The 72089-nt window shown below is 32.5% G+C and overlaps 4 protein-coding genes across 5 annotated transcripts in view; 2 read left to right on the top strand and 2 right to left on the bottom strand.

The window, feature by feature from the left end:
* Positions 1–8586, bottom strand: part of LOC145586220 (uncharacterized) — an 8899-nt gene extending 313 nt beyond the window's left edge. Inside the window, exons 1-5 of the mRNA XM_081642997.1 lie at positions 6999–8586; positions 5911–6095; positions 5637–5807; positions 4622–5074; positions 1–251 (exon numbers count right to left, since the gene is read on the bottom strand). The exon at positions 1–251 is cut by the window's left edge and continues 313 nt beyond it. Coding sequence (XP_081499123.1) covers positions 1–251; positions 4622–5074; positions 5637–5807; positions 5911–6095; positions 6999–8493 — 2555 coding nt within the window. The 5' untranslated portion in view covers positions 8494–8586. The remainder of the gene's footprint in view (positions 252–4621; positions 5075–5636; positions 5808–5910; positions 6096–6998) is intronic.
* A 7563-nt stretch (positions 8587–16149) lies between these two features.
* LOC145586219 (putative ubiquitin conjugation factor E4) lies at positions 16150–24637 on the top strand. Its single transcript, XM_081642996.1, has 16 exons — positions 16150–17284; positions 18608–18812; positions 19041–19192; positions 19290–19587; positions 19773–19925; positions 20352–20555; positions 20644–20756; positions 20861–20975; positions 21679–21768; positions 21853–22056; positions 22163–22258; positions 22390–22512; positions 23258–23350; positions 23449–23613; positions 23966–24055; positions 24134–24637. Exons 1-16 carry the CDS (start codon positions 16416–16418, stop codon positions 24311–24313), a joined length of 3150 nt encoding a protein of 1049 aa, XP_081499122.1. The 5' UTR covers positions 16150–16415; the 3' UTR covers positions 24314–24637.
* A 2016-nt stretch (positions 24638–26653) lies between these two features.
* Positions 26654–31792, bottom strand: LOC145584875 (uncharacterized). Its single transcript, XM_081641661.1, has 6 exons — positions 31640–31792; positions 31077–31551; positions 30082–30220; positions 29878–29939; positions 27646–27784; positions 26654–26970 (listed from the first exon to the last, which is right to left on the bottom strand). Exons 1-6 carry the CDS (start codon positions 31713–31715, stop codon positions 26833–26835), a joined length of 1029 nt encoding a protein of 342 aa, XP_081497787.1. The 5' UTR covers positions 31716–31792; the 3' UTR covers positions 26654–26832.
* A 12536-nt stretch (positions 31793–44328) lies between these two features.
* Positions 44329–58195, top strand: LOC145584874 (potassium channel SKOR-like). Of its 2 annotated transcripts, none has more exons than XM_081641660.1 (14): positions 44329–44613; positions 44757–45037; positions 51101–51325; positions 51515–51578; positions 51814–52153; positions 52696–52991; positions 53113–53193; positions 54398–54496; positions 54836–55057; positions 55232–55420; positions 55880–55955; positions 56058–56352; positions 56645–56766; positions 57483–58195. In XM_081641660.1, the coding sequence occupies exons 2-14, from the start codon at positions 44757–44759 to the stop codon at positions 57722–57724; spliced, it is 2532 nt and encodes an 843-aa protein (XP_081497786.1). In that variant the 5' UTR covers positions 44329–44613; the 3' UTR covers positions 57725–58195. The 2 variants fall into 2 exon arrangements, with proteins under 2 accessions (XP_081497786.1, XP_081497785.1); XM_081641659.1 differs by having other exon boundaries at positions 44746–45037.
* Positions 58196–72089: the final 13894 nt, after the last annotated feature.

Here is a 72089-nt window from a genome sequence, read left to right as displayed (position 1 = left end):
TCATCACTCTCCTCTGGTAGTTCAATCTCCTCCTGGTTTACATTTCTTTTGCCAGTGTCACTTTGAGATTCAACTCCGGCACTGACAAAACCAACAGTCCTTGCTTTATCCTTAGCTACAACATCATTGTCTACAGGAGCCAACTGCCTTTCAAGAGCAGCCATCTCATCAGCAGGAACCCCAGCTTTTTCAAGTGCATCAAGGCTGACCTCATCTTTTTGCATCAGTAATTCAGGAAGGATGAAATGGGTCTGCAGGGAACAATGGTTAGAAATCCATCTCAGGCTCTCAGCAATGAAATTACCCGCTCAGCAAATAATATAGCTCCAAATGAAAGAAAGGATGCAACTTAGAGCAGATATAAAGTAATTCCAAATTGGTGTTTATTTTTATAAGAAACTACCAGCACTTCCTATTTTAAGTTTTCAAAAAAAATATATACGAAGTATATAAAATAAATATCGAAGCCAAGATGAATGTTTTCACTTGATACGTACATCAGCAATCAAGAATTTTACAAATGCATAAATGTCAGGGGATTATTAATGTGGCAGAGGACTCATGTTTTGCTTTTATTATTAAACCCTTGCAAAAAATTCATCGTAAGGATAAGGAAGGACTCATGCTTTGCTTTTTTTGGTGTTTGATCCATTGAGAATAAAACCAAACCCCACCAACAGTCCAGCTAACCTATCAGTAGCTTCTTTTCATCAATCACCATTTTTCCCCCAAGAGCTGCCCCCCAAACTTCCCACCCCCGAAAACACCAAGGTGGTTTAGTATCAATTTATTGTCCTATAACAATATGTGATAACCAAAAATATTGAAACTTAAAGCCCGCCAAGGAATGAATGGAAGATTGGAGAGTGATGAATCAGTACACCGAGTGGAGGGCTTGAGGCAATATCTAAATCAATGTACTCAGCATGCATGCAGACCAATATACTCAAAGGCTATACTAAATCAAATGAAGTGGGTAGCAAGTAAAATTATTGCACATTTGCACACGTGAACTACTTTACATGGGCTAAAGAAAATGATTGGTTTGGTCAATTGGCACAGTAAAATGTTTAAAGCACAGTAATGATGTGGAAACAAAAAGACACAGACAAAAACAAATTAACCATACTATACAACAGAGAAACAAGTGCTTATAATTTGGGAACTGACACAAATAGACTGAGCTATATAAGCCGTTACACAATAATAGATAGAACTTAAAAAAATAAACGGAGTACAAAATAATCTTGAGCTAAAATAAGATGAAAACAATAACGAAGCATAACGTTAGCAATATCAGACTTGAAATTTCAGAAGTTTAAAAGGCAAAATTGCCCAAAATAATCAGAAATTTGGCTCATTCGCCCAAAATAATCCCAAATTTTGATTATGTTTTTCATACTCCAAACTTTAATGTGAATCTGCTTCTAATGGTCCCAAGTGACCGGCAACTTGTTGAGAAGGTAATTTTTTTTTAAAAAGTTAAATTTACAGGTGTCATCACATTATTGGTCAAAATCAGTTTTAGTTTCAATTTTTTTAAGAAATATTTATTAGTTACTAATTAACTAATAACTTAAAACTAACTATTTTCATAACAAAAATAAAAAATAAAAAATAATACTACCTCCGTTTTTTTTAAGTTGACACGTTTTGACTTTAGCACTATTCACACACTCCCTTTGACCGTGTTTTGTGGTTTATACATGATAAAAAAAATATAATCATATGGGATCTTGTTAGATTCGTCATGATATGTATTTTCAAAATATCAAATTTTCATAATTTTTGCTTATTGGTAATTAAAGATATAAATGGTTGAAATTGTGCGGTGGCAAACGTGACTAAAGAAACGTGTCAACTAAAAAGAAACGGAGGAAGTAATAAAATCAAATCAAATCAACCCCCGCCACCAACACCAACCCAGCCACCTCCACCACCTTACCTCCCCTACCACAACCTTCTGAAACACCAACCTCGCCACAATCTCACCTGAACCGAAACATTATCCCCATTCCCGCCCACTCAACCACCGAAACCTCACTATAATCACCAACCTGAACGAAACCCCACCATAACCACTAGAGAACAGCAGAAGCTCATAATTCTCTCTCCTCTCTCGCGCACCACAAGCCCACAACATGAACCGAAACCTCCCTCACTTGCCACCAGCTAAACCAAATCCACCCTCACCCAAAGCCCTAACCCCACCTAAACCGAAACCACCTTTACTTAGATCTGGGTAGGTGGGGTGGTTTCGGGTTTGATTGGGTGGGATCGAGACGAGGAAGGGAGTTTGTGATTCAGGTGAGGAAGGTCGGCGCGGCACCGACACGGGTAAGTCTGGGTACGGCCGGAGAGTGGTTGGGATGGTGGGGTGGTTTTTCTATTAATTAGTTAATAGTTTTGTTTTACTTTTATTTTTTTTATCCAATCACATACCAACACGTGTCGGGTAACTTATTATAACAAGTAAGCTGACCGGTTAGTACCATTTGAAGCAAATACACAACAAAGTTCGGATTATTAAAAAATAAACAAAAGTTGGGATTATTTTAAGTTAATGAGGCAAAGTTTGGATTGTTTAAGGCAATTTTTCCAATTTATACACCAACATGAATAAAAATTAATTTCCTACCGAAACCACAAGGAAAATATTACTTCCTCCATCCCATTATACTTGGGACATTGAGGTAGATACGTAGTTTAAGAAAATTACAAGTGGGTCTATTTAAAACATTTGTTTATTGTATAAAAGATTCTCTTTTGTATTTTTATATTACAAGAAAACAAGTGGGGTGGGAATGGGGTAGGTGATGAGAGAGAAAATGTGGAAAAATATTTTTTATTAGTGGTCCCATTCCATATTTGGTAACGTGCCAAGTATTGTAGGACGGACCAAAATGGAAACTGTGTCAAATATTATGGGACGAAAGGAGTAAATTAGAAATATTCTTTTTAAATTTCCTCCCGCTCTTTAGAAGCTTGAATTTTAGCACATATCACAAAATCATTTCTTTTTTAAAGCATCCTCCAAAGTTTAATCACTTCTGTACATTTCTTAAGTTCAAGCTATTTTAGTTTGATGGCCCATAATTCATTCTACTCAATACAATTTTTCCTAAAAAACTCATAAGACATGTAAGCGGCTCTTTCTACATTAACAAAGTTATTTTTTTTTCCCTCTGTATTATTTATTTCTGTTGTGAAAAAAAAAGAACTTGCTAGTGTTATACTTTCTTTGTCTTATTGTTCATGGCTATATAGATAACACTATGTTTGGATGACAATAGTAAAGGGAAAGGGAAGGGAAGGAAAAAGAGGTGAGGGGAGGGAGGAGGTGACCTTCCATTTTCCTTTCAAATTTCTCCAACAATGGACGGATTTGGTAAAGGGGAAGGAAAATGGATCCTCTTAATTCCCTTCCCTTCCCACCTTGCATTAGGTATCCAAACAAAGGATGATGTATCCTTTCTTTTCACTTCTCTTCCTTTCCCTCCATTTCTCTCTATCCAAACATAGTGTAAATGAATTAAAGGTAAATATATGGAAAGAAAGCAAAAGGAGGAAGAAAAAAAAAAAACACTCTTTTGCACAGTATAGGCGGATCTAGTATGGGTTCAGAACCCATATTGGATCCCGAAAAAAAATATATAAGTTTTTGTAAAAGTAAAAAAAAAAATACAAGTTTTTGTAAAAAAATTATTTGCATCTATTTACGTAAGCAGGAACATCATTATGAAACGGAGGGAGTAGTTTTTTAATCTAATACTTTGGATTTCTGACTTTACATTTCTCAAGCAAAATTATGTGGGTGTATTATGTGAACCAACACACATGCCCTGGTCCAGACATTTCTGTAATTCTAATGGCCAATGGGGAACAAGCTTTGAATGAGTTATAATTAATCAATTTAAGTAGTTCTTACAATTTACTACTTGTATTTCTGAATTTCTGACTTTACAATTCTCAAGCAAAATTACGCGGGTGTGTTCGCTAAGCTGACACACGTGCCCTGGTCCAGACATTTCTAAAATTCAAAATGGCTAATGGGCAAGCTTTGCGTTATCATTAATCAAGCTATATTTTTCTAGAATGGGCAATGGAAGATCTAAAGGATGCTGCATAGGAATAAGATATGATCACAATGTTTTGTTATCCTTCCAGCAAGATTTAATGCGATCTGAAATATTTACTTATAGGACAGGAAAATATATTCCTAATGCACCATAAAACTAATACAACTACTAAAGAAAAACTTCTCTTTGATCAATGACTAGGTTCCCGATCAGGAGAGGTCACGTTTAAGATATCTTTAACCCAAAAACTGGAAACAAAACCCTTGAAATTCTTATACAATTAGATTACACTCAATAATACTTAACATTAGCAAGGACACACACACGCAAACACACACACACACATACACCCTTAAGCTTCTTACGCAATTAGATAAAGATAAAACCCAATAATACTTAACATTGGTAAGGTCGCACACACACACACAAACACACACAAAAAGGTTAATAGCATCAATAGACACCAGCACTACGCTACTACAAAATAACAATTATGGAGGTAGATTTAACACCAAATGAAGTGGGCTACAAGATGAACGTACCTGGCTGAAACTAGAAACAGCACTACGTTTTATGCGGAGCATTTCTCTGAAGGTGTCTTCATTTCCATGTTGGACCTCAAATTCATGCCACTGATTCCAGAAATCAGGAACAGTTCTTGGATCTGCAAAATTAGAGGCATATACGTAAACTGCACGAGCACGGTCAACCTCTCCGAGGCTTTTCTCAAGCTCAGCATACTTCATGCACATGGTTATCACATCTTTGTCAGGGAGACCAGATTGAATTGCTTGCTCATATATCTCCCTGGTTTTTGGCACACCAAACATTTCTGCTGCACGAGCTATGTAGATCTCGTACATGCTCAACTTCTCACTAGCTGGAACAGCTTTAGTAGCTTGATCATAAACCTTCATTGCACGCTTTGCTAAGCCATAGTCCTCCTCCAACTTAGCATATTGCAGGTATAAAGGTTTTACACATTCCCCAGGTGCCTAAAAAAGTATCAAAAATGTCAGACAATCAAGCTTCAGTAAACGAAAATTTATGAGGACAAACATGAAAAATATCCATAATAGTTGAAAAACTGGACCAAACAACTTCCATCATGGGTATAAGCATTAGGAAACAGAAATAGGAGTAAGACTGTAAGAGTAAGAAAAGTAAAAAAGTTAAGTCCCTAAAATATAATTAAAAGTAATAATTTCCTTCCCAGCTGGATTAAAAAAAAAGGTTAGGATCTATCTCATTTCCTGAGAAGCCACACATCACATGTTTCGAGCTAGAGGCAACACAAAGAATGAATGAGATCCATCGAATCGTAGATTTCCAAGGAATAGAATCTCATGAAAGCATACCCTGAAAACACTTTTAGACAAAGGCTATTCAAAACAATTTAAGAGATTATATACGTTAATTAGGTGTTCATAATATAAACTCAGGCTATTTCAAAACAAAATCCTGTGTTTAAAAAATGAGGAATAGAATATAGGCTACCAGGTAACACTGTTCCATAACAGATATCAATTGGTGTGCTGAACTAATACATGGGCATACCGTTTCAACAGCATTCTCAAAGAGCTCTCTGGCTCGTTCCAACTTTGTCTTCCCATATCTCTTAACAAACTTGGATAAATATGTAACCCATATCTCTTTCACATGAGGATATTTGAAGATCTTCACACCTCTTTCATAAACCCTAAAAGCATCTTCAAAATATTTATGCTCCTGTAGCCAACAAAAAAAAAAGTCAAAAAATCAGAACACAACAACAACAACAATAACAATAACAACAAAATGGTGTCTTCAAATTATTTACAGAATGCCATACCTCTAGAAGCATTGCATAGTTTATAATAATTTGGGGAGTAGCAATTCTTATATCCAATATGCTCTCATACACAGCACGGGTGGACTCCAAAGTACCAAGGCTTTCCTCCAAATCTACATAGAATGTCCACAATTTTAATGATTTGTGCAGCTTCATCTGCACAGGTTCATAACCATCCGCAGCAACTGAATAAGAAGAACAAAAATTTAGCTCATAGTCCCCTTGGACAAGAAGAAAACAAACATCAGAATACTGCACCTAATTAAGTGTCTGGTGAGTCTACCAAAAAAAAAAAGCAATTCAGCGTAATCTCCATGAACATAGCCCAACCCACCCTCTTCCCCACCTCCCACCCCAACAAGAGTGGGAGAGAGAGAGAAATCAAACTACTCCCTCCGTCCCCAAAAGTTCGACCCTTTTGACCTAATTTTAGTCCTAAAATGATCGACCCATTTGCATTAAAATACCCACCAATTTACAACAATATTTGTGCAAAATTAGTTTTCCCGTATTAAATTCAGTTTTTCATGTACTTTTAATACTCTCTCTCTACTTTTTCACAAACCCCATGTAAATTTATCTTTCCAATATACTTTTACTTCTTTTTATTTAACTTTCTTAATACCCGCGAAATCAACTCAAAAGGGTCGTTCTTCCGGGGACGGAGGGAGTATAATTTATTCATACCAAGTGTAACACCACTCTGATGCCCAAAGATATAGCAAAAATCACAAGTGCAAAGATATTCGGCCAAATTTCAATTACAGCCTTTCTAAACCAAATACATTTCTATCTGGTTAAGACTTCAGAGCAGCAAAGGTTAGTTAGCATCTTAGTGATGATTTCACTGATCCACTACATCAGAATGTCATACATTCCTTTTATGACAAGAAAATTTGCAAAAGTCAAGTACAGTGAGGTGCACAAGTTTATAGATCATATGCATACCATGGTAAGATATTCAAGCTTCATAGAGGTAGCAGGAATCTCAAAAGAAAAAACTATGTAACTAAATTAGAATGGAAAACAAGTTGCAATGGCAAGACAGGCAAAATAAAGTACCAAATATAGGGAATAAATATAAGTACCTCGACGCTTAACTTCGACAGAGGGCACTGCTGTTGCACGCCGCATCAGGTCCAGTGCTCCTTTAAAGTTTTTGTGCCTTAATTCCATCTCAGCCCATTCACACCAAATACTAGCAAGATGATCCACTGCTTTATAATTCACTTGTACTGCTTTGTCAAATATAACCCTAGCATTAGCAAGATCTTTGTGACTTTCATACAGCTTAGCAAAAGCTACCCACAAAGTGTGAGGCTTTCCTACTGCCTTCATAGGATCCACAGTCCTGACGGCCTCAGTGTAGGTCAATATCTGCCTAGTTGGATTGCCCTCAAAGAGCTTGACTCTCCGATGCCATTGCTCCACATTATGTGGATTTTGACGTAGAAGAACACTATTAGCTAGCTCAGGACGTCTATCCATCAAATGCTCCAACCTAGCGAGCCGCAAATCCACATCATTATCATCGTGCAGCCAAAAACCCTTTAAGATCTTTTTCTCAAACTTTCCCATAGAGAGGTCAACATCCCCCCTAATATCAACCTCCTCCTCTTCCTCGTCCCCACCACCATCCTCTCCTTCTTCATCACTCAGATCCAAACTCTCCATTTTAAACGCCAGCATACTCTCCTCAAACTGTGAATACGCATCAAAAATCACACTAAAATCCCTGACAGTCACCACCGTCATCATACCCTCCTCAAACACATCCTTAGCCTTCTCCGGCAACTTCCTCCTGATATAATAATCTGCCAACGAAGTCCACAACCGCCCTACCTCATCCGTAAACTTCCTAATCCCACCCCTAATTATCGCATCCACATTCAACCCAGAAACCTCGGTAGCATGCTTAGTCAACAAATCACACAACTCAAGCCAAAGCCTATGCTTCGTCTTCCCCTTAATCGAAAAGAACTGATCGTCATTCAAAACCCCAGCCAACCTCTCCGACGCCTCCTGCCACCGCTCCGAATTCACCAAAAACTCAATAAAATCCTCAATGTGAGATGGGTCATACTTCAAATACCTCCTATAAACCCTAAGCGAAGTCTCGATCGGAATCCCCTTCTGACTAACAAAAATCAAATAGGGTTGCCAAATTCGATCATGCTGAGTAACAGGCAAAGCACAAAGAGCCCGATCGAAAGTACGACGAGTACGAGTAACCAATTTCTGAACAATTAGGGTTTGCAAATACATAATCCAAATTCTGGGCATCTTATGCATAGTAACCAAAGCACGTTCAAAAGTATTATCTAGGGTTTCATACTGAGAATGTGTAATAGGAAGATTACGAACAAGTTCAAGGCGTTCACGAAGATAAGCATACCAGAGTTTGTAGCTTCCAGGTAAAGCTTTGAGGGCTCGTTCGTAGATGATTGCGCGTTTCCTGAATGGAGAAGAGGTTCTTGCGACGAGGTAGCGCCACCATAGACGGAGGCTGAAGGGGTTGCGCAGGATTTCTTCTTCGTATGGAAGGTCGTCTTCTGAAGGGTACAATTCTCGAGCTATAGCCATGGCAGAGTACTGCTTTACTCGACGAGCATACGAGAGAAAGAAAAGATGGGAAACAAAGAGAGGGGTGAGACTGGAGAGTAGTGAGAGTAGCCGCAAGTTGGGGGTCGAACGCCGCGCATTTAAATTTAGAGGTGTCAATTCGGGTGTTTGGGTGTTTAAATTCGGGTTTTGGGTCAAGTTTAGTGAAGTCAGGTTGGATCGAGCTTTTTTAGAATTTGAGTCATGCTAAATTAGTGTATTTAAACTAGGCCTTTGTTTAATCTATACTATAGTAAAAAGTGAATTCATGGTATGTGATAAAAGGACATATGTACAGTAAAAGCTTTTGACAAAATTCCTTCTATGTCCCTTTTTTTGTTACTTCCTCCGTTTCAATTTGTTAGTCCCATATACTATTTTAGGCGTTTCAAAAAGATCTATCCATATTGAATCTATTCCACTTTTAATTTAGTTTTTAATTCTAATTTAATACATATTAAATTCTAATTGGTTAAATTAATTGATTGTGAATTGATGACATGGCTCTAAGTAAAGAAATTATTCCCTTGAATTATGCAATTATGTTTGGTGGTTTTCTTAAAAAATCAAAAAAATTTAAATAAGGCAAAACTATTAATGAATTGTTTTTTACTTTAATGTTAGATTCCAAATATTCTTCTTTTCTTATTTTATGTGATTGATTCCATATGGACTACCATATTGAAACGAAGAAAGTAGTAATATACAAGTATATGTTATATGTAGGGCCTTTATTGGTATAATTCTGTACGTAGTAGATAATGATGAACTGATGACCAACATATGATCCGCTTTGTATATCAAGGTTTTTCTGAGCTAAAATGAGTTTTGTGATAATCAGCTGTGAACAACATTTTTGTTCGGTTAAACACATAATACAATCATATTTGTTTATAATAATTTTAGTTTTATGATCATAAAAAATCAAAGTAAGAATTAAAAAAGACATGTTTCTTATCGTTTCTTTTTAATTGACATGTTTCTTTTATCATGTTTGTTAATGCATAAATTTAATCATTAATATTTTTAATTACCAATAAGCAAGCAAAAATTATAACAAGTAGATATATTGAATATATATATATATATATATATATATATATATATCGTGACGAATCTAACAATATCCCACATGATTATATTATCCATTACGTATAAATCACAAAACAAGGTCATCAAAGGGAAGTGTGAGTTGCACTAAAGTCAAAACGTTTCAACTAACAAAACGGAGGAAGTATATGTAATTTATAGTTAATTTATACAGTACTGTATAATACCATACATTTGTCTCATGTACCTTCGTATTAATATAATCTCTCCGTATTTAAATAAGTGAAATGTTCTCCTGTGCACAATCTCTTCGTATTAATATAATATCTCCGTAAAATAAGTTATACTCCCTCCGTTTTTTTTTATAAGCTAGAGATGGGATTGCACAAAGTTTTAGGAGGTTTAATAAAATAAGATGTTAGTGGGGTAGATAAGATTATTATATATTGAAAAGTAAAGTGGTGTAAGAGGGAATAGGCACCATTGAAGGAGTGAGAAATGATAAAATAAGAAAGAGTAAGGACATTAGTGGGTAAAAATATATTATTAAATTATTATAGATTTCCAAAAATGGAATTCTAGCTTATAAAAAAAATGGACGAAAATAGTAACTCTAGCTTATAAAAAAATAGAGGGAGTACGTTTCTCGTGTATCTTCATATTAATATACATTTATGCATGTGTCTCATGCCAATGCAAAACTTTAACTTATAATATCTTTAATTATCAATAAGTAAAAATTATAACAATTGAATTCTAATAAACTATTCATTAATACGATTCCAACAAGTTTTCATAAAACTACATTTATTTTTATGTATAAATCACAAACATTAATCAAATTAAATTAGATGAATAGTACAACAAGTCAAAACGTTTCACTTATTTAAATACGAAGGGAGTATATAGTTAGTATTACATATATTGATACATAAAATCCAAAATTGTTTAGAGATATCCTATAACCTTTATAATAGCACATGCATGTATCTTAGGAAAGTAACTACTAATAATGAATGAATATTCATACATAATAGTTGAAACATACGTGAAATTAAATCATAAATAGATAAATGAACAATAGTAACTATAGCATGATTAGACTACTATAAGATGATGATTATACAAAATCCTATGGGAAAATTAAGGGGCACAAATGAAGCTTTTCTAAAGCGCTCTTGAATTGTTTACCAAGTGTGAGACAATAACTATGCAATATACTTAGCACTTTTGTAAATTATTATCATTTTGTGTGTCAAGGATAAATATATAAAGAGAAGGTATTGCGTTACCTCACCAATAGTTTGGTGATTCAAGCCTTAAAACAACAATCCCAGTTTGTAGATGATATCATATAACCAATAGATCGAGGATATCATCATCAAGCCTATACATGATATTCTGGAACCAATAGAGAATATCATTGAACAAATAGATGATATCATCTATAGGCGAGATGATATCACATATATAAAGATGATATCACATATATACACTGTATATAATATTATCTAGGATGATATCATGGAACCAATAGAGAATATCAAAGAATCAATAGAGGATTATCATATATACAATAGATGATATCATGCATCCAACAAACTAATAGAGGATATCATCTAGCCTATAAATGATATAATCTAGGCAATGGATGATATCATCCAGCTTATAGATGATATCATAGAACAAATAGATGATGTCATCCAGCCTATAGATAACATCATGATTCCTATATAATAGAGGATATCATTGAACTAATAGAGGATATGATGGAACTAATACGGGATATCATCTACACAATGGATGATATCATCCAACTTATAGAGGATATCATCCAACTTATTATAGATGATATAATCTAGACAATATAATTTATTTTATAAAAATAATTAAAAGGCAACAATGGAGGAACCACCATTGAAGGTCTCGTACTAATTAAGCTCATGGGTATAAAATAACATACTCATTTCTTAACCAAAATACATACATATGTTATGAGAACGCTCACAATTCAACATACAATCACATAGGACAATTAATCTCAACAGTTATACACAACACAAGAAAGCCCCAAATTGATTTTTTGGACATTTTTTGAAAACTCCGAAAATCTCAAGCAATTATCAAGCCAATTCAAACATAAATTATGGACAGATATAATCAACAATTTTTATTCTCTATCCCCTCCATCCTCTTCAACTCTCTTAAACTTTCTCTCTCTTCCTCCATAGATGACATCTTTGATCCTGATGAGTTTCTCGCCGTCGACAATACCAATCTCACAATTGTTAAGGTTTGATTATCAAATGTGCAGAAAATAGAAAGAGGAGAGAGAAAATGAGGAAGAAGATGAGAGAGTTTGTGGAAGGGTTAAGGTAGACTGACCAATGTTTTTGTGATATATAAATTCTTATACTGTCACTATTATATTATTCAAGTCAATAGTTTTTTGCCTGCAATTATATATGTGTGTGTTCTTATAGAAACAAAAACAAGGAAAGGTGAGAGTAAGATCACTCATGTTAATATATATATATATATATATATATATATATATATATATATATATATATATATATATATATATATGCCCTTATAATAACAAAAACAAGGAAAGGTGAAAATGAGATCACTCATGTTAGTGTATATATGTTCTGAATAGGAATGAGATTACTCGTGCTAGTGAGGTAGTAGATGATAAACAATAATAATAATAATAATAATAATAATAAATATCATATAGAAATAATGTAAAAGTGAATACGACTTTAGGAAAATTAAACAAAAATTATTTGCAATTTAGATATTGTGATTTTAATTTTGGTTATTCCCTTTATTTTTCTATGTTCCTAGATCTTTGTGACTTTCCACAAATTGAAGGACTGTTTTAAATTATTCTCATCTAACTTCCTCTTTTTTTTAATTAGTTGACATGTTTTGACTTTATAGTTTATATATAAACTATTTATATCATAAGTTTTATTGATTTTGGACTTTTATTATACTCTTTGGTTTAAGGTGATCAACTTTAAAACTTAGTATCAATAGAATATACATGTAATAATGCATGAAAAATATCTACGCTTAGAAAAAAAAATTATATTACACATAAATCTCATTATCGTAGAAGAAATTATGTGGGAAGGTATTTAACTTATTTATGTTGGAGATCGAGGCCAAGGGAAAAAATTCTGAAACAAAATTTTATAAATTATGAAATTTGAAGATTTTGAGAGTAATGATTGGAAATTAGAGTATTTAATTGGAATTTTACAATATTTACAATTTCAGGGAATTTTCCAATCATTTCTAACTATAGTTACTCATGGTTATGCATTGAATATATATAGATCATATTTTAAAAAGCTAAATAATTATAATTTTGTTAAATATAGAGGGAGAAGAACTATAAATGACGGCATGACTTTGTTTTTACCAAGAACAAAATTGATAAAAAATTGATAAATGGAATTTACAGATATATCACACACTTTTTTTAACCTTGAAAATAGGATATTAATTAAGGGTAGTGAAAAAGGATGTAATATTCTTAAAATGTAAAGACTTTTATTCAATAAGCTTAGAAAGTAATAGGGTAATCTATATGAAAGTTTTTTTTTTTTTTTTAATTTTAAAAAAGGTATGTATGTTCTACGTATGTATGTAATGACACAAAGATTTGAGAAAACAGAGGATTACTTTATAAGGAAAAGATAAAAAGTACATTATTATAATATTATGTGATTATATTTTTTATAATTGGTAATTAGGCCCTATTCTCTCAAGTCTTTGCTTTATTTCCGCAGAGCTTAAAATTATAGTGTTGGTGAACTAAAATTGCACTAATTAAAACTTTTTTTTTTTCCTAATCCTCTACTATTTTTTTTATTTAATGATTGTGAATGATTAAAACTTATTTTAACTAAATTATTTTTTTTTACTAAAATTAACTTTTGTTTACTAAACTTAAATTTATTTCACTAAATATAAATTATTTTTACTTAATATTATTTGAATAAGGTGAAAAGAACATAACCTTAATTTGTTCCACACAATTTCAAATTTCGTCAATGAAATAGAATATAATACTTTTTATACCATTGAAAGTTGGTTGACACGTGCGTAGCACACGGTGACCCAACTAGTTTACATTAAAAAGATAATATTTCATAAAAATAATTTCATTTCATGAAACATAATTTCATTTCAATAAATTTTATTTCAGTTCGTAAAAATAAGTTCAGTTTAATAAAAATAAAGTCTATTCAATAATAGTAATTTATATTTAGTAAAAATCAATAGTTTTATAGATATATATATAAAAAAAAAACTAAAAATAATTTCAGACAGTTTAAAAAAGTAATATCAGATCAGTAAAAATAATTATAGTTCAGCCAAAATAAGATGAAGTGAACAAAGTCTAAGTCGATATTTGAATTTAATTTTTTTGGGGTTGGTTTAGGTTGGGTCAATCTATAGTTTTTTTTTACGGGTACCCGTAGGTTTTTCTTGTTTTAGTAATTTGATAATTATTATCTATTTTAAGGGTCCGTTTGACATTATTATGGCTTTTTTTAGTCTCTTGTTTATCAAAATCAAATGATAGATGTCATATAATGAATCAAAAATTGGTCAAACTTATTAAAATCATAATAATTTTGAAAACTAATAACAGAAAAGTATAAACATTTTTTTCTTGTTTTTGGTTTTTTGTTTATAAAAAAAAACTGAAAATAAAAACGACCACAAATAAGCCCAACAACCTAATATTGATACTACATTTTATGTGGGATCGACCCTAACTTACCCTATTACATTTAGGAGTATAAGGTAGGTTTTTATTATTTTTGTTAGGTACATGACCGCCTATCAAAAGTCCAAATTGTCAGCATTGGGGGCAAGGTGTACCATAGGATAATTTTGCCCGTTTAATATTATTTGCTCAATTTTTTTTAGAAAAATCTCTATTATATAAGCCAAGTGGAGGTTGTGATGTCCAACTAAAAGAATTAGTACCCTTTTGACTTGTACTATAACTAGTAATCTATGCACGTGATGCGTACTGAATTTTCAAATGTTTCAATCAATTAGGAGGAAATATTTTGTGAAAAAAGTTAAATTAACATTTCATAATAATTTAAATCAAATAAATAAGTTTCAGTTTTAAAATATTATATCAAATTCAATGTAAATTAGTAATTTCATGAGCACGTAAGTTATTAATAAAAAGCTAAACCATAAATTAAGGAGTACATCTTTTCCCTCCATCCTCTTTTGCATCACCAACGATAGTTGACCAAGAACCACTAGCATCGGCTTGGTACTAAAAGAGTAGGTTTTAGTCTTACTGGAAGATGAAGGACAAGAAGACTAACCCATTGAATCAGATGTCTTCCTTCAATTCGACTTGATTCTTTTCCTTCAATGGCACAACTACTAGTTTTTTTTTGAAAAAAATAAAAAAATTTGGGCTCCGGTGTACAAAAATACAAGTTCTAAACGATTCGCAAAACTCCGTTTCCATTGAGAATTGAATTTAGGTAAAAAAATGTGCCTTAACCCTCTAGGAGATATTCTTTCTTCTATAACCTTCTATCTATAAATATTACTAAAGTAACAACCGCTGACGTCATCACTGCTTACGTGTCACTCTCTTATTTAATTTTTTTTTCCGCCAAAAATGCAAAGATGATGTCATTTTTTTAACCTTTTTGAGCTACCCTGTTTAAAATTATTTTGAAAATTAAATTCAAATAGAATTTTAAATTTTAGATTTTCTACGCATATTACGGTATATTATTATTTACAAGTAAATGTTAAAAATAGTTAATAATATAGTTTAATTGATTCTTCCTAATTAAATATGAAAATAATGGATGTTTGGAAATTGTATTTACATATTTAATTAGAAAGTAATTAGGAAGACAGATAAAGTAGTTGTTTTCTCTCAACATGTGCTAAAGAGTTTATAATTCATTTTTTATTTTAAAATCGTGCATTGCACGAGGCTAGCCTAGTTAAATAACAAATCAACCCCCTTAAATTAAGAAAGAAATCTTTTGAATTTTTTTTCTCATGTACTTATATTTGTACACAAGGTTTTTTTTTTTAATAATCCATACGCATTATATATGATACAGTCGTGTATGATGAAGTTTTCACCTAGGTGTATATAAAAGGTATTGTGAGTGTTTCGATAAAAAAATTATTTCAATTAAAAGCATTCTAATTTAGGGTTTTTTTTTTTTTGGAGGAAACATTCTAATTTAGTTTTATCTTTGTTTATTATAATTATTATTATTGTATTGATCACAATTAGTTTAGATAAAAATTAGGAAATTATAAATTTGTATTTTGTAGAAAGTTTTATGTTAGATAAAATTTAGATATTTCCTTTTCCTTATCAACTTAGGAAATTATTTATTTTGCATTTTTTTAAAAAAAGTTTTACTTGAAATTTAGAAAATAGTAAAATTTTGTTTCAAAAAAAAAAAAAGATAATAGTAAAATTTTGATTAATCCTTTTCCTTTTCAAACTACGGAGTAGTAAATTATCCCAACCTCCTTATAAATTCTTTATCAACCTTGTTATATACTGGAGTTTTCCTTCGCTGCAAGCATCATTGTTCTTAATTTTTATTTTTTCAACCAATTTTATTTTTCCCAAATCCCTTATTTTTCCACCTCACAACAATTTTCTCACTTCAACAATCATCAAATTCAGTCAAGACCCTCTTAATTTCCCCCAATTTCCTTCCTTTTTCTCAATCAAATCCCTAGTTTTTAACGAATTTCATCTTTTACTAGTATAATTCAGCACTAATACACTCAATTTTTGATTCGATCATATAATCATGGCTACCCAGAAACCCCAGAGATCGCCAGCAGAAATTGAAGATATAATTCTTCGGAAAATATTTCTTGTATCTTTGATTGATTCAATGGAATCTGATTCTCGAGTAGTTTATCTTGAATTAACGGCTGCTGAAATTCTTAGCGAAGGTAAGGAATTGCTGTTATCTAGGGATTTAATGGAAAGGGTTTTGATTGATCGGCTTTCCAATGAATTCCCAAATGCCGAACCGCCTTTTTCGTATTTAGTTGGGTGTTATAGACGTGCTTATGATGAAGAGAAGAAGATTATGAACATGAAAGATAAAAATTTAAGGTCTGAAATTGAATTAGTTGTTAAGCAAGCGAAAAAATTGGCAGTTTCATATTGTAGGATTCATTTAGGTAACCCTGATATGTTTCCTGGTTTAGATGATACTGCTGTTAGTGACAATGCTAATTTGATGAGGAAGAAGCAATCGCCATTGTTGCCATTGATTTATTCGAACGTTGGTGGCGGGGCCGTAATTGATAGCTATGGAGGGTCTGGGAGTAGTGGTGGGATAACTTGCCCACCTGGGTTTTTGGATGAGTTCTTTGGGGAGGGAGATTTCGATAGTTTGGACCCGATTTTTAAGTGTTTGTATGATAATTTGAGGGAGAAAGTGGTGAGAGAATCAGCATTGGGGAATTTTCAGCAGCCCTTGAGGGCTTTGTTGTATTTAGTTAGTTTACCAGCTGGGGCTAAGTCTTTAGTCACTCATAGATGGTGGATGCCATCGGGTTCGTATTTGAACGGTCGCGCTATGGAGGTTGCTAGCATCTTGGGTCCTTTCTTTCATATTAGTGCCTTACCTGATACTGGTTTTTTCAAGAGTCAACCTGATGTTGGGTGAGTTTCCTTCATCTGCTTTGATGGGTTGCCTTTGTTTTGTTATTTTCTTCTGCTTGTTGCTGAATTCTGAAATTCTGTTTGTATGTGTTTAGTAAGATTGTATTGAACTTGTTTGAGGTTAAATTGGATGATATTTTTGGTTTCATTGGATGCATAGTAATGTATGAATAATACTACATTACTACAGTATAGTATGTTTAATGATAGTATGGTGCTTAAAGAACTGTGATATTAGTTAGTGGTGGGGGTAGATGTAAAAGACTTTATCTTTGTGTCAAACTATGTTGTTAGAATGGTAAGGTGTTTGTCTTCTTTATTTCTAAGAAGGATAGCTCATCATTGTTTGTTATTGATCAAAGTTATTTACAGCATTTGCCCTTGTTGGCTCGTGGGGTTGTGGTTCCTCATGCTTATGTTCTTTCTTACATGATTGTTTATCTCTGTCCTGTTAAGGATCAATTTTACACATACAAGTATGCTAAAACAATTAATCAACACAATGAATAAACAAATAGTGGATTTATGTGTCATCCTCTAATCTTCTTTGTAGACTTTAATACATCAGTTTGAAATATAGGCTTCTTATTAATGTGCTTAAGCTACCTACTTAAATGATATCCGAAGTTGGCCTCCAACCCATTTCATAATCGGGCAATCAGAAGTGGACGTCTAAATTTGGACAATGGGATGTTTTGTTCTGGTTCAGGCAACAAGTGCTATTGTAAATATTCAGTTCAAATCTTGTTATTTAGACACAGGTCATATTTAAATCTATTGTAAAATTTTAATCTGTACGCATCCTATATTTTTTTGGGTCAGCTTTTGTTTAAATCAAAATTGGTTGGCTGGAGAATTAAAGGTAAAAAGGCATTTTCCACTCGTAAATTATCAAATATTGTATTGTTGAAAGTATTATGACATTTAAATGTTGCAAATTACTCCCTCCGTTTTTTTTTTTAAATGCATCACTTGAGAATTTACACTATTCTTATGTTACATTTGACTTAATTTTTTCACTACTATATAATTTATAAACTGTTGGATTTGTTACAATGTCTTCTATCATAATATAATTTTGTTATAATTTTTACTAATATCGAATTAAAGATATTAATGGTCAAAGTTGTGTCTCGACAAGTGTGAAATCTCAAGTGATGCATTTAAAAAAAAAAACAGAGGGAGTATTAAGAAAAAATGGAGGAAAGCTTTCCACAAATATCACACAAGATTACATTTATTGCTGAATCTTGTGTTTTGCTTGGATGCTTTGCTGCACATATCATACCGATGAACAAATTGTTTTTGCTTTGTTTTTACTAGTGAGCAGTGCTTCTCTCAATCATCCTCTCGTCGTCCAGCTGATCTTCTATCATCATTCGCTACCATAAAGACTGTGATGAATAACTTATATGATGGTCTGCATGAGGTTCTTCTTTGTCTTCTGAAAAAACCAGATACTCGAGAAAATGTTTTAGAATTTCTAGCAGCCGTGATCAATAACAATTCCTCGAGGGCGCATTTGCAGGTAAGTGTCATTTGTAATCTGCCATTGCTGCATTGTCATATATGATAAATTGATAGCTAATACAACAAATGCTTGCTAACTTTGGCAGTTTTTTCCTCATTGCTTTTTTGCACATTGTGTGCTGGCATGCCCTATTGCCCTTTAAGAGTGCATTAAGAACCTCAAGAATTCCAACCGCAACTCTCTCAAGGGATTACTCTGATGTTTTGTTTATGAATTTGTATACAGATTGATCCTATGACTTGTGCAAGCTCTGGAATGTTTGTCAATCTCAGCGCTGTTATGCTCAGGCTTTGTGAACCATTTTTAGATGCTAATCTCGCAAAACGGGATAAAATCGATCCGAACTACGTATTTTATAGCAATCGTATGGACTTAAAGTGAGAACCATCATCTTGCAAAGTTCTCCCTTTATTTTATTAGAAGTTATTTTTCTTAAGAAATCATTCTTACAGTTTTTGTGCTAACAATTTTCAGAGGACTTACAGCACTGCATGCTTCATCAGAAGAGGTCTCTGCATATATCTCTGAGCTTAATGTCGGAAGATCTGATGGTTCTACTGTCAATAATGTTACAGATAATCGCTTGTTGACATCTTTGGAAGCCACTGGCTCTGGCATTAATTCTAGTGGACCCCCTGCCCAGAATGTACGATCAATGTCAAGGGGTGATAAGACTAAATATCCATTCATCTGTGAATGCTTCTTTATGACAGCAAGGGTTCTAAACTTAGGGTTATTGAAAGCATTTTCTGACTTCAAGCATCTAGTTCAGGTAGGAGTTTAAGAGGTGGTAACTGATATATATAGATTTATTGTTCAGCAGACCGAATTTTAATCTCTTGGATTTTTGTATGTTTGTAATACTTTATCCTGTGGATGATTTAATATTATCCTACATTTTCTTTGCATTGATTTTCTCTGTTCTTGTGGAGTTCATATTGTTTGCTACTCTTACAGGATATGTCAAGATCAGAAGATTCCCTGGCTACCCTTAAGGCCATGCAAGAGCAAGCTCCTACGCCTCAGTTGAAGCAAGATATAGATCGTCTTGAAGAAGAAATTGAATCCTATACACGAGAAAAATTGTGTTATGAAGCACAAATACTTAGGGTATGTCTCCCTCTCATTTTCTTTGTCAGGTCTGCATATTGTTAGTGGGCAGTGTATTGGGTACTTGGTTTTAATTGATAAAGCTTTAGTGAAATTGGTTTCTTTGGGGAGTACAAGAGAAATAACTGCTCCACATAAATGGTCCTCCTTGCCATCATGGTTGAAGTGACGAATGGCATATTGTTGTTCCTTGCAGTGGTTTAAGTTGATGAAACTTCAAGGAGTTGTTTATGCATCACTACGAAATATTAGCTTCTTCTGTGCCTTTATAATGCTAGCTCTTCAACCAAACTATGACTAATGTCCCCGTTATATTTCATTCTGTATTCAGTTACTTTATTATGGTGGCATACTAGCATCAGTATGAAACTGCTTCTATATATTTCGATTTGCAGTTTTATACTTACTGGAATACTTGCTTTGTAGGATGGGGACCTTATCCAGCGTGCTTTAGCTTTTTGCCGGTTAATGGTGGTCTGGTTGGTTGGCTTAGTTGGTGGTTTCAACCTGCCCCTGCCATCACCTTGCCCCATGGAATTTGCTTGTATGCCAGAACATTTTGTGGAGGATGCCATGGAGTTGCTGATGTTTGCATCTCGAATCCCAAAAGCTTTGGATGGTGTCATATTGGTAAAGAGCGGGTGGAATTATTTCCCTAATGATTCATTTGTTCTCTTTAGTTTCTCTGACCTACTATATTTTGTTTGTCTGTTTCCAGGACGATTTCATGAACTTTATCATCATGTTTATGGCTAGCCCTGAATATATTAGAAATCCTTATTTAAGAGCAAAAATGGTTGAAGTGCTAAATGGTTGGATGCCTCGTAGGAGGTATCACCTGAGCCTTACTAGATTTTAGCCCTGCATGTTTTGATTTTGTTGCGTAACATTACTTTTAATTGTCATTTTTAATACTGTGTCTCCTGCATTTGTAGTGGTTCTTCTGCAACTGCTAGTCTATTTGAAGGGCATCAATTATCTTTGCAATACCTTGTCAAGAATCTTCTAAAGCTGTACGTTGACATTGAATTCACGGGCTCTCACACACAGGTAATTGTTTGCTAGTTTCAGTGTGTGTTATAAAAAATTGCAATATTTGCTGGCATTTGCCTTTTCTTTTGCTAATTTGCTCTGCTTATCTCCTCACTTGGTCCAAACAAAAAAACTTTATCTGTGTGGTTATTGTAACATTATAGAATTAACTTCCATCTTATATTCACCATCACCAAGGCACACAAATATCTGAATGCCTAAGTGCCATAAGTGCAAACATGAACATGCATTCACAGAGAAATATAGAGACACAAAGAGAAGGGAAACAATGGGAGGAGGATGAGAGGGGGGGGGGGGGGGATGAAGGCATGGAGGGGCCAATCTTTATGATCTGTTCCCCCCTCCCCCAAATTTGCATCAAATCAGTGTCAATGTTTGCATCAAACCTTATCTGAATGAATCGGATAAACTTTTTAGGGATAAGCCGCTGTCTATACTTCATAAGAGACAGTATAATATCCTATACGTGGTGTGGTTATCTGCCCGTGTGTAAACTTGTAAGGGCTTGTTATATGTCTTTGTGTAAACTTGTAAGGGCTTGTTTCGGCTCAACCCCAAAACCAAACTATAGAAGAAATTATAGCAACACAATTGTCTTAACAATTTGACTTAAAAACCCTGGTATGAATGTGTTATTGACTATGACTCTTCATTGTAAAGGAAACTCTGACAAAGACATTTTGTATGTGTTTGCATACAGTTCTACGATAAATTTAATATCCGTCACAATATTGCCGAGCTTTTGGAGTACCTTTGGCAGGTTCCTAGTCATCGTAATGTTTGGAGACAGGTAGAGACAGTTCCTCAGTTATACAAGGAATTAGTTGTCCTCTTTCACCTTTACTTTCATTTTCATTAATGTATGTTTTTTCAGATTGCAAAGGAGGAAGAAAAGGGCGTTTACCTAAATTTCTTAAACTTCCTGATTAACGACAGTATCTACCTTCTTGACGAAAGTCTAAATAAAATCCTTGAACTTAAAGCACTGGAAGCTGAGATGTCCAATACCGCTGAATGGGAGCGAAGACCTGCTCAAGAGAGACAGGAGAGAACTCGTCTTTTCCATTCCCAAGAGAATGTCAGTTTCATTTATATTACAAAATTTCTTTCTCCATCTTTCCCTTCTCCATTATAACTGTATATATCTCAGCTACCTAACCAAATTAAGATGTTTGGTGCTTCAGATAATTAGAATTGATATGAAATTGGCAAATGAAGATGTTAGTCTGCTGGCTTTCACTTCTGAACAGATTACATCACCTTTGCTTCTTCCGGAAATGGTATATATTTTTTATTATTATAATTTATAGTTTACTATCTTCTTGCATTCATGGCTCTCTGTAGTTTGAAGCCACGGCTTTTAAATAGTAAATATAGAATTTCCTGTTCATTGATTACGTTTTGCACCCAGGTTGAAAGAGTTTCCAGCATGCTTAATTACTTCTTGCTACAACTTGTGGGTCCCCAAAGGAAATCCTTAAGCTTGAAGGATCCTGAGAAGTATGAGTTCCGCCCAAAACATCTGCTTAAACAGGTCAGCTGTTTTTCTGTCTCCTTGAATTAAATACTACTTCCTTTTTTTTTAAATTGTATCATTTGGAGATTAAAGCTTGCCAATGCAAAACTTTGATTATTAACAAAAGTTTGATATTTGGAAAGCATAAATCAAGACGAATATAACAAGATTCCACAGGACTACTGTTTTCCTTGCGTATAAAACATAAAAGATGGTCAAACCGTCAAAAGGAATGTGTGGAATTGTGGCAAAGTCCAAATGGTGAATTATTAAAAAATAAAAAAATAAATAAAAACCCAGAGGAAGTATTATATTTCCAATCTGGAATAGGTTAGCTATGTACAGGATGAGGTTTTCAGTGTGCCCTAATTTCCTAAAGCAGTGAGAAGCTTACAACAAGCACATCATATAGATCTTAAGGATTGCCTTGCAAGTATATAGTTATTATATCCGCCATTGTGGGAAATCCTCACTTTGTCCTGGACAGTGTCCTTTACGTGTATACAAGTTGTTTAAATTTGCAATTCAGTAATTACTCCCTACGTCTCATGTCTCATATAGTTGATAATACTTTGAAGTATTACAAAAAATTTATTAACTGCTCTCATAATGAGTACCTATGTGTGGCACTAATGCAATAATCATACTTGGAGCACTAAAGTTTATTTTATTTATTTATTTTTTTAATTAATGGGATGAGGAATTAGCCAATTTCTCACACATATTATATGGCCTTGATCCCTGCTTGATTTATTTTGTCTAGATTGTCAACATCTATGTTAATCTGGCAAGAGGAGATGAAAAAAATGTTTTCCCTGCTGCAATTTCCAGGGATGGGCGGTCTTACAATGAACAGGTGCTTCTTAAAAGAATTATTTTGCTTGTTCACTTTAAATGATCTTGTGCTCTCTTGTCTATCTATAAATTGGCTCACTCTCTGTCTCTCTTTTCCAGTTGTTTAGTGCTGCAGCTGATGTTCTTATAAGAATAGGAGAAGATGGAAGGATCATACAGGAATTTGTTGAACTTGGTGCAAAAGCTAAAGCCGCAGCTGTTGAAGCCTTGGATGCCGAGAATGCTCTCGGTGATATACCTGATGAATTCTTGGACCCAATTCAGGTAATGTTTGCTGGAAGATGTTTAACCCTGTGAAGCAGAAAATTCCTCCCGCTGTCTAGAATTAATAGTCACACTATTGATAAAAATTAAGTGAGATGAAGGTGTTGGGATAGAAGTTGGACTAAAGAGGCCCATTTTCTACTTTACCCTGCTCCCCTCCCCCTTTCAAAATTCTATCATCCAAAAACACTTAAAAGGGAGAATTGGAATTGTACGACTTGGACTTCTCTTTAAATTTGCCACACCCTTAATTATGACTTTATGAGGAGTTTAGACGGTGTGTATTTATATTGGACACCAGGTAGTGCTTGTTATTACACATGATTTTGCTGATATTTATTTCTCGATGCAGTACACACTGATGAAGGATCCAGTTATATTGCCCTCTTCAAGAGTTACTGTTGATCGTCCGGTCATCTTGAGGCATCTACTGAGTGACAGTGTAATTATTCTTTAGCTTTGATCTGTACATGAATGCTTAACTGCATTGCTTTTTCTGAATTCACGTATTTTGTTGCAGACTGATCCATTCAACCGTTCCCCGCTCAATCCAGACATGTTAATTTCTGATCTTGAGCTTAAGGCAAAAATCGAGGAATTTGTCAGGAGTCATTCAACTAGGAACCGAGATGATGATGTACTCCTGCAAAGCACGAAGGGAACAATACAAAACCCAACAACTGATATGCAGTTGATTTGACTAGCTAATAAGATTTAGGGTACACCAAAGCTTGATAAGTTAAGCTCGAATATAAGATTTTAAGCCATTTCTCGAGGTGTCTTTTTGGCTCTTGTAAAGGTATCAGTAGGATCATTTTCAGCTGTCAAATCCTAGAAAAAGAATGATATACTTGAAAGAAATGTAGTTTGATCAATGATGACAATGTAAATATGTATGAAGCTAATAGGTAGCCGAGAGTTTTTCATTCTTAGGTAGCCTTGTTTATTGGTTACGAACGATGTCTTAATGCTTTTCTGAACTCGTATTTTTATTCATATTTTCAAATTGAAGATTTGAAGGTTATTTCTTTCTTTCATTTTCAATATCAGAGCTCACATTGCTCTCAAAATGGAGTGAGCCTTGCTGTTTAATTTAACCTAAGGGATATTGGGCATCAGTGAGAAAAACAGGGAAAAAAATATCAAAAAAGGTTGAGTCTGATATTGCAAAAGGTTCAAAAGGCATCAGTGAGAAAAACATTGCTCTAGCATATTTTGATATTTTCCCAGGTGATCATTAAATTAAGAAACTTACTTGGTTGAGCAAAAGGTTCAGTCTCACTCCCTATGTTGCAAAAACTAACCCAACTTGAGAAATAGGCTTATAAGTTAAATTGACAATGACTCAGTTCCAATATTGACCAGATTATCTAAGAGCATTCTCACCAATGGGTAGAAATAAATAGTACACTATGTAAATGGGCAAATGAAGATTTCCTCATGGGGACATCTATTATTTTATTGCTCTTCATTGCTTGGGCAAAATGAAGGTAACAAGGGTTGGGGACCAACCTAAATTGAGCTATCACATCTGAATAAGTAATTATGTGTCTTTTCAATTGTTTGTTATATTATGCATTGATGAGTCATGTTTTATATAAGTGATCATGTCACTTTTCAGCTATTTGTTTTATTATGCATTGTACAGTTATGTTCCTTTTCAGTAGTTTGTTTTATTATGCATTGATAAGTCTAAAGTGATCATATATTCTTCTCCCTTCATTTATTTGTTTTATTATGCATTGAAAATTCATACTCCGTAGCTTAAATAAGTAGTCATGTCCCTTTTCAGTTGTTTGTTTTATTATGCATTGAAGAGTCAATTCATAATCAAAACCATACATTGATTTTCATAACTATGCATAGATCTTTCACCCAAACTTAAAGAACCACATGAAAAGCATTCAAATACCAAACACTTGGGAGCTGTGGCGGATACCGGTTGGGTTTGCGCGAGTGGGTTCATTGAACCCACTGAATTTTAAAAAAAAAAAAAATTTAATTTTGGTTTAAAAAAAAAAAAAAAAAATTTAAAAAGGGTTAAATAAAATATTTTTGCACTATATAGCAACATGTAAGCGTGTAGCCCATTGGTAGTTTTTATTGCGCTTCCTCATATTCCCTTACAAGGAAGTGTAGGGTTTGAACCCTCTCAACCCCTTTCTTTTTAAAGAAAGACTAAGATGAAAGAAGAGGGTGGTCGGTTGGTGGTGGTGAGGGTGGTTTTTTTTTATTTTTTTTTAATTTTTTTATGAATTAACTTAATTATTAAATAGTTAAGTGAGAGTTATGAGTAATTAGAAGAATTAATGGAAAATTAGAAGTTAATTGAGTGATTAGAGATCTCAGGTTGTCCTCAACAAAAAAAATTTTACAATTTGGTTTCTAATTGCCAAAAAAAAAATTATAAGGTTTTTTCCAACAAAAAATTGTTATAAATGGTTTTTTCTAACAAATTTTCCTATTTTTTTTTTTTTATTAATATAGGTTTCAATCATGATTCAAAAACATTGATACATTTAATTAACATTGTCTCTTAATCGCGATTATACAAGTTTAATAGCATGTTAATAACACTTGATCAAATTGTGAAAAGCATATAATTATAAAGGTTTGAACATGACATTAATAGACCCAAACCCAAGAATGACTCAAATTGATAATTAATTGAACTAAACCCAAATCTACAACATGACAGAGCCCAAGCCTAATATTGAACAGAACCTCAATTTGACTTGGGCTGAAACAAATCAGCACCCAAGAGCGTAATGAGCCAACATAACCCAAACCTAACCTAGCCCAGCCTAAACCCAAACCCAACAGATTAACCGGACTAAACCCAATTTGAGTATAATACTTCCATCTTTATTTTTATTTCAATTAACTAACATTTGTAGCCATGTAGGATGCAATTATTAAATTTCTTCAATTTATATGTTCTATTCATGTACATATTTGTTATGTTTGATTTAAATTTTTGTGTATAAATTAAAAAGATGAGTTGAGGTGTAAAACACAGAGACAAAATTGCTCTCATGTCTTCTAGTAATAAAGGAACACTAATCGTCACAGCTTTCATTAATCTAACACAGCTGCATAGTTACACGTTAACTGTGAAAACATACACCTCTTGAGTCTCGATTATGACAAGTCCTACAAATTTGAAAACTATATAAACTGGACGGACTGGGTGAGGTTTATTGATAGCATAGTAATGCATCAAAGCTTTGACAGCGGATTGGAGGACTTCCTTTTAGCGTACTCATGGGCCATGCTGATCGCACTCTTACTGTGACGCAGAAAAAACTCTGCTAGTAAGATTTGACTTTCATCTGATGTTAGATCACCATGAGACCCCTGCAAATGTCAATTGGGATACCATCTCAGCAAATACATAAACAGAAGAACTAATTGAACACAGATGATTTTTCTATAATCAGATATAAAGCTTTGAGCACTGTCATCAAATTCATCTCTTGAAAGGTACTTTTGTCTGACATGTTAGGATATAAAAAGCAACTACCACATTCAGTAACACAGTAGCAACAAAAGGTCGGGATAAAATGAGACCTTAAATTTTATTTTCATATTAATCTTCAGAAAATCTACATGGCCAACATGGGATAGAAACACCATTTGACAGTGAATTCCTCTAGTTAACGACAACATGATTGATGTCAAGCACCTTCAAACAAAGCATGCAAGGATTAAACAGACTTAACATATAGAGAAGAGGATTTTTTTTTAAAAAAAAAAAAAAAAAAAAAAAAAAAAATAGAGAAAAGAAAACTATACTACACATAACAGCTAATAATTATCAGGACTTCTTTCAGCATATTAGTTTTATATCTTCTCAAATTTCTGTGTCTAAATACAAAGCAAAACAGGGGCAACTAGAACATGATATTCTTTTGAATTGAGCCGTGCAATGAAAGCAGCCATTAAAAAGCAAAGGTGATTACAGGCTTCACACTTAACTTTAGAAACACTTATATGCAGAACTATGTAAAAATTGAAGCTGTGTCATCTCACCATGCGTGATGTTCTGTCAAAAACAGCATGATGCATCAGTATCCCAGCAGCAACAGAAACATTAAAAGAATCAACCATGCCGTTCATAGGAATACTGCAGTGCAAGTCTGACAACTCTAAAGCTTCTTCACTAATCCCCCTGTAAGAATGCATATATTATCAGCATACTTTTTTCCATAATCCTCCCCCAAGCCATTCACAAATGCCAAGTGATGAAGTGAATGCTCTCTTTCACATAACCAAATTGTTTTTAAGCCAGCATTTAATTTCTTTTTCCCCCTCTGACACAAGAACAAAGATAAATATAATAAACTAAGAAAAATCAAGATAGTGTATCATAAATTCAGAGTATAAAGTATGAAGCTCTAGAGTCTAGAGTTGCAAGCAGATGTGAACATCAGATGTATGATCAATTGCAACCCTTACATCCTCCCATTACATCAATTAACAGTTTTCATATCGTTGTACACACACAATGTATATTACATTCTACTGCTAAATCTAAAGCAAGCAATACTCAAGTTTAATAGATTATGATATTTAAGTAAATTAACTATAAAGCACGAGCCTAAATTTTAGAAAAAGAGTTAAAAGATTGAAAATCCATGAGACATGCAACAGGAAAATCTGCAAGTTACCAACTATTGACGGATTGATCTTTTCAGAACAGGCAGCCCCTACCCCTAAAATTTACTAAAAATACCTAATTATCTCCCAAATCTTTTGGAAATACTACCAGATGAAGGCCACACACTTTAAACTCCACAACTTTACAGTACAGATTACATACTCAAGAGCTAGGCTTTGATCCCATTTGCCTTGAGGGTGAGAAAAACCAAGATGATCTCGGTGATAAACAATCCAAGTTTATCTCATGGCAAAATTGTAATTAAAATGCATTGATTTGCGTGCTCAGCCAATAAAAAATATTTTTATTCAACAAAAGTTCTGACATATTGCAAGTGGGCCAGAAAAGCAAAGAAGATGGAGAAGACAGATAACAACCGTTATCTTGTCTTTTTCTTTTTCTTTTTTGGCTGCTCTGAATCTCGAACTTTGGCTATGCCTATGCTCTTCCTTCTCTCTCCTCTACAAACCCACTAACCTAGTCTTCTTCTTCCTTAAGATCGACCCCACCACTACTACCAGACGACCCACCATTGCTACCAGACGAACCACCGCACAACCACTAGCAGTATACCACACCGCCCTTCGTCTTCAACAACGCGACCACGATAGCGGCAATTAACCACCTCCCTCTTTGTCATCCCTTCCCCTAAAGGGTTAATATGGCCCCTCTATACATATTTTGCTACTAGGGTGTCTTTTGTTCGTATATTTTCTTAAGATGAAATAAGTTCAGATAAGGGCCACCAGGTCTATTTTGCAACTATAAATAAGTTCAACTAACTTTAGGAAGCTCAAATATATATAGTTAGACTCCAATAAGGGGAATTCAGATGAAAACTGCAATGCCTAAGTAACATTGCTACTTGATCAAATGGGCTATAACAGTCTTGTTGAGGGAGAAAAGGAATTAAGTAACCACCAAATTAAATTTTGAGGATGATAATGAAGACTAGTAAAGACAGGAGCAAGTAAAGCATTTAGGTACTCTTCTTTCCCTTTTCATTTCATCTTAAAAAAATAAATTCTATAAAAATAATTTCAATTGAGTAAAAATAATTTCAATTCAGTAAAAACAAGTCCAATTCAGCAAAAATAATTTCAATTCAGTAAAAATCAATAAATGTAAAGAAGAAATATAATAGAGATTCATTAAAAATAATTTCAGTTCAGTAAAATTAATTTTAGTTCAGTAAAATTAATTTCAGTTAAGCAAAAATAATTTCAATTCAGTAAAAATAATTTCAGTTCAGCAAAAATAAGGTGAACTGAACGGGGCTTAATTTCAACTGATATTCCAATTTCTAAGGGTGTTGAATATCCTATTGGATTTTAAGACATAAATCTTTCGGATTTGAAAAGAAATACCCTCAATTACACTATAAAATGACTTTAACAAACAGGAAGTGACATGAATATGAATGCCTTGCAATTCTTTTCACATTGTAATAGTAATTTACAGACATAAAATAGCAGGTGGGACCGTGGGAGAAAATAATATGTTATCATGCTTAATCGGTAATAATTAGGCATAATTTGAAACTTTGGAAGAAATAAATATAAACAAATTAAATTAACTATACGAAGCTGAAGAACAACAATTACCTGTTCTCGTTCCCAACAACAATGGCAGTTGGGCATGACCAATCCATGTCATATATAGAAACCTGATTGTAATGGAGTAAAGTATATAAAGCACTACTAAATCAAAGAGTAATCCACAATATGCAACAGAAAGATGACTGAGAGGTGGAGAAGTTCCTGTAAAATAATAGCTACAAATAAATTTTCAAGAAGTCGGATTATTACTGTATCTTTTCCGAGATGTGTAGTGGCTATTCTGTAACCACGTGACTTCAGAACATTAAAGCAATCTCGAGTAGAGTTCCAGACCTCTAAATCTAGCCACTTTTCAGAACCCATGCTGACATGTCGGTTATCTCTAAACCTGTGTTCACAATCAGAAACCGTAATTAATAAATTCAGTCTAGAAAGAAAAAAAATAAAAGAAGCATTAAAAATTAAGAAAGTAACAATCAGCTATTAGTATTTGATACACAGACTTGCCATGTCATTTCATATCAAAGCCATCTCCTATTCACTCTTGAATTAGCAACTCACATTCGATTAACATCCTAATCACAAAGATTATTACGAAAAAAATTATTTATTTATTTTATTTAAAATAAATTCTGACAATTCCATACTTTTCCTCGTTGGGTGATAAGAAAGTTTTACGAGATCTCTTATCCATTAAATTTGTCTACCAACATGTGCTTCAAAGACTCAAAGCCTTAGATGGTAAGTTTCATATCAGCTCAACCTGAGGTCGGAGTGCATCAACACTTGTTAGGAAAGCTTCCCTCCAACCGATTTTGTCTCAGTTTGAATCCAAATTTATAAGTCTAGTAGAAAGTGGATTACTTTGTGGGTAACCTTACAAATCAATTCTATTTAACCGCTGATTAGCTTCTTGCATCCAATCCCATAATTTCTAATAACAGATGACATACAAATAAAATTGGGACCAATGTATCATATCTTAATTGTCAGTACTTCTTATTGCAATACATGGGTTTTGCACCTCCCCCCCTACAATCGAACAAGCTATCGTTATCATATATACTATTATAGCAGCAAAGTTTTATACATTGATCAAAATATTCACTATATACAGGTTCAAATTGAAAATTTCAGACCACAAAACAGCAAAAGAACATAAAATCAAAGCAAATGTAGTAAAACAAAAACAAGAGGCAAAAGAAAGAAAAACTCTTTCACCTCAAAAAGTGTTGATCCACCACCTTTTCGAGCTATCGCAAGAAACAACATGAACTGACTGGAAGCCGAGAGCATCAGCAGACCGGCACGCAGCCGAAACGTTTCCGAAATCAGACAATCCTTCAACAACAAGACAAACACTGAAACTCCGATTCTTCACCACATTCCTAAACCTCTCTTTCCTCACTTCCAATATTAAAGGATCAATCGCCTCCAATACTTCAGCACTACTCAAATAATCATCATTAACCCTAAATTTATCAAGATATGGAAACCATTTGCCATTATTATCCTGCAAATTTGCATTACAGCTTGATTTTCTCTCCATTTTCATCATTTTTGAGACGATTTCGTTGCTTTGAGGAGCGAGTAATTGCTCAACAGTATCTTCCGCCAGATTTTCTGATGGTTCGAGGAGTAATGATTCGGAAATTGCAACAGAATTTGGGATTGATAGCTCTGGAATGCATCGAATCCTTCGGCAATTTTGCTGGAACCCTAAAAATTGAAACAAAAATTAAATAAAATTAGGGATTAGTGAGAAAAAAATGCAGAATTAGAAATAGAGGAATAGAGAGAGAATTACCATTGCGAAAAGGAAGAGATGGAATGGAGAAATGAGAAGATAAGAGTGAAGTTCGAGCTAGGGTTTGTGAGTTCATTGTGTAGGAAGTAGAATTGAAGACTGGTGTTTAACTGATAATTATGCTTCTGGCGCCAAACCAAAGCATGGAGAATATATATGGGGCATTTGATAAGGAAAGGTTTACGGTTTTATCGACTCCTACCTCTATCCCTTAAAGAGCAACTACCGGAGTACAATTTTAGCTATTTGTTGCTCCAATGGTTAAGTTATTTATAAATTAATTAATTTATTTTTAAATTAATAATAATTTTTATCTAATAAATATTTACCAAGCTTAGCTCTACAAAGCTAATTTGCTTGTCAAAACTAATCAACAAGATATGCAACAATGGTATGTATAGCTACTAACTTAAGGTTTTTAATATTTGCAAGCCAGTCCCTTTTTCCAACTATTGGAGTTGTTTTAATATTTTCCCCATTTTCAAAAATATGGGTCAATCTTTTAAAACTTTGGCCATGAATTCTCATTAATCTATAAGGAATATATATTCATGAGGAATCTTATTAAAATCGTCTCATTGTATAGTTTATTAATTTTAAAATTTTATAATTTTTACACATATATAAATAGATATATATACGTTTGAAAAGACGCGTCTTGAAAACAGTGAAAGTCAAATGGGGCAAAAAAAATAAGGGACTGAGAGCAACTCCCATGACAAGCTAATTGTTGAATTAGCTTACCATGCCACATAAGCTTTTAAGCTAATTAATTGTCATTTTAGCTAATTTGAGCTTTAATGGCTAGCTATTAGTTTACTATTTAAATTAATCACACCTCCTTTATCTATGTTTTTAACTTTTATATTATTTATTCTAATTTGTTTTACTTTAGCAAGTTTTTTTTCTAAGCAAATTAGCTTAATTTGCTTGACCAAGCTAATTGCATTTTCTAGCTCCAATGGTCAAGTTAGTAGCCAGGGATTATTTAATATTATAAGCAAGTCCCTAGCTACATTCATTGGAGTTGCTCTGAGGGAGTAGTCCATTTGAGTTTTGACAATGTAGTGATTGGGTAGTTTTTAGTGGGGAAGGTACAATATCTTTTTCACAGGTGGGGGAAGGGCCAGCTCACGGTTACACGAGGGCCTTTTTATTTTACGGGGGTGGGGGAAGGGTTTTGGGGGGATGGGAGGGGCATCGAGGGGTGGGGGAGGTGCAGCGAAAGGTGGGGGAGGAGCGGCGGTGCAGTGGTTGGGTTTTCTGGTGGTGTGGGTAGGTAGGAGTGTGGTGGTTTTTTGGAAATTAATGGCCTGAACGTGGGTGGTGAAGAGGAGCGGTTGTAGTGAAGTGGTGGTTGTGGGTGCAGCGTAGGTGTTTGTGGTGGTTTTGGTGTGGATGATGTTGGGCGACGGTTGCAAAGTGGCTGCTGTTGGTGGTGCCGGAGTGGTGGTGTTCAATTTATTAATTAAATTCACTTTCTCTCTCCTACCCTTTTTATTTTTTTAAAAGCCAAATTAAGGAGTAACCGGTTAGAGGAGGTTACTAATAAGAAGTTTACCTGCAAATATGGGTTGAGTACCATTTTTGAAACCTTTAAAACATCAGTACTTTAAGTGAAACTTTTGGTAAACATTAGTACCTTCAAGTTGTATTTACTCATAGTATTAATAATAATGCTCTGTTCAGCTCTGCTGACACCTGCTCTTCTTTTTTCAGAAGCTCAAAAGAACAGGGCTTAAGTCATTATAACCTTATCGTAAAGTTTATCTTGTGCTATCATCAAAACACCAAGGGCAATATCATGGACAACCAGGCCTAGGTCCCCTCAAGTCCATCAACATGATAAATTCAAGCGATCATCACCTTATATATAGTCCTTATGTATTTAAGTAAAACTCGTACCATTCAAGAATGCTCAAACCAATTGCATGCAGAACGCTTTGTGCAGTGTCATCATAGTGAAATATTTCAAATGTTCGAAATAAGACGATCTTTCGGATCTTGGACTTAATATATCGAAGATTGAAGCCATATTCAATGGATTCTGTGTGGTTTCCATGATCATTAAAACCACTATGGTGACTCTTCAATTTTTTTTATGCAAAGAGAAATTGTTTTTGTGGGTGAACTGGTGAAAATTGAAAAGTGTGCAAGGTTGCAAAAGTTATCAAATTTTTGAATATTGTAAGATGAATCAGATGAAAAGCATTCTCACATCTAAAAAACTCGTAAGATTGTCTTCAACAAGCTTATATATTCCAGAGTTAAAAGTGGAAGATCGTAGATTCAATATGTTATGTATCTACACTCTCCGTCTCATAATATAGTTCTTATTTGTATTTTTTTCACGGTATTTAAAAAATAGAAAGAGAAAGTAGATGAATTACATTAATAAAAGTGAAAACTACAATTATAGATAAAACTCAGAGAGAGAAAATGGAAAAAAATACAAAACATGTGCAAAATTCAAAGGTAAATTAGGAAGTACAATGAATAAAGTTAAAAAAGTGAGGGTATAATGGTATTTACATATTATCTAAAAATGGAAATAAAAATAATATTTTGATTCTCCAAAATTGGAAAACAAGAACTATATTATAGGATGGAAGAAGTATTATATATTCTCGTAGATGTCATATGAATATTTTTAAAAATAAATTTTACAATTTAAATATTACTACTATTTCTTTTTAATAAAAAATAGGAATTTTTGGCAAAGTCTAATCATAAGTTTACAAGACACTGATTATAAGGACAATAAAGTTAATAACCCAAAATTTACTCAACCACTTAAGCAAATGGATGAGATTACAGAAAATTAAAAATTCACACGGTCAATGGTTACTTAAACTTCTAAAAGCTTCTATTACAACTCATAAAAACACATCAGCGTAAGATTGATAAGGAAACAATTAATAATTAATTTGTTGATCAATCCGAATATCCGATTAATTAAAACGAATACATACTAATCAATTCTGATTAACATCATATTACTATGGTCATTCTGTCATGTTATAACATCTGGAAATAGTAAGAATAATTAATAATTAGTTGTCAAAGATGCTTGGACATTGTCCGGATTTCATTAGAAAAGCATGACAAATTTGCACTGCTTAATCCTTCATTTTTAGTGTTGGAATATATAAAGGTCAAATAAGACTAGTTTAATTACTTATTAAATCTACACTAATATATTAAAAAACCGTTCTTAAGAATATTTATGCTACGTACACTGCTCATTACGTCACGTCACCCACTCAACTTTTTAGTATGTCACATAGACTATGTTACTCGGACTCTTCATTTCACCTCATGTATCCGTGTCGGACCCTCGACACTTGGACATGAGTATGACACCCGGACACTTCACTTTTAGTTCAAAATCATGGAATTTTTTCACAAAATAGCCGAGTCGGACACTTGGACACATACCCGTGTTGAACATGGGTACCCGAGTCCAAGTAACATAACACGTAGCTCTCCCTTCCATTTGTTTCTCATTGCACATGATGCTTTTATAATATAACAAATTCTCCGATCCGCACGATTTGAATATGCAACCTTTAATCAATCAATAACTATATGCTAAAAGACACATCAGTCATGACACGTGTCATCTTCTGGTGTGTCCTTAGTATTTTTTTTTTCAAAAAAAAATTATTTAAAGAAGGAGATATTTTGCATATATATAAATAATAAATATAAATCTTACTGTAATCAGAAAAATTATAAAAAAAAAATACAATATATTTAAATAATCACCAAATAAATCTTACCATGATTGTCCTAACATATATATTACGGTTGATATGCAATCTTCCCTTATAAAAAAATCCTAGCTACACATATTATTACGGTTGATATGCAATCTTTTCTTAAAACAAAAATCTTAGCTACTCATATTATTATGGTTGATATGCAATCTTCTCTTTAAAAAAACAAATCTTATTATTACTGTTGATATGCAATCTTCCCTTAAAAAAAAAAAAAACATCTTACCTAATCATATTATTTTAATATATATTACCATCTTTGATATGCAATCTTCCCTTAAAAAAAAATAGCTAATCATATTATTACGGTTGATATGCAATCTTCCCTTAAAAAAATCTTAGCTAATCATATTATTTTGATATATATTACCATAGCTTTAAAGTAAGTTTAACAAGAAAAAAAAAAAACAAAACAAAACAAAAAAAAAAATTCTTATTATTACTGTTGATATGCAATCTCCCCTTAAAAAAAAAAAAAAAAAAAAAAAAAAACAAAAAAAACTTAGCTAATCATATTATTTTAATATGTATTACCACCTTTGATATGCAATCTTCCCTTAAAGGGAAAAAAAAAAGTCATTTATGATACAAGTTCGATTATATATTTATAGTATAATGTTTACATTTGATTTTAATAAAGATACTGACTATATCCTTACTATAATATATATTACGGGTGATATTTATTCCTTATATGATTAAATCATGCAATATTCTTTTTACCTTTTATTTTTATCCCAATTTTTCCAAAAACATCTTATCTAATCATTATAAAAAAGCATTAATCTAAATTTTTGAATCACAACCACTAAATAACTTTAAACATTATTTTTTTCTAATGGCACAAAATTTAAAGCTTATACAAAATATCAATCTGTCAACTGAAAATATTACTATACAAGCTAGGGTTATCTCCTTATGGACTATTCCATCTTTTAATAATGCAAACGATGTACATTCTCTAGAGATGATTCTACTATATGAACAGGCATGTAATCTAACGTTTGTTATCATTTTTTTTATATATGTGTATAAGTTGTGCTAGCATTTTATGGAGTTTCAATATTTATGTTTTTTTTTAATTTATTATTTTTTTTTATATATAAATTAGGGAGGAAAGATCCAAGCTTCCATAAAGAAGTCCTTGCTTGTGATATTTCAAACTAAACTAGTGGAGGGGCAAGTTTATAACATTTCAAATTTTAGAGTTGGACTTAATAATGAATCGTATAAACCCACGGGACATGCATACAAAATTCATTTTAAACACTTAACTACAGTCAATCAAGTGGAAGGAACAAGTATTCCCATTCGTGGTTTTGATTTGAAACCTTACGATTCAATAGTTTCAAACGAGCTGGACACCAACATTTTAGTTGGTATGATGAATTAAGTTTTTAATATATGTTTGTCTTTAATTAAGTTTTTAATATATGATGAATTAAGTTTTGATTTGAAATCTTTGTGTAAATTTAAAGTTTACTTTATTTATTTCTTAAATTTACTTCCTTACTTATTTCTTGGTCAACTTAAATATGGAAAAATTATTATACAATAATATCATGGAGATATTTTTATTATGATTTTATAATAGGAAAATTTGTCAAAAGTAAGCCAACCTTTGCCCGGTTAGCTTAAAATAAGCCAACCTTTTAATTAACTCAGAATAAGTCAAGCTTTACTATACGACTAATTTTATTAAGTCACTTGACTTTATTACCTACAACAACAGGTAAAACGCTGACGTGGATGTAACCTTTGTAGGTTTTCTGATTTTTTTTTATTTTTTAAATTTTGTTTATTGTATTTATCTCTTTCCCCTTTCCCTCCCCTGTATTGATTTGCGATTAAATCCAAAAAAAATTTCCCTCCCCTGCTCATTATTTTTTTGCGATTCATCCCTTCCCCTGATCTTTATTGTTCTTCGAATAAATCTAAGAAAAATCCCAAAAATTACAACCCTTCTCTTCTCACATCCTTGTATTGTAATCTAATCTCAATATTAGGAAAATGCGGCAACATGTTTAAAACTTCCACAATGCCAAAATCATACAGATATTGTATCAAATACTCCCATCTATCTCCCCTACCATTAACCAAAAAAATGCATATAATTAAGGACAACAATCATCATAGTTTTTCAACCCAATTCGAAACATAATAAAATGCATAAATCATAATACGAAGTGCTAATTTCATGTTTGCAATTCAGCCAAATTACAATCCCAAAATCAAATACAAAGTGCTAATATCCATAGAAAATTAGAGCAAATAGCAATTTTGTACTACAGCCAATTTCGAAACAAAGGTCTAATCTTCCCACTACATCACCAATTCACCATAATCATAATTTTTTATTTTTTTTAAAAAAAAGAAATGGCCTAGGGTTTAAAATTCAAACCGATAATTGTACAATGGAGATGAGCTCCTGCAGTAGTAGCCAATTGGGGAAATGCAATGTCCTTTTTGTCTTCAAAAAGCGCCTTTTTTTCCTTCTTCGTTTGAGGTACTATTGTGGTTGAAGCTCAGTAATGGCGGGTGACAGAGTGAAAGGGAGGGTCTTAATCAATGTTTGACAGGGAAAGAGAGTAAATTGTAAAAATACCTCCTTTCTTTTTTTAGCCGGTTACCAGTCAAGTGACTTAATAAAATTAGTCATATGGTAAAGTTTGACTTATTCTGAGTTAATTAAAAGGTTGACTTATTTTAAGCTAACCGGGGAAAGGTTGGCTTATTTTTGACAAATTTTCCTTTATAATATATCATAATTATATTTTTTTTTGAAAGAATTATATATCATACTTATCTTTAACAAGGAATCCTAATTTATCTTTTAATATATATATATATATATATATATATATATATATATATATATATATATATATATATATATATATATATAATGCATGTATAAATATATAATTGACTCACTTTTTAGTAATTTGCAGTGCAATTAAACATATTGGGTAATGCATATATTATTGATTGATTTCGTATCTTTCAAAGTTTTAAAGTGTTTATGTCTCACTAATTTAGAATGTTGAATATTTATTCCATTGATACATATATGATATATGTATATTTTATTTTTATTATCTAAAGCATTTGAACAGTTCTATAGAGACACCAAAAAAATTGATCAATTACTTACAAAAAATGCAAGAATACATATATTCTATATAATCTTGACATATTATTTTTTAATAAACTTCTCAACCGTACATTTTATCATTATTTTATCATGTAATTTTACATAAGATATACTGATCCTTACCTTTTTATGCAGTGATCGTATGTAGAAGGACGACCTCATTCAATTGTTATCTTCCTCGATTAAATAATAATTGTTCAAGTTTCTTGAACAACTACCGGAGATGAAAGAAATAAAAGGCAACGCAAATGATAACACATGTGCAATTCAACATTATTCTTTCTCTCTATTTTTTTGTATTTTAATTTATTTCTTTAATGATTTTTTCTTGAAAAATACTTTATTATTAACAATAATAAAATGGTCATTGCAACATTACATTACGTCAATTTTTTGTTTGTTCACGCTTTATATTATGGGTATGTTTGTCAATTTTAAATTTTTTTTAAACAGACCATGCATGGCACGGGTCCTAAACTAGTTTTATAATTAAGTGTCTTACCATCAACATATGTGATATTTTATGTTATCATTGAATACAAAATTTTAATATGTAGCGAATGATAATATGAATAACAAATTTAATTTTAAGAAAATTAAGAATTAAATTATGTCATAAACTAAAACGCATATTATTGTTCAATCCCATATAATGTCCCGGGGCATCTCCTGATCACAAATACTAGCTATATACTTTATACTTCAAATGAAGAAAGTAGTAAACTTGGAATTATTTGGAAAGTTGTTGAACAACCTTTCAAATCCATGCATCTCAAAGGCTAAAAGATTAAAGTGTTCCTAAAAGCTACTTATACAAGGTAATCTTATTAGAAAGACATTAATCTATTCTCCATATTATCATATATTTTTTGAAAAAATAAGTTTAGATAAAGTTTAATGAGTTTATTTATTTATTTTTTTTCCCTGGAGGAAAAGGATTAATAATTTCAAATGGACTCGTATAGCTAGAACACACTTAACCATTTGGATGCTTTCCAAAACATTTACTTGTATATGTTCAATCCCTATTATGATATATTAATCTCCAATAAGTTAATAAATAAAGTACTCGTAACAATAATATATTATAACTAGGTTAGGTCCCGTGCCATGCACGGTTTTTCACTCTTTGTTAAGTTAAAACTATATTTAAATATAAAAAATAATTTGCTCCAAAATCTATTTATTATTTTTATCCCAAATAATGCAACTTAAAATATAATTTTTTTTAATCTTTTATGACTATATATTATAATTTTTTATTCAAGCTTTCTTTTATTTTGTACCCTAATGGCATATTTATTATATTTTTTTTATTTCACATTTGATAATTTTTCATTCACCAATTATGTTAGGTGAAAGATATATATATTCAAGATTTTTTTACTATAAATAATCATTACTCGTATTACATTAAAAAGTAATTACTTATAAATGAATTTTATAAAGATATGTTTAGATATTTAAGATGGTAAATATATTATTTTATGATTTTCTTCCTAAATGTTGGAAGATAATATTTCGAGTATATTCTCTATCTATTTTTTTAATAGTTTTTTTTTTTTTTTTTTTTTTTTTTTTTTTTTTTTTTTTTTGTGTAAAAAAAATATTAAGGACACACCAGACACATGTCATTGCTGGTGTGTCTTTTAGTATATAGTTTTTTTTTTTTTTTTTTTTTTTTTTTTTTTTTTTTTTTTTTTTTTTTTTTAGGGAAAGAAAATTGGAATACAAAATAATATTCAATATTATTATCTATAACAATAATATGAGAAACTAAGGCAATAAATTTATAAGGGTAATGATATATGTAGCCCTTAGGGCTATGTATAAGCATTAAAAATATATTTTCCAAAATGGAATTAAGTTGGGAATTTATGACAAAATCACATGCGCATCGGTGTCATTAATGTTAATTTTTCCTCAATCTTTCCCTTTTGAGCTTCTTATACAATCGTCAAAAAAAAAATGCTTCTTATACAAAGCCCTAAGGGCTATGTTTATCAATTTACAATTTGTAATACTGTACAAAATATAATTAGGCTCTGTTTGATTCAACCTTACTTTGTCTACATATTCCCTACATCTTAAATTATAGAAATTTATTTTGTCTATATTTATTGTTATTTTTTGAAAAACCTATTTTATCTACGATTGTCCTATTTGTGCAAAATAAAAAAAAAATTGTTTCAACTTATTTATTTGTGCTAATACAAACTTATTTTAAATTAGCTAAACTTATACTCCTTCCATCCCTTTTTTACATTCTTGTTTGTAAAATTACACGGGAATTAAGGAACTAAAAATAAAACAAATAATAATAAAACAAAACACAATGGGAAATACAAAACATTAAATGATGTCTTCGAGTAAAACAAAGATAGATTAATATTTAATGATGTCATGTCATCAATCCTTTGCAAAAAAAAAAAAAAGGATCAATAACATACTCCTATTGAAAAATTAACACTAGGTGAAAAAACGAAATTGGCATCGGTTCAAAACCCCTCAAAGCCACCGGTTTGAACCGGTGCCAATGTGGGGGGTGCCAATTACTAGCTTGAAAAGCCACCGGTTCAAATCGGTGGCAAAAATGGCCCAAAATTTTTTTTTCAATGTTTTTGGCACTGGTTAACCGGTGCCAAAAGTGCCCAAAATTTTAATTTTAATTTTTTTTTCTTTTCCTTTTTGTTTTGTCTTTTTTCACATAGCAATTAAATCTACTACAATAAATAAGAACATCACAATAATAATTGACGAATGTCAATCAATATAATCCAAAATTTACAATATATAATCAAAAAAAAAATTACAATCAATTACAACATATAAATAAAAAAAAAATTACAATATACTCGTAAATAAAAAAAAATTACAATATAAATAACAAAAACTCATACACATCTAAATCAATATTCTTGCATCTTGATTCTTCAATTTAAGATCTAAATCAATGAACCTGCACCAATTAACACAAACAAAAAAATCGATTAAAATTGAAAAAAAAAACCAAGAAATCGAAAAACCCAAAAATGAAAATCGAAAAAAAAAATCATAATCGAAAAAAAAAAATTGAAATCGAAAATAAAATAAACCCAGAAATCGAAAAAAAATGAAAATAAAAAAACCCAGAAATCGAAAAACCCAAAAATGAAAATCGGAAAAAAAAAAATTAGAATCGAAAAAAAAAACAAAATTGAAATCGAAAATAAAATAAACCCAGAAATCGAAAAAAAAAATAAAAATCGAAAATAAAAAAACCCAGAAAAAAAAACCTAAAAATCACGAAAATAAAAACCCCAACACCGCATGCATTAACCCAAAATAATCAATTATTTTAACAGAAAATTAACCCAGAAATCGAAAAACAAAATCAAAATCGAAAAAAACACAATCAAAATTGAAATCGAAAAAAAAACCCCAGAAATAGAAAAAAAAAACAAAATCGAAAAAAAAAACCCAGAAATCAAAATTAAAAAAATCAAAATCGAAAAAAAAACTATTAAAATCGAATTATAAAAAACCAGAAATCGAAAAAAACAATCAAAATCGAAATAAATTGAAATTGGAAAAAACCCACAAATCGAAAACACCCAGAAATCGAAATAATTGAAATTAAAAAAAAATTGAAATCGAAAAATCCAGAAAAAAAATTGAAATGGTAAAAAAAAAACAAGAAAACGATTAAAAAAAATCAAAATTGGTGTTGCATGTTGTGGTTTTCGAATTGTTGGTGGTCTTCGAGTGATAGAAAGGAGGAGGAGATCCAGAAAGAGAAAGAAATGATGGAGATCGGTGAGCAAGAAGGAAAGAGGAGGAGAGGAGAGAGAAAGAGGAGGAGAGGAGAGGAGAGAGAAAGGGCTGAGAAAAATTATGGTTGGGGGGAGTTAAATGGGACGTTTTTTTTTTTTTTTTTTTATAAATTAAACGAGCTGGTTCGTAAAGGCACCGGTTCAAACCGGTGCCCTTTTTATTTTTGGCACCGATTTGAGCTGAACCGGTGCCATTTCTCTTTGTTTAAAAACCCGCCCATTTTTAGGCCGGTTTTTGCCACCGGTTTGGCCTGGACCGGTGGCATTAGGGGGTGCCTATTTGTATTTTTCTACTAGTGTAAGAACCAATCATATTCATCTAAATTTAGGCACAAGGATTCTGAATTTTTTTAAGGGGAAAATAAGAGTGAGAATAGGAAAGTAAGAGTGAGCATTAATTACAAAACAGAAAAAGAGGGATAATTTGGGATATTTGGAAAAAAAAAATACTTACTAAAAAAGGAAAGGAGGAATGTAATTTTGGAATACCCAAAAAGGAAAGCAGGAATGTAAAAAAGGGACGGAGGGAGTATAAACTAAATACTAACACATAGATTAACCAAGCACCTAGTTAATTTTCACTTAATATTTCGTATTATTGTATAAAACAACAAATTAAACAATACTCCCTTCGTCCCTTATTGATAGTCCCTTATAACCAATTTTAAGTCCCAAAATGATAGTTCTATTTGCTTTTTTCAAGTACCATTAATATCAATTTTTTACCAAAATTTTCTCCAATTTGCAACAATATTTGTGCAAATTTAATTTTCCCATTAAAATTTTGCTTTTCCATGTAGTTTTATTACTTTCTCTCTCTAATTTTTTGCATACCCAATATAAATTTATCTTTCAATATACTTTAATTACTTTTTATTTATGTTTATTAATTCCCGTAAAAATTGTCATAAAAAGACTATCAATAAGAGTCGTAGAGAGTATAATGTTATTAAACTAACAAAAAATGATCAAAAGCTAGATATTTTTATTTTAAACCCAAGGGGACACTTTGAGATTCAAAGTAATTACTTCCTCGATTTATGAATAGGTGCATCATTGAATTTTTTTTTTTTTTTTTTTTTTTTATATTATTTCAAAAGTAACTTTTACCATGTTACTAATTGTTGTTGAGTTACCCTTTTTTCTTTTTCTCTCTTCTCTCTTCTCTCTTCTAGAGTTTTAGTTTTTTGGCCGTTTAGGCCGGAAATAGTCTAATTTTTTCGAAAATTAGATTATTTCTGACCCTTTTTCTTTTATTCAATTTAGTTTTTTTGTTTTGTTTTACGTTTTGGTTTGTTTGTTTTGTTCTCTCCATCTATGAGAGTCTGTCCTAATTTTTTTGGGTTTTTTCCAATTTTTTGGGATTTTGATTCTGATCCATGGATGAGAATTTTATTTTTAGGGTTCTTATAATAATTGAAAAAGTGCTTTGGATTCCTATGGGTCAGGGATTTGTTATCAACTGGTCAATCAAAACATCAGCGCAGATTGAGGAGGTCTCAACTTGGAAAGATGCAAAGGGTCGAAAATCATTGCTCGAGTCAAGCTTGAAACGGTAGAGTATGAGCTATGCCAAATATGCAAATTAGTTATAATTTTAATTGTAAAAGTAATGATATTTTCTCTAAATCTGTGATTTACAGATCTTTATTATTATAGATGTCGTATGACTATTATTTAATGATATTATTCCCCGTTCAAAAAAATAAAATAAAGTTGTTTTTGAGTTAATTTTATAATATATTTTTAAAATTTTATTAATTTATCATTATCATCAAATCATAATTATATGTATTAATAATAACAAACGCGTTTATTTAAAATGATGCAGTTATTAAAAAACAAACGACGAACTTATTTTAAAAGTTGGGATCCATATTTCCAAATTGCTATAAACCATATAAATTTTACCCGCCATATAGTCATTAATCACCACACCTCCCCTGCCCTCATTCCTCTCTTTTTCAAATCATTTTCATTGCCAAAACTCGAAACAATAAAATTATTCAAATATACAAAGAAGAGACTAGAAATCATCGAAGCCGCTTTTCTTCACCCTCTTTCTCCTTTCTCACTTCTTCGTGTATTACCAGTACAACAACAAATAAACAAGTTGTTCATCCGTGAACTTATAAAAAAAACGAGATTGAGAAGACATTTGTAAAGTTCGTAGTCGATCGCATTTCCCGTGATATTTTTGAATCAACTTCGATTGCGATCATATTCAAGGTTCGTTAATTTCATCTTCTTTATTATACAAGTAATTCGAGCAATATAGATATCATTTTGTTATCTTTATTTTTCCCGATCTAGCTAATTTTTACTTGTATAGTTATATTACATTGTTTTAATTTTGATTAGAGTTGATTAAGATGACGCCGAAGAAAATAGTGCGGCTTATATCGGCGAAAACAATGTCGTGGAGTAGAGAGGATGATGATGAAGAAGGGGTGCATAGAACCGGATCATCGAATGACGAGGAGGATTACATGGTTGAACGGCCGAGGGAAAGGTTGAAATCGTCGAGGGGAAAGCAATTCGATATGTTGGTTAATGAGTTGAATCAAGGCTCGATTGTGTTTTGTCGAGAGGGATTGTTTGATGGTCTTAAAGATCTTTATCATGGTCTTGCTATTCATCCTGAAAAAAACAGGTACCAACTTCTAACTACATTCTCCATTTTTATCTATTTTTTGGTGGCATTAGTAAAAACAGAGGAATGATTGAGAGAAATGAATTATTGGTTAGAATTAAATTACTAGTTAAAAAATTAATGATATGGAGTAGATTGGGATTGGATGTATTGCTAAACGAGATTTTAGGGTGTTTATTTTTTGACGGGTTTAGAGTTAATTAAGGTGACATAAATTTTGTACAACCATGTTTGGAAATAAATAAATAATAGTAGATGTTAAGTTAAGTCATGTAAATGTTTATAGTTGAAAGACAAATTTGTAATCTCACTGTGACTCTATGAGTGTACAAGACAATTTCATTCAAAACTTTTAATTAAGTCTTTTTAAAGGCTTAGTAAATAAAAATTGTTATCATTATATTTGTTTTAAAATTATTAAATCGTAACATATTATCAAAGTGATTGAATCAAGGAAAATTATGGAGTATAATCATTTTGAGTAGAAGGAAAAAAAAAAAGAGGTGATTATTTTTGTAAACCAAAAAATTATGATCACTTTGGGCAAAATGAATAAATAATTCCAACATTCCATGCCAAGTAGTTATGCTCAACTCCTGATTATGTCTATAAATTACTCCCATCTTTTAATCATTTAAATTTATAACTCTGTGTTGAGTAAAAAGAAAAATGACTATAGATTTTATACATGCAATAGTCAAACTCCCCCGCAAAAGATTAAGAAACAAAATCAATTTGAAGTTCTAGAAATATCTATAATTATTTTTTACAGTACCTAATCCAATCAGTTAGATGGATGACATAGATCAAACACTAAAAAAAAAAAAAATAATGTGATTGAAAGATTTGGCTACAAAATTAGTAGTCAATCCTATTTTTTCAAACTATCTGAAAACATACTTATCCCTTCAACCAGCTGTATCAAAATTTCTAAAATAATTGATTTGGGTTTGTATCCACCACTAGTTGTGCCATTTGTGTACCTCACAAGTCATACAAAAATCCCCGCTATTGTTAGCTAATCGAGCTTAATTAAACTACACTAAATATAATTAAATTAAAATAAAAAAATATTAAATTGAGCTGAACTAAGGAAACATTTGTGTACCTTTTCACTTGTTTGGTTTTACCATGAAAAGGAATTAGTTAAATTTTACTTTTTTTTTTTTTTTTTTTTTTTGTGACAAATACTACCTTTGTTTGTATTTGATGAGAGTAAGGATATTTGTTACCCTAAATTTTTTAGAGATAACAAATAAAAGGTAATCATGGTAATTGTTACCAAACCTTCTCACTAAATACTCGACGGTATTACCATTCAAAAAAAAAAAAAAAAATACTCGACGGTATTAGTTTAATCAAATTTGTCTCTAATCCGAAAAATCTATATATTATATATACTAAAATAACAACCGCTGATGTCATCATTGTCTACATGTCACTTTTTTATTTAATTTTTTCTCTCTAAAATGCAAGGATGATGTTATTTTTTTTTTTTCCTTTTTAATCTACCATATTTAACATAGCTTTGAAAATATATTTCATTTGAATTTTTAAATTTTAAAATTTGGGTTTTCTAAACATATTATGCTATTTAGTTATTTATGAGTTGTTAACAAAGTTAATAATGTAATTTAATTGAAATTTTTAATTAAATATGAAAATTATGCACTTTTGAAAATTGTATATTCATATTTAATTAGAAATTGGTTAGGAAAAATGAGCAAGTTATTTTCTTTCATTACGTGTTAGAATTGTATAATTCAATTCTTATTTTAAAATCGTGCATCACACGGAGATAATCTAGTACACTAATAAAAAAAAAGCTCCAAAAGAACATAACGGGAAGCCAGGTCATTATCAAGTTGGGTCAATCCATATATATGGGGACGTAACATTTTGGGATGGATGCGGCCGACTTATGGGTTCGGAATTCAGATTAAAGGCGTCTCTCTCTATCTCCCAGCTCATAGTGTGCGATTTGTTCCATTGACCACTAAATTATTTGACGTCTCACTATACGCCAGGTGGTCTACCTAGATTCGTATACACTCATATACGGCTACTTGGCAATTACTCCGTATTATAATTGAATTTTTAAAAAAAGAATAATTACTTCCTCCGTTTTTTCATAGTTACAAACTTACAATAATTTGACTTTTACACTATTTATATATTTTACTTTGACTAATTTGACGATTTATATATAAATAAAAGTATAGTCATGTGGGATCTTATTAGATTCGTTTCGATTTGACAATTTTAATATCTAAAATTTATAATTTTTACATATTGATAATCAAAGATATTAACAATTTAAAATATACATCTGAAAGCGTAAAAAAATAAGTGTTGCAACTATAAAAATAACACAGAGAAAGTATTATACTACGTAATTTTATTTGGTGATCAATAATTTATTGGTAAATCTATTCCAAATGATTCAAGTTGTTTTATCACACCCGTCCAAACGCATGTGGCATGTCCAATAATGGCCGTGCAATCTCATTGGTCGCTACTTTATTTTTTCGTGTTACCGTTTGACGGACGCTTAGACCTTGTTCTCCTCACTTTAAATAAATAATAATTTAGTAAAAATAATTTTAGTTCAATAAAAATAAGTTTAGTTTAATAAAAATAAGTTTAATTCAGGAAATTTAATTTAATTTTAGTAAAAATAATTTTAGTTCGGTAAAATTAGTAAGGTCTCATTCACTTCATCTTATTTTTGCTAAATTGAAATTATTTTTACTGAAACAAAATTATATTTGTTGAAATTAAATTATTTTTACTGAACTGAAATTAATTTTACTGAACTGAAATTATTTTTGCTAAACTGAAATTATTTTTACTGATTTTCTATTATAATTCTTATTTAAAAAAAACTGAATTTTACTAAATTGTACTTATTTTTATTGAACTGAAATTATTTTTACTGAACTGAAAATAATTTTAATGAACTGAAATTATTTTTACTTAATATTATTTTTTTAAGTTGAAGTGAACAGCCTAACTGTAAAAAAGAAATATAATAAAGAATCAGTAATTGTAGGGAATATTTCAAGTATCCCATACTTGAGCCCTATTGTGATCATACACTTAAACATGGTGGCGTCTAAAGGGAAGGAAGATAGAGCAAAAGAGTCGCCAACAAGTTTTAGGAACTTGTAAACCGTTCACAGGGTGAAGGTTACACCCCTTCACGATCCATGAGATCACTAACTCCATAGTGGTCTAGAACCATGACATGATATTCGGGGACGAAGGTACAAATCCAACCTAAAATAGATTGAACCTGCCCTAAAAATAGGCCTTTGCTTTATTCTTCTCATATTCATGTGCGCTTTCTGACTAACATAAAATCAATAGGTTAACCCTAAACCTGTTTAATCTATGTTGGTTGAATATTAATGCACAAACAAAATTATTTATTGGCGATCACTTGAATTAAAATCACATTAGCCTAAACAAGATTATTAATTATTTTATTAAGTGTGATTAAAAGTACAAGTTCCCTTTAATTCTGCAAGAGAGGGCGTGATCAAGCAACAACAATAATAATATATCAAGCAACATGATAATAATGATAATCATCAGCATAATAATATTCTCAATAAAGCATAATATTAGCAAGATCCTACGCATGATACTAACAAGATTAATAACAAATCCTAGCATGTCACTAAACATTAAAGATCAAAACTTTAATCCCTAACATGATACTAACATGATCTTTAAAAGAATAAAAAACAACCTAAACATGATACTAGAAAGCAATAAAAACATCCTAACATGATACTAGAAATTAATATAATCTAAGCATGATTTCTATATCAAAAGAATAATTAAGTAATCAAGTTACTTACTTTGATGCCTCGTATCTCTTTCTATCAAAATAATACACACGTTAATAACTTAAAAGAAAATATTAAATCAAACAATTAATTTAAATAATTGAAATAGGGATTTGGGACCAAACCCTCAGGAATTATCAACCTTTCACGTCTAGGGCGAAGGCAACTTCGAACTTGGCTAAGTGTGTCTAAGTGTTGTGAATGCGGTATTTTATTTGAAAAGGGGAAGGCTTAGAAAGAGGGAGAAAGAATAAGCTTTTAGCTTAGGACAGAGAAGATAATATAATTAGATGATTGTTGATGATTTAAAAACGGAAAATATCGACCCTATTTATAGAGAAAATAGTCCGAAAACGATAGAAAAGAGTTAGAATTCGAATCGGAATAAAATTGGTTCTGTCGCAAATCGACAGGATATAGCGCGGCACGACGAGACAGTTTTTTGCGGATTTTTTTTATCATAACTTTTGATCTAGAAGTCGAAATACGTCATATAATATGTCGTTGAAAAGCTCTTGAAGTCTACTTTCCAACTCAATTGGAATCACATTAAAATCTTTTGTAGAATAAAAGATATGGCCGAAATAGTGGAAGGGTGTCAATTTTGAATAGAGTTTCGTATTTCTTTCATATATTTTTCGTTATAGCTCGGAATTAATATTATAATATATCATTGGAAAGATAATTTCAAGATCTATCCAACCATATAAGATTTGGATAAAAATTATGAGGCACGAAAATAATATCTGACTATCTTTGAACATCTTTCATTTCAAATAGGATTAGGACTTAAAAAAAGAAAGTTTTATCCAATTTTAAATTCTTTGATCTTATCTTTTCAAAAAGGATAATTAAGATCTTTTAGAAAATTATAGAAGCTTCTAATTAATCCTAATTAGTTTAGGAATGGGAGTAAACCCTTGGACCCTCCACATGATCATTGGGCCGTAGGTAAAATCCGGTTTGAGCCCACTTTAGTATTTTAGCCATAACTTCCTCATAATTCATCGAAATTGGGCTTATAATATATCGTTAAAAAACTCTTTTCAAGCCTCATCCAACTACACCATTATTGGACCCTTATCATGGACCAAACTAAACTGGACTAAACGTTTTTCATAAATAGGGTACAAAAAGGAATATTTTCAAAAACAAAAAGAAATATTTTCAAAAACAAAAAGAAATATTTTTGTTAAAACAAAAGCATTCACAAGTCTCTTTCACATTTCACCTTACTCGATTATCAAATGACGTGAAAGATATTCATCAGTGGGTTTGGTTTTTGGGGAGACATAATTAGGTGTCTACAGTAATAATTATTTAAGCTCAGTAAAATTAAAATCAGTTCAGCATAAATAATTTAAGTTTAACAAAAATAATTTCAATTTAGCAAAAATAAGGCGAAGTGAAAGAAGTCTTATTTTTGGATGATTTAATTGAATTTCAGTAAAACAATTTAATATAGTGGTTGGAGTATTAACAAATTGTTAAAAAAAAAAAGAGTTAATAGTTTATTGAAATTACAAGATGTACTGGTGTGAGAGAAGAGAAAGAATTTGGAAAATAAAAGTGATAATGGGTTAGAATGAAGATCATGAGAGGATTGTTAAATAAAGGCAGAAAAAAATAATACGAGTTATAAAGAAACTTTTAATGAGATTCAAATTCCTTACTCATGCACAGAATACATAAACAGATACATACCAATTGCACAGGGTTGTTAATTACATACGAATACGACATCTATGAGAACTTGAGAAGTTTTTATTTCATTTTTAGACTCGCCTCTTTCTTATAGTATAAAAGCCCCACATTGAAAGATAAAGTAAAGAACTTTCAATATATAATCCGAGTGATTGAAGATTTGAAGCTATAGTATTGTTTATTGGTTTTAGGATAGGTAAAATTGGTTTCAATACTAACTATGGCTTAGGTTTTATGTTGCAGGGCATTTGATAGAAATATTATAAAACTATTAAAAAACACAAATAGTAGAATTTTGTGAGTTAAATTCTGATTGAATATTAATTTGTCATTGTAAATCCAAGCAGTAAAATGTTGTGATGGTGCTCAAACACACACACTAGTGTCGTTTAAACACACACACTAGTGTCGTTTAAACACACACACTAGTGTCGTTCTACAATGCTTTGTTAGACAAAAAAAGGGTAAACTGAACCAGGAAAACGCACCATAATGGGAAATGCAGGTGGTACAAGGCATGGGACAAGTTTATACTATTATGGGCAGTTTACTCTTCTTTCTTTACACCCATGGAGTTTGGATTCTTTCGCGGACTACCAGAGAACCTCTTTGTCTTGGACATTGTTGGACAAGTAGCTTTCCTCGTCGACATTGTTCTTAGATTCTTTGTTGGATACAGAGATAAACAGACTTATCATATGGTCCATAAACGCCGTTCTATTGCATTCAGGTGCCATAATTTATCTTGTTTTTGTTTGTCTTACCAGTTTTCTTATAGTTATGTTATATTTTTTTTATCAAGATTCAGCCAATTGTAAGGAAATAATAAAAAAAAAAAAGAAAAAAAAAAAAAAACAAACAAACAAATATGAAAGTTGTTTCTGATTAAATTTGTACAAATTTTGTTTCCTACTTACAGGTACTTGAAATCAACGTTTATCCTCGATTTGTTAGCTTGTTTCCCATGGGATCTTATTTATAAGGTATTACTCAACACAGTTTCTTCAATCGTATAGCTCGATCACCTCAAAGTTGATCTCCTTCAGAGCTCAATTTACTGTAGGGACTCTGTGTGCCTCAAAACTTCATTTCTTCTTGAACTACGTATTCATTATGTACTATTATATTGCATGTTACATAAGCTGTTAAATACATATATCAAAACCATAGTATAAATGTACAATTCATATACTAATATACTCCATTATACCTTTGCAGGCATCTCACAAAAAAGAAATAGTGAGATACATGCTGTGGATCAGGTTGTGTCGGGTACGCAAGATCACTTTCTTCCTCCAGAAAATGGAGAAGGATATAAGGATCAAGTACCTTATTACAAGGATTATAAAACTTCTTACTGTTGAGCTCTATTGCACACATACAGCAGCTTGCATCTTTTACTATTTAGCCACTACAATTCCTGAAAGCCAAGAAGGTTACACATGGATTGGTAGCTTGACGTTAGGAGACTATAGTTATTCCCACTTTAGGGAAATCGATATTTGGAAGAGGTATACAACCTCTCTATACTTCTCCATTGTCACCATGGCTACTGTCGGTGAGTTGCTCTGTTTCTTTCTCGAATGTTAAGCATATCAGTTTGATTTCAACATATAAATACATGTATATTAGTATATATGATGAAAATGTGATACAAATATTACTATGCCGTGGATACTGTAAGAAATTTTGTATGCCTTGGCTATATAGCGTAAGCCATACAACTGATCATCTGGTGTGCTGTAAGAAATGCCGAGTAGAGACTATAGAATGATTACTAAGCAAATGAGAGGCATTTTATAATCCAAGGATCCAATAATATCATTTATTTTGAGGTGAAGAGAGTAATGATTTATAATGATAAGTCAAATTTGATTTACATTTATAATGATAAAAAGCTTTGGCAACAGTTTTGATTGATTATGGCAGGTCATGGAGTCATAATAAAGTGTGTTTTTAGTGTAAACTTAATGAGAGTACTGTGTAGTAATGTAGTATGAACCTACTTACAAAAAGATGTTACAGCAAAACTACTCATATTTGTGTTCATGATTGATTCTAGAATGTCCTTAACTCGTTAATAATGTTGTTATATTACAGGATATGGGGATATACATGCTGTCAATATGCGGGAAATGATATTCATTATGATTTATGTCTCATTTGACATGATTCTGGGTGCTTATCTGATCGGTAATATGACTGCATTGATAGTTAAAGGCTCTCAAACAGAACGATTTAGGGATAAAATGGCAGAAGTAATGAAATATATGTACAGAAATAGGCTTGACAGGGACCTTCGTAATCAGATTAAATCTCATCTGCGTCTGCAATATGAAAGTAGCTATACTGAGGCTTCTGTTTTGAATGACATTCCCATTTCTCTTCGAGCAAAGGTAATGTCAAGAACCAGCATTAAAAAAACTGCTAATATCTGTATCTGAGAAATTGGGTTGCTTTTGTTCCTGTAAAATCCTTACTAGGATGAGCTAAATATATACTCTATTGTTTATGCAGATTTCCCAAACATTGTACATGCAGTACATAGAAAATGCTGCAATTTTTAAAGGATGTTCTATAGCATTCATGAATCAGATTGTAAGCTCCTAACTTTCTATCTATTTTTTGACAGATTCTAATTTTCTGCATCTTACTGCTGTAACAGATTCTTGAAAGTAAAGCACAAATTATGCTGTCATACTAAAATGACCACTAGTTTCTGGGTGCAGCCATACAGATCAATGGTTGTCTACCTATGATCTTGTGTGTTTTGACATGTTTCTCATAGTTTAATACTTTAATGAGGAGATTCTGCAATTTGGTGATGAAGGTTAGGCCTTAAAATTTTCAGTCTGTTCATCACCAAATCATTTCCTTTAACATATAGGTTCAGCCATACAGATTAATGGTGGTCTACATATGTTCTTGTATGTTTAGACATGTTTCTCTTAGTTTAATGAGGAGATTCTGCGATTTGGTGATGAAGGTTAGGCCTTGAGATTTTCATTCTGTTCATAACCAAATCACATTTTCAGTACAAACTCAAAATTGATTTTTCGATGGATTTTTTGACTTTTACCACCAAAAAAAATCCAAAAATTGTTTTTTTATCACCAAAACTTTTAAAAGTTTTATTTTACCACCAAAAAAAAATAAAAAATTGTTTTTTACCACCTGCCGTAAAAAACCTAACGGGATTTTTTTAAATTCTTGATTTCGTGCGCAAAATATGTTCTTCATAGGTTTAGAGGGGCATTTTGGTTCATAGGGGCCAATTTGAGGTCAGAATTGACAAAAAATGATCATAAATGCCTCGTTTTGCGTGTTTAAAAATACCTCGATTTGCGTGAACACACAAAATGAGGCATTTTCGATTATTTTTTGTCAATTCTGACCTTAAATTGGATCCTTTAGACCAAAATGCCCCCTAAACCTAGGAAGAACATGTTTTGCTCACGAAAATCGAAGAATGTTTTTTTAAACTGTTAGATTTAACGGTTTTCTTAACGGTAGGTGGTAAAAAACAATTTTTAGAATATTTTTTGGTGGTAAAATAAAACTTTTAAAAGTTTTGTTGGTAAAAAACAATTTGTTGATTTTTTTTGGTGGTAAAAGTCAAAAAATCTTTTTCGATTTGGTGATGATGGTTAGGCCTTAAGATTTTGAGAAGGTTATAACCCACAGTAAGAATGAAAATGTGATTCCTGTTGTTCTATAGAGATAGACAGTTAGACACAATGGTACGAAATCTCTACATTGTGATAGTTGGATTATATGTTAACCTATGCTTTTGGTCTTGCAGGTGACCAGAGTTCATGAAGAATTTTTCCTTCCTGGTGAAGTAATATTGGAGCAGGGAAATGTAGTAGATCAATTATATATTGTCTGTCATGGAAAGCTGGTATGTGTACATGCTTCTTTTATCCCAATAGATTTATTTTGTAATACCCGGAATTGCAACTTTTCGTAATCTAATACTTTACACATGATAAAGTTCGCTATTCCAATTTGACATTAGATGCAAAACTACAGACATGGTTAATATTGTACTAGCTTCACAAGTGGCATTTGATGGAAATGACAGAGTTCATCTTTTGATGCAGTTCAGACTTGAACTAATGTACCATCATGCTAGCTCTTTTCTTTAATAATCTCTTTACATTACTTCTCCTGAATGGATACTAATTTTCGGATAGTGGTTGCAAGAATTCACATAGTTATATCTGTTGCTCTTCTGCAGGAGGAGGTAGTCATTGAGCAAGATGGGTCAGAAAAGACGATTTCACATCTTGAACTTAATAGCACTTTTGGACAAATTTCCATTTTTGGCAACATCCCTCAGACTTGTACAGTCCGAGTTATTGATCTCTGCAGGCTTCTGCGGATAGACAAGCAATCATTGAGTAATATTATTGACATATACTTCTATGATGGGAAAAAAATCTTTGACAATCTCCTTGAGGTAATTGGAGGACTAAGTCCATAAAGCCAAGCATATTTTGTCTTTTAAAGATCAATTTTGCTCTCCCTTTTTTATGTTCTTCAGATGTTGCTTAACCAGTAAAGCTCAATACAATCTTTACTTTGTAGCTAACTGCACAAGTAATATATGTGCCATTTTTCATTGATTTGATAGGGCAATGATGGAAAGTTCAACTTCAAGGAAATTGAATCAGATATCGCATCTCACATAGAACAACATGAATCGGAACTTGCTCTCAAAGTAAATAATGCTGCATACCGTGGTGATCTTTATCAGCTAAAGAATTTGATTGGTGCTGGAGCTGATCCAAAGAAGACAGATTACAATAAAAGATCTCCACTGGTATGTTGTTTCATCAACTATTCGTTACCCTTTCTTGCTTTTACTCTTATTCCATCTTTTTGGATTGTGATCTGGTAGTCCCTTGTATACTTGCATTTCTAATAATGGATACTACTGTCATAACCTTATCATGTTCAACAAGTTTATAAGTAATAGATGTCCCTGTATAAAGTTTGCAGTGACAACTTCGACATGAATCTATGTTATGTATCCTTAGCAAGTTTGTCATTGTAGTCTTTAATTTTTTGGATAGGAAATAACTTCTGGTCTTGGCCTCTGTCAAGGAATGCAGGAAACAAAAGTGATTGCATGTTAACAAAATATGTTTGTAGCTTGTAATCTATATCTCATGATTTCTATAGGTTATAATGATGGTAGAAGATTGTATAAATATGTGTTATATTTCTTCTTGCCTTGTGCAAACTGTGTACATAACCTAGAAACTTCTTTTGGCTACAGCATATTGCAGCATCTCAAGGACATGAAAACATTATTCTTTTTCTTATTCAAGAAGGCGCTGATGTCAACCAGTCAGGTGGCTTTTGCATTCAACTTCTTTGCTTTTTTCACATTTTTTTTTTTTTTTGTTATTTACTTATTTGGAGCAGAATCACTGATAAATTTATTCTATCCACAGATGATTTTGGAAATACACCCTTACTAGACGCTGTGAAAAATGGACATGACCGAGTTGCTGAGTTATTATACAGAGAAGGAGCTAGAATTGATTTAAAAGATGTTGGTACTTTTCTCTGTACAGTCGTTTTAAGCGAAAATCTGGAATTTCTGAAAAGACTTGTGAACAATGGGGTTGATCCAAACTCTAGAGATTATGATCGTAGAACTCCACTTCACGTTGCTTGTTCTCATGGGTTATATTTGATGGCAAAGTTTCTGGTAGAGGCTGGAGCACTTGTTTTATTGAAAGACAGGTAATAGTTCACTTACATTGTTGGTAAATTTTATACTTTACATGTAGTCTAAAGCTATCAATTGCAATGAAGCTTCCATGGTTATTGCTGGATGCCTTGACCTCACGTTTTGTAGCTGGTGCTCAAATAAATGACAGTTTCTGCTATAATGCAATATATACATCTTTTTGCTTCCTTTGATGGATGTCTAAACTCTGAATGACTGTAATGTCTACAACGATACATGAAGCTGCACTAGCCTTTAAAGCATACTTTTTTCATATTTCTGAATAAAGAAATCTGAAATCTGCAGATGGGGCTACACACCACTGGATGAATCCAAGATGTGTGGACATAACAGTTTGATAAAGCTACTGGAATCTGCAAAATCTACTCAACAGTCTGAATTTGGTGACCACGATGAAGAAATTCCTGGTACTGTTTAATATTGTTTCGAGTATTGTCTCATATATCCACTTTATGATTCCCAATTCCCTCCTCCTGTAAGATATAAAAGAGAAGTGAAAACAAGTGTTGTTTGAGATTTAAAAGCCACCTTGTCCTAGGTCTTATGAAAGCTGAATAAAAACATACCGTATCATTTTGGACCTACAGTTTTCTACAATGGATAGCTTAAACAGGAGCTTCGATTGTGGCTGCCAGTGTTGAAAATAAAGCCAGAGGAAAATGGAACTGTAGTTATCTGAAAGTACAAAAAAAAAAAAGAAAAATATGAATAAAACTGATGGTTAACATACCCATTCCCTCTCTGATTCGATAACATTCTATTCCTTTTACTCCAATTATACCAAATATACCTTAAGGCTCTACCTCAATACTCTCATACACACAGGTGCACGTTTCTGGATTTCATGCACAGGCTTTGTATTAGCCTCTACAAGGGAAGGTCTTGCAAGCTTTCGAACAAGCTTGGATGCAAGTTTCTTAAAAAGAACAAGAACTAGATGTTAAAGTTAGTGGCTTAGTGCATTTGCCAGAAGACTAATAAATTTAATGCATTTGCAAAAGGATTAGAAATCATTTTCCTAATCTTTTGAAAGTAATTAATGGGAAAGCAGTTTTATTGTCGAATTGATGTGTAGGAATAGGACTACATAGCTTGTAAATTTAATTATATTACTTCCTTGCAGATAAGAAACTCCATAAGAAATGTACAGTGTTTCCATACCATCCATTTGATGCCAAAGAGAACAGAACACCAGGGATCGTTCTATGGATTCCACGGACAATAGATGAGCTGGTAAAGGCGGCATCAGAAAAGTTAAACATCCCAACTGATTCTTGTGTTTTGTCAGAAGACGGAGGTAAAATACTTGATATCGAAATGATTGACAACGGTCAGAGGCTGTATCTGATAAGTGAAACAGAATAGGAATCTTTCAATTCCTTTTTCGCCTCTTCTTCACAGTTCGTGTCATGGGATGTGACAAAGTTTTACACTGGCTTCGCCTCTTCTTCACATGTACAAAAATTGGTTCATTCTTCCCTTTCCTTCATGTATAATAGCTGTATAAACAGACAGTTGAATTTTTGAAGTGTATTAGATTTAGTTATGCCATGGTTATATTCTGAGGCTGAAAAGATTGGGTAGATCCAAAGATGGGTGCCTCATGAGCTGATGGTTGGCGCGAACATATGTGAATGTACTAGCTTATTTAAAGTGATTGAACTGCTCCAATTCCGTGGATTGAAAGGTCATTGAAACATTTGAAAGATATACATATTGTTGGTTGCTATGTTTAGTAATTCAAGAGTTGCAAACTTGCAACTGATTATTTATGTAAATTGTAGTTCACCTTTTGAAAGTACATCAATTAATGAAAACTGCAATTGCACAATGTTTTTTATACACAACATTTTCAGGTATACTATCATATGAAGTACTTCATATATATTAATACAAATCTGCTGTATGAATTATGGAATTTTATGTACTTTATCATGGAAATTAAGCCTTAGCTTATGTTAATTACCCCAATTTACTGTGATTTAGCTCATCTAATATGTTTTTGTTAGCTAATATTTTAATCAGAGTTAAGGTGCCAGAATTTTGTCATCTTGAATGAAATGGCATATATGCAGATATGCTGTACAAGGGTGGGTTGTCAAAGATTAAGGTGACATTAGATTGTACTTTAATGAAGTTTGAGGATTGAGATTTCTTAAACTCACTCATAATATTTGACAGTAGTACCCAAAGGCCTCGTGTTGCCCCTTTTAGATTCGAATTCACAACTCGCAAAAAGATTTGTGAATGGGATAATAATACAATGGCCAATTGACCATTATTGCTTTTTGTATCGTTAAGCATAGTAGTCTTTTAGAAGACCATTTAATAAACTAATAAAGTATATTCAATTGCCACAAATACAGTAGCAGCCTTCTTCTTTTGGCAAGAAGACCAACAAATTGGTGAGCAAACCCAACAATAGAGGAGACACTTACACATATTGAAAATCAAAATTCCCAACCACATATGAATCCTTTTAATTTTTAAATTACCAGAGGAGACCGATGAATGGTGATTTGTTGAGCAACGGAGAACAAACCAACAAATTGGCGACTGAACTCAGATCGAAAATTAAAAAAGAAAATTAGGCCAATGATTGAACGAAGAAGAAGATCTGGGCAATGTAAGGTGAGAGCAGAGGTCGGTGGTTGTGACTCTGTGAGGGGTGGAGTGGATGGTCGGCGGCCAACGTAGAGAGAGAAAGAGGAATTTAGGGTTTTTTTAGTGAGAGTGTGAGAGTGAGTGTGAGTGTGAGTGTGAGATTAGAGTAGCGTAAGGGTTTTGTTTTTTTAGAAATATTCATAATTTTTGTAAAGAAAATATATTTATATTTACTATTATAGCCCTTATAATTCGGATATCGGTTCGGATATCCGATATTCAATATCCGAAATTTTGAAAATCAATATCCGCATCCGCATTCGATATCCGTTTTTTTGGATCGGATATCCGATCCGAAATGAAACTCGGATCGGATATCTAAAAATACGGATCGGTTGCGGATCGGATTTTCGGATAGTTTTGTACAGGCCTAATCATGTCAAACCTTGCAAAACTCGAATTTGTTGCTCTTGATATTACTGGAAACAACTATCTGTCTTGGGTGTTAGATGCTGAAATATATTTAGATGCAAAAGGACTTGGTAACACTATCAAAGAAAATAATACAACAACAAGTCAAGACAAGGCTAAAGCTATGATATTCCTTCGCCATCACCTTCATGAAGGCCTTAAGGCTGAGTACTTGACTGTTAAAGAACCACAAATCCTTTGAAGTAATCTAAAGGAAAGGTATGACCACCTAAGAATAGTGATATACCAAAAGCTCGTTATGATTGGTTACATTTAAGATTACAAGACTTTAAGTCCGTGAGTGAATACAACTCAGCCACGTTTAGAATTACGTCACAATTGAAATTATGTGGAGAGAAAATCACGAAAGCAGAAATGTTAGAAAAAACATACTCTACTTTTCATGCAAACAATGTTGTCCTGCAGACACAATACCGTGAAAAGGATTTTACAAAATATTCTGAATTGATATCTTGTCTTCTTGTAGCTGAGCAAAATAATGAACTATTAATGAAAAATCATGAATCACGCCCAACTGGCTCTACTCCATTCCCTGAAGCGAATGCGACATCCCATAGTGGGAAAGAGCAAAAGGCTAGAGATCACGCCATCAGTCGTGGTCGAGGCCGTGGTCGAGGTCGTGGCCGGGGCGCGGACATGGATATTATCGTGGTCAAGGTGGTCATTTTAGGAACTCATACTCCCACTAGAAGTGGGACAATAAAGATGGAAATAAGAATGAGAAGGATAAAATGAAAATATATGCTATCATTGTTGAGGAAAAGGCCATTGGTCTCATGTGTGTCGCACAGCAAAACATCTAGTAGACGTTTATCGACTATCAATCAAACAGAAAGGAAAGAAAGTGGAAACAAATTTGGTGTACGAAGATGGCGAAGGTGATTTTAATCACGGTGATACAACTCACCTGGAAGCGGCTGATTTCTTCCCTAATCTCGAAGAAAATAATTGAATAAATTATGATCCATTGGCGAATAAACTCTATTAATTACCTGCCATTTATTTTATTTTAGTATTATGACTTTATGCTTTATGGGACATTTGTTTTTGGACAATTTTATGTTTTCGGATATTTTATTATTATCATTATTAGTCATTTATTAATTTAAGTTATTTTATTTGATTTTGTGAATCTTATTTTAATTCCTTTAATTCTATTAGAATATGAATCCCTTTGGAGCTCAATTATCAATCAATGGTGAAGATTTATGTCTAGTTGATAGTGCTACCACTCACAACATACTTAAGAATAACAAATATTTTTCGCAATTGATGATGAGAGAAATTAGTGTAAGTACTATATCAGCCAGTACAAATATTATAGAAGGCTTCGGAAGAGCAAATGTTTTATTACCAAGGGGAACAAAATTGGAAATTATTGATGCATTATACTCCCCTAAGTCTCAAAGAAATTTACTAAGTTTTAAAGATATTCGACAAAATGAATACCATATTGAGACAATTAGTGAAGGAAATAATAAATTCCTTCAAATCACGAGTATAACTCAAGGCAATAAACTTATCATGGAGAAATCACCTACATTCTCCACTGGTTTGTACTATACCAAAATCAATACAATTGAATCACATGCTATAGTAAACCAGAAGTTACTGATGACTTTAAAGTTTGGCATCAACGGTTTGGCCATCCCGGTTCAATAATGATGCGAAAAATAATTGAAAATTCATGTGGACACTCATTGAAGAGTCAGCAGATTCTTCATAATAGTTTTTCATGTGCTGCTTGCTCAATAGGTTGCTCAATAGGCAAGTTAATACTCCGACCATCACTAGCTAAAATAAATTCCGAATCAATTACTATTTTAGAATGTATACAAGGGGATATATGAGGACCAATTCATCCCCCGTGTGGGCTATTTAAATATTTCATGGTTTTAATATATGCATCAACTAGATGGTCACACGTATCATTTTTATCAACTCGCAACCTGGCGTTTGCGAGACTACTTGCTAAGTTGATAAGATTATGAGCACATTTTCCAGACTTTCCTATTAAGGCTATTCATCTTGATAACGCTGGTGAATTCACATCCTAATCCTTTGATGAATATTGCATGTCAATTGGGATTAGTGTTGAACATCCTGTAGCACATGTTCGCACACAAAATAGTCTTGCGGAATCGTTAATTAAACATTTACAATTGATTGCTAGACCATTACTTACGAAATCTAAGCTCCCAATTTCTGCTTGGGGGCATACTATATTACATGCAGCAGCACTAATTCGCATCAGACCGAGAAGTCATCATAAGTTCTCCCCATCACAATTGGTTTTTGGTCAGGAACCAAATGTATCCCATTTGAGAATATTTGGCTGTGCAATATATGTTCCAATTGCTCCACCAAAACACACTAAAATGGGCCCTCAAATGAAGACTAGGGATATATGTTGGATATGTATCTCCATCGATAATTAAGTATTTAAAGCCAACTACAGGAGATTTATTTATGGCTTGTTTTGCAGATTGCTATTTTGATGAATTTTCCAACATTAGGGGGAGAAAACAAACAGCTGGAAAAGGAAATTAGTTGGAATGAATTATCATTATCTTACCTATATCCTCGTACTAAACAATGTGAATTGGAAGTCCAAAAGATAATTCATTTACAAAACTTAGCAAATTAATTGCCAGACTCATTTACTGACCCAAAGAAAGTGACAAAGTCACATAAACCAGCTGAAAATGCTCTAATTAAAATTGATGTCCCAGAAGGACAAGCCCAAGTTGCAAATAATTCTAAAGCACGCCTGAAGCGTGGTATACCCATTGGTTCTAAAGATAAAAATCCTCGGAAGAGAAAAGGAGCAACTATTGACAATGGCCAGACCGAGGAAGCTATTAATTTTGAAGGATCTCCAGAAGAGACCTTAGACATGATGGAAAAAGATATTCAGGTACCTGACAATGAAGAAATTTCAACAAATTTTTTCATGTTTGGAATTACATGGAACCGAAACCAAATCGACGTCGATGATGTTTTTGCATGCAATGTGGCATTAGATGTCATTAATGATGATGAGGATCATGAGCCAAAATCCATTGATGAATGTAGACAAAGAAGCGATTGGCCAAAATGGAAAGAAGCAATTGAAACTAAATTGAAATCTCTCGAAAAAAGAGTAGTATTCGGACCTGTAGTCCGTACACCTGAAGGTGTAATACCTGTGGGATATAAATGGGTCTTTGTACGAAAAAGAAATGAAAATGGTGATATTATAAGATATAAAGCCCGATTAGTTGCACAAGGATTCTCTCAAAGACTCGGTATTGATTATGAGGAGACATACTCTCCTGTGGTGGATGCAACTACTTTTAGATTTCTAATTGGTCTGGAAATAAGAGAAGGGCTTAATTTACGCTTGATGGATGTAGTCACTGCTTACTTAAATGGCCCACTGGATAATGACATTTACATGAAACTCCCAGAAGGATTTAAACTGCCAGAAGCAGCAAATTCAGGTTCTTGAGAACAATACTCAATCAAATTGAATAGATCTGTATATGGATTGAAACAATCAAGGCGCATGTGGTATAATCGTCTCAGTGAGTAAGCTAAATGAAAAATTATTCAAACAACAAATAATATATGTATAAAAACGTATCAGGCAGCCAAATAAATCATTTAAGCTAATTTTAAAAACATATAAGCTAATAAATAGAGTATATCAGTAAATAAAATAGATCATCTTACATTTTATTGAGGTATAAAACAAGCATTAATATTAGTATTTATATGATTTCAGCCAATTTAATAGATAGATAAGAAAACAAATAGTACATATAAGGAAAAAAAATAAAGAGAATTTAACTCATGTAAACAATCTAACTAATAATATTTATAAAAAAAAAACATATAAGCAAACAAAGTTTAAAAAGTTGTGAATTTAGAGAATTTTAAAAAGATGTATAGCAACAAATAAAAAATATCAGAAACTAGAAAGAACATATCAACCAAAAAAAAAAAAAAACAAAAACAGCTAACAAAAAAAGTATATCATCGATTGTCAAAAAAGTCATTATAATTATATATGAATCTTAATTGTCAATGTCGGCAATCTAATAAGAAAATAATTATCTATATACTGGATACACATATCACTAATGCATGCCAATGTCCCATTTTTTTTTTTTTTGTTAATATTAACATTTCCAAAAAAATATTTTCATCAAAACTAATTAAAGTCATTATGGTTTTTTGCATTAGCAATTATTTTTCTGACTAAAGTCAATATGAAAATGACATTCATAATTTTAAGTACTATGAAAAAGTCATACCAATCTGACTAAAGTCATAATAACTTTCTGCAATGTGAAAACATTATTTAAAATAATTAATTAGTCAAGTCTAAAATAATTCCAGTTCATACATAACGCTTTTCTATATAAAGGATTCTTTATATAAAGCCTGTTTTAATATAAACTTTTTCTATGAATAACACTTTCTTTAAAAAAAACTTTATTGTTTCTATTTAATTGCTGAAACAAATATTATTAACTTATATTTTTCTCTTTCAAAATAATTTGAAGAATATGGAAAATTTCTATGAAAATAAGATATCATGTTCTGTGAAATACAGAACTCCTTACAGGTTAAGTTTGGTAAATTCTTTTAACATTTGAGCTCATACATTAGTTTTCTATATATTATTAAATATTTAACATTTTTGAATTTTTTTGTGTTTTTTATTTCTGCCACTTCCTGCAGATTGGAAAAGAGTTCTTTTTAGATTTAAAGGTCCAGTTAGAGTTTATCGTGGACATAGTGGGCGTTTTTGGAAGGTGAGAGTGATATGTACCAGTAGACACAAGAAGCTGTGGTGGTTGTTTTGTGGATGATGGTTGGACTAGATTTGTGGATTCAAATAATATTGTTGCGGGAGAAAGATTGGATATTTATCATGATAATTATGTAAGCTTTTACATTAGAGTTCTCAATGCTGATAGGAATGAAAAGCTTCCTATTGAAGCTGAAAATGGTATTAATGTATAAATTTTATTTAATTCTGTAATAAAAATATATGTATCCTTATGCAATAATAGTAATAATATGTATTTGTTATATATATGTGATATAATCAATAATTATCTGCCTATAGTTTTTATATCAGCTCATATATAGCATATCAGTATAAGCCAACTAAGATAAAGTATCATCCAACATTAAATCAATATAAGCCAATAAAAATTGAATATGATAATAAATCGTATCAGAAACATAACAGGAAAACAAATAAATCATATCAGCAAAGTAATATATCAGATCAACCAACATATATAAAATCAATATAAGCCATTAAAGATAACATAAAATCAGTTTAAGCCAACATAAAATCAATATAAGCAAACATAAAATCAATATAAGCCAAGAAAGTTAACATTTCTGCATAGCAAGATATATATGATTTCACTATTTTTTAAAAAACATATATAGCAAAAGAAAACCATATAAGTCAACAGTAGAATCATATAAGCCAAGAAAAATAATTTCTAATTTTGATTAAGAAATTATTTATATAAGATAACAAATTATTTATACAAGCTAACAAAAATACTTATAATCCAACAAATTATTGATATAAGTATTCATATATCACGCAAAAAAGATCACATAAATCATTATATAAGTCAAGATATACAATAATCCAACAAATTATTGATATAAGTATAAGCCAAGTATTAATTTATATCAGTAAACAAAAGTAACATATAAGCTAACGATAATGTTTACATTCAATAATTATCTGCCAATAATTTTTATATCAGCTTATATATAGAATATATAACGTAACAAAACAAATATATTCATATAAGGGAATTTAAGTATAATATAAGCCAACTAATTTATGATATTAAACTAATTTAGATTTTAGGCAACAATAAGTCTATATAAGCTAACAACAAATTCATATCAAGTAACAGAGATGACAAATTAGACAAACAATGAAAAAATTATATCAGCCAAAAAATTATCATATGAGACATAATAAATTATCATAAGAGGCAACATAATATATCATATCAGAAACAAAGATAACTAAATGATATTAAATCATATCAACAACGTATCATGCAACCAAGTAAATCATATCAGCAAAGTAAGATAACATATCAGCCAACTAAAAATCAATATAAGCCAACAAAGTTAATGTTTTAATAGTAAGATAACATATCAGCTAACAGAAAACCATATAAGCCAAAATAAAATGCATATGAGCCAACTAAGATAATGTAACATCCTTTATTAAAATCAGTATAAGCCAACTAAGATAATATATTATCCAACATTAAATCAATATAAGCCAATAAAAATAAGAATATATATGATAATAAATCGCATCAGAAATGTATCAGGTAATCAAATGTATCATATCAGCAAAGTAAAATATCATATCAGCCAACATAAAATCAATATAAGTTATTAAAGATAACATAAAATAAATATAAGCCAACATAAAATCAATATAAGTCAACATAAAATCGAATATCTACTACAAAAATCTGTTTTTTATTATAAAATAATATGATAAAAATCAAATATACATGTATAATAATGTTGATTTTCTATTTGCCTTAGGGTAAAAACTGTACAATATATATTTATATACACTACATATTATCTTCTACTTTATCTTCTACATTCTTCAATTTTTTTCTATTCCTTCTACAGTAGTTTTTTTTTGCTTCATACTCAGCTTCTTCTATCTTCTAAAAAGCAATTAAAACATCCTAACATGATACTAGGAATTAAACAAATTTAAACATGCTTTCTACAAGAATAGAGCAATAAGATTACATACTTTGATGCCTCGTGCCTCTTTCTAATAACAAAATATACGCGTTAGTAATTTCAAGGAAAATAATAAAATCAAAACAGTCAAATTAAATAAATTGAAATAAAGAGATTTGGGACCAAACCCTCAGAAATTATAACCTTTCACGTCTAGTGCGAAGGCAACTTCGAACTTGGCTAGGTGTGTCTAGTGCTCGTGAATGCGGAATTTTGTTAGAGAAAAGGTTTAGAAAAAGAATAGAGAGAGAAAGCTTCTAGCTTTAGAGAGAGATGATGATTATTGATAATTGAGAATTGATGATTGTTGATGAATAAAAACGGAGGTTCAGGACCCTATTAATAAGAAAACAGTCCGAAAATAGGTAGAATTTGATAAGGAATAAAACTCCACTCTGTCGCTGCAAAACTGACCTTGTCGCTTGGCGACAAGTCTTGTCGCGTGGCGACAGGCCTGTCGTTTGGTGACAGGGTCTGTCGCGTGGCGACAAGCCTGTTGTTTGGCGACAGCCTGGATTCCTACGCGCTTTCAAACACGGAGTCCACTTATCAATCAAAATCGATTTGTAAAGTCCGTATGAAAACTGAAATCGTATTTTTCATAAAATAATATTTTATTCCAAATAAAACTTTATCAAAATCTAATTATTAATTCTAATCTTATTAGGATTAAAGAGAACCTTCTAAAGAATTCTAGAAGACTATAATTAATTCTAATAACTTTAGGAATAATAATTAACATTGGGCCCTCCCCTAGATCATTGGGCCGCATGTAAAGATTAAACCGGACCTAGTTTAGTATTTTGGCCATAACTTCCTCATTATTCATCGGAATTGGGCCTATAATATATCGTTGAAAAGCTCTTTACAAGCTCCATCCAACTACACTATTATTGGACCCTTGTCGTGGACCAAACTAAACCGGATTGGCTGTTTTCACAAAATAGAGTTATTTTCGAAAACAGAAAGAAAGAATTTAATAAAAACCAACCGCAACACTTGACCTTTCACACTTTCACCTCGTTCGATAATCATTCGACGCAAAAGGTATTCATCACTGGGTTTGGTTTTGGGGAGACACATTTGGGTGTCTACAGAAGCCCCCACTTTGACTGAGTTTGGAGAAACGCAAGTTTCGAAAACGAAAGTCAAAGTAGCGATAGGGACGGAGAATGATTCAAAACGTTCTGCGATCCTAAATCATTCTTGTAACGCCGATACCTGCAAACTAGTGTTAGTTAAACAGATAAAAGAGTTAATAAACGCGTATCTTGCACCGTCGAGCACACGTCTCTGAAGTAACCGGTTTGCTGCATTTATTGAAGACCTCTCTGCTTGTAGCTGCCTTCTGTTTTATCGAAGATGACTCTGCTTGTATTCATTCTCCGCCGCTTGTGACCATCTTCCACATCCTAGGGAACACGGTCGAAGATAACTCTGCTTGTAGCCACCTTCAGTTTTTTGTGACCATCTTCCACATCCTAGGGAACACGATCGAAGATAACACTGCTTGTAGCCATCTTCAGTTTTTTGTGACCATCTTCCACATCATGGGGAACACGATCGAAGACAACTCTACTTGTAGCCATCTTCAGTTTTTTGTGACCATCTTCCACATCCTAGGGAACACGATCGAAGATAACTCTGATTGTAGCCACCTTCAGTTTTTTTTGTGACCATCTTCCACATCCTAGGAAACACGATCGAAGACAACTCTACTTGTAGTCATCTTCAGTTTTTTTTTGTGACCATCTTCCACATCCTAGGGAACACGATCGAAGACAACTCTGCTTGTAGTCATCTTCAGTTTTTTGTGACCATCTTCCACATCCTAGGGAACACGATCGAAGACAACTCTGCTTGTAGCCATCTTCAGTTTTTTGTGACCATCTTCCACATCCTAGGGAACACGATCGAAGACAACTCTGCTTGTAGTCATCTTCAGTTTTTTTGTGACCATTTTCCACATCCTAGGGAACACGATCGAAGACAACTCTGCTTGTAGCCATCTTCAGTTTTTTGCGACAATATTCCGAAGAATATCACCGAAGACCAATGCCTGTTGATCCTTTAAAGTTCGCTTGAACTTTGCTTCCGCTATGCCATACGTCGGCGCTTCTGCTGCTTGTGAACCATTATGTCGGTGCCTTTGAGATGAGCCAATGTTTAGGCGCTTTAAGCTAAGTGAGACGATCTTTCATCAGGTCGATCACCTATTGCGATTGTAATCGAGCCGATCACTTAATCATGTCAAATTGCTTATAGGGGCTAACTGGCGTACCAAGGAACCTGAAATTGCTGCACGAGGTTCACATAACCATATTATGGAGCCCTGTACTTTGGCACCGCTCCAGCGCTAACCGGAACTGCTTGTCGCCGCTATTTATTCTTGTCGCCAAGCGACAGGCTTTGTCGCCATTGATGTTCACTCGTTTTTCGAACCAAAGAGCTTCTTTTTGAGGAATGTTCACTCGTCCCTGAGCAAAAGATCTTGAAAAGAAATGTCCACGCGTCTCTGAACAAAGAGCTTTAATAGGATGCCCACGCGTCTCTGAGCAAAGAGCTTAAAAAGAAATGTCCACGCGTCTCTGAACAAAAGAGCTTTGAAATGATATGCCCACGCGTCTCTGAGCAAAAGAGCTTTGATGATATGTCCATGTGTCTCTGAACAAAGAGCTTTGAAATAAATGTCCACGCGTCTCTGAACAATAGAGCTTTGATACTTGAATGTTTGTTGAGATCGTTCGATTGGCTGAGAACAGGAGCTTTGCTAAATGGTTGTATCCTGTAAAAATCAAAAGATTTCCAAAAGACTTTGCTGGTGTTTTTCTTAGGGTTGACCTAAGGTGATTGACTAACTTGAGGTTGACTCAATGTGTTTTGACACGTGTGTGACTCTTATGTGACTTAATGTGTTTTGACACATGCGTTAAACTCAATTCGAGGTGACATGACTCAACGTACATGACTCGTGTGTGCATTATAATGTGATTGTGCGACTCGAAAATGCAAAAAAAGCAAAAATTTCCGTCATTTTTGTGGAGGGTACCGACTTTCTCCCGAAAAAGAAAGACGCGAAAAAAGAAAGAAGCGAAGTTTTTGATGGTGCATGTTGAATGAGCTTATTCTGTTAACGTTGTCCCTCACAGTACAAGGATTGTAACATCTTAGACTATCCTAGTTGACTTAAAGATGAAAGTATTTAGGTAGCTTAGGCGCGGAGGCTAAGTACTTCATACTTTGTGATGCAATGATGATTGATTTTGATTTTGACATGACAACGCATGCTCCAACGTTGTGTTAAGATTTCATGACAAAGGGTTCCTAAGGGAAGTATATTTGGTTATGTATCTGTGTAGTGTGTGAAAGTGACACTAGGTTAGGCCGCAAGAGCTAAGTGTGTGGAAAAATATATTGAAAGGAGTCAAATGGTGGTGACTCTTAGGCTGGGTAGGCTAATAATAAAGGGATCAAGCCCCCAAGTCTAGCTTTACATGGTTAGGGATGATCATTGGAAATCCCTTGATATGATCAATTATGAACGTATATATGAATGCATTTTTATTACGGCCACACCCCTTCGTGAGGTTGCCTACGTATCCGTTAGGAATCAGGCCAAACGTAGCTCTAGCCGAACCTCGCACAAGTGTGTGTATACCTCAAAGAGGTCTTTTGAGGGTTGTACCGTGGTTAGGATAAAGGTTGAAGAAGAAAGGGATAAAGGCTCAACACCCTAGGTAAGCCCCCAAGGTGGGAAACCTTGCTTTTGAATCTTTGTATTTTTATGCTTGAGTGTTTTAACTCTTTATATTTTGCTCTCTCTTTTTCCTTTATCATTTTTTCAAATTCAAATCTCTTTTTTATAAGCGTGGGCAATCCCGATCATGCGGTCTATCACTCACTTGGCATTCATGTTTCTCAGGCACGGTACTAAGCACTCGATAAGAAACGCAATCTGAGACGTGTTCATATCAAAGACATTTTCATATCAAAGACATTGGAACACTTGCCCTTTTGTACACTTTTATCATTTTTGCTTTTTGAACTTTTGAGTTTTATGTAAAACCACTCAAGCTTTCGTTCTTTGAAAATTGCATAAGTTGCACACCATCCCATCCCAAGGTTAGGTAGATATGGGTTGAAAAATGACGGGTCTATCGTTAGACGAGGCTCAAAGTGGTTTATCAAAAAAGGATTGCATATTTTTTAAAGGGTGAAAGGTGATATGATGTGGTTACAAGGGGTGCCTCAAATCATTGGTATATCTTGTGCTCAGTTTGACATGGATTTTTTTTTTAATGCAATGCAATGCGATGATCATATGTAAGGAAATAAATGCTCATTTTATTAAAAGGGGAAGAAATAATGATCCTACAAATAAATATAAGGAGAATAAGACGGTGCCTATGCTAGACTTATTGGGGAAAGGAATAAAAAAGAAATAGAAAAAGAGGTCACGAAATCTTGTCGTTGAAGCTCGCCTCTTGTCTTGTGCCTTATCATCAATCGATCTTCTTGCCGACTGGAGGTATAGGAAGCTTGTTATTGTCGATCAAATATTGTATTTATTCCTTTAGCTTCCAACAACTCTCGGTAGTATGACCCCTACCTTGGTGGTACTTGCAGCGTACATTTGGGTTCCAACTAGGCAATCTCTTCTCAAGTGGGGGATCTTGAATGGATCCAATAGGAGTAATGAGTTTCTCTGCATGGAGTCGATCGAAAGCATCATCGTAGCTAATTCCAATAGGGGTGAAATCCTTTCTTAATTGCTTTCTAAATCTTCGATTATCCATGGCTAAGATTTCATTAATGTCGAAAGTACCAACACTGTTCCTAGAGTAGTTGTTTTCGGAAGAAGAAGGATAGTCGTTCTTCTTTCCTTTACAGCCACTGTTGTTATCGTTACTAATCCTGGCCTTCTTGTCGCGCGGAGGAACATGAAGGAGACTCGAACCAATGAGGTCTTGGACGCGATCTTTGAGGATGAGACGTCCTTCGGTAGTGTGATCATGGCCTCTATGGTGTTGATAATGAGAACGCTGTTCGATAACCATTATCCAATCTCTTAATCCTTCTATTGCACCCATAAGCGTGACAACGGTATTTCGTAATTCCTGAACATCCTCTTCCAGGCTTGACGAGCTTTCACAAATATTACTTAAGAAAATTTCCTTTTCGCCGACCATTACTACAACCCTTTTGTTTTATAAAAAAGTGATGCTTTATCAAAAGTGTTGTCTTGGTTAAGTGCTCTTCTCTCCTTGACCAAGTACTGTAGAAAGGGAAATTAAGGGATATTCATTGTTAATTATTTGGCTCGACTCTATTCAACATGCAATGGATGGAAGAAGGTAGGAAGAGTGAATATTGTGACATGGGGAAAGCATGTAGAGAATGGAAAGATGATGTAGATGGAGAGATATGAAAAAATTATGAATAGAATGTACCCCCAACTCAAATGACGGAAAAAACCGACTCATGCATGAACCTAAGACATGGTCATGGTGACTATATAAAGTGTGTGCTAACACTAATGAGAGTATGTGACATGCTTTGACTCTTGTGTATGACCATGCGGCTAGACCATGTGACTAGACTCAATTAAGAACTTAACAAAGGTACTGTTTATTAATAAAATAATCGAACTGATTAGCAAACTGTTTAATTAGACTCGTCATGATGACTCGAGTAAGAATCTGGACTGTCGCCAGAACAACAGAACTGTCGCCAAAGTTAAAACCTTGTCGCCAGACGACAAATCTGTCGCCAGGCGACAGGCAGTATACTGTGGCGCCACAGCCCAAACTCTTGCGCCATTTCT

Source organism: Chenopodium album, chromosome 16 (assembly GCF_948465745.1).
Source record: "Chenopodium album chromosome 16, dcCheAlbu1.1, whole genome shotgun sequence".
Classification (NCBI taxonomy): Eukaryota; Viridiplantae; Streptophyta; class Magnoliopsida; order Caryophyllales; family Amaranthaceae; genus Chenopodium; species Chenopodium album.
Note: the sequence above shows the minus strand (reverse complement) of the source record. Positions and strands in the feature narration are given on the sequence as shown.

What these genes read in the sequence shown, in the direction of transcription:
- LOC145586219 (XM_081642996.1), top strand. Translation starts at nt 16,416, where the DNA reads ATGGCTACCCAGAAACCCCAGAGATCGCCAGCAGAAATTGAAGATATA. An exon ending in GGTTGGATGCCTCGTAGGAG is followed by an intron (nt 20,757 to 20,860) that starts GTATCACCTGAG and finishes CTGCATTTGTAG; the next exon opens with TGGTTCTTCTGCAACTGCTA. An exon ending in AATTCTTGGACCCAATTCAG is followed by an intron (nt 23,614 to 23,965) that starts GTAATGTTTGCT and finishes TTCTCGATGCAG; the next exon opens with TACACACTGATGAAGGATCC.
- LOC145584874 (XM_081641660.1), top strand. Translation starts at nt 44,757, where the DNA reads ATGACGCCGAAGAAAATAGTGCGGCTTATATCGGCGAAAACAATGTCG. An exon ending in ATTCATCCTGAAAAAAACAG is followed by an intron (nt 45,038 to 51,100) that starts GTACCAACTTCT and finishes TGGGAAATGCAG; the next exon opens with GTGGTACAAGGCATGGGACA. An exon ending in CATGGGATCTTATTTATAAG is followed by an intron (nt 51,579 to 51,813) that starts GTATTACTCAAC and finishes ATACCTTTGCAG; the next exon opens with GCATCTCACAAAAAAGAAAT.
- LOC145584875 (XM_081641661.1), bottom strand. Translation starts at nt 31,715, where the DNA reads ATGAACTCACAAACCCTAGCTCGAACTTCACTCTTATCTTCTCATTTC. An exon ending in ATCTCTTCCTTTTCGCAATG is followed by an intron (nt 31,552 to 31,639) that starts GTAATTCTCTCT and finishes TTCAATTTTTAG; the next exon opens with GGTTCCAGCAAAATTGCCGA. An exon ending in GTTGTTGGGAACGAGAACAG is followed by an intron (nt 27,785 to 29,877) that starts GTAATTGTTGTT and finishes GCATTCTTACAG; the next exon opens with GGGGATTAGTGAAGAAGCTT.